Below are 72,089 nucleotides of genomic sequence, written 5' to 3'. Positions count from 1 at the left end.
GTCCAACAAAAGCTATGACAAACTTAGTATATTAAAAAACAGAGACACTGCTTTGCCCAACAAAGGTCTGAATCGTCAAGGTTATGGTTTTTCCAACTGTCGTGTACCGATGTAAGAGTTGGTCTATAAAGAAGGCTGAGTGCTGAAGAACTGATGCTTTTGAATTGTGGTGCTGGAGACTCTTGAGAGTCCCTTGGATAACAGAGATCAAACCAGTCAATCCTAAAGGAAATCAACCCTAAATATTCATTGGAAGGACTGATTTTGAATCTGAAGGTCCAACAATTTGGCCACCTGATGCGAAGAGCCATTGGAAAAGACCCTGATACTGGGAAAGATTGAGGGCAAAATAAGAAGAAGGAGGCAGAGGATGAGACTGTTAGATAGCATCAATGTCTCAATGGACATGAATTTGAGCAAACTCAGGTAAAGAGTGAAGGACATGGCAGGCTGGTGTCCTGCAGTTCATGGCGTCGCAAAAAGTTGGACACAGCTAAGCAACTGAACAACAAGAACACGTGTCCAACAAAGGGGCAACAAGGGAACTGACCTAGTGAGTCTGGAGGGAAATGTGTTGGAAAGGAGGGTTTGGAAGCAAGGTGTGGTCAGTAGGACCAATCAAAGCCACACACATTAGGGGAGGGGAGGGGGTGAAGAGAGCACACTCTTAGGTCAGGGCTGCACCTGGCAGTCCCACAGGAGGGCTGCCTGGTGGAGGAAAGTTCCCAATGAGGGGAAGCAGCATCACTGGCCTCGCTGCTTGCTGCTGCAGCCGTGTGACCAGCAGCCCTGAAAGAGTACCTGGTGCCGCTCTTCCTGGCTGATGCGGATTTGGGGAAATGTCTTTTTGTCACTTCCTCCCTCAATTCCTGCTGCAGGAAACCTTGTCCTCCTGCGTGAGTGAGTTCAAAGATGGGAAAAAAGAGTTTTCCCATATGTTTGGCAAGGAAGGGACACCATAGTGAGGGGAGAGCCCTGGGCAGGAGGAAGATGGGTGGGCCTCGTATCTGGTTCTCAGAGCCCTGAGAAGCAGTTATAAAACTCAGGTGTCTTAATATCAATGTCATCTTTTGAAGACTCAGAAACAACTGAGGAGCCCAGACGGTTCTTCCCTCACTTGTGGGTGAAGGAATGAGGTCAGAGGAGAGCTGAATGCCGGGCCTGCTCCCCTTCCTGCTCTGGGTCTTTCGCTGGTGGTGTTGTGGGGTGGGAACAAGGGGCTTCCTGAGAGGTGCTGCCTTTCCCCGAGGATGTATGGAGCTGGGGTTTTGTGTGCACACATGCTTGTGCTCTGACACACAATCCCTGGCACAGGGTTGCCATGGTGTCCTGTGAACCAGTGGGATGGCCTGCATGCGTGGTTTGCTGGTTAGCTCCAGGCTGTGTCTTGTTTTGTTCAAGGTGCCTCGATGTGCAGGGAGGCCAGGCTTCTGTCTCAGGTGCCACTCTGAGCCTGGATGCTTGGACCTAAGGACAGAAGTTCTGGGGATGAGGGGAGACTAAGGGTAGAGAACTGGGGAGTGTTTTTTTCCTTTATGCCTCAGGAAACCATTCCTTGTCAAATTCAGAGTGAAAACTGTAGGTGATGTAAGTACATAGCTTATTTGTGCGCTACTGTGTTTATTTATTATGATTAAAATTTAATTTTTACCTTTAGGACTTCACACGTTTAGGGCAATTCTAGGATCACAGAAAAACTGAGTAGAAGGTACAGAGATTTCCCATACACCCCAGGGTCCATGCGGAGCTTTCCTCACTCTCAACATCCACCAGAGTGGACATTTGTTAATAATCCATGAACCTACACTGACACATCATAATCACCCAAAGCTCATAGTTTCCATTAGGGCTCATTCTTGGCATTGTTCATTCTACTGGTTTGGACAAATGTATAACGACATTGTATCTATCACCATTTTTGTTGTTCAGTCGCTAATTCCTGTCCGACTCTTTGTGAACCCGTGGCCTGCAGCACACCCGGCTTCCCTATTCCTCCCTGTCTCCTGGAGTTTGCTCAAACTCATTTTCATTGAGTTGGTGATGCCATCCAACCATTTCATCCTCTGTTGCCCGCTTCTACTTCTGTCCTCAATCTTTTCCAGCATCAGGGTCTTTTCAAATGAGTTGGCTCTTCGGATCAGGTGGCCAAAGTATTGGAGCTTCAGCTTCAACATCAGTTCTTCCAATGAATATTCAGAATTGATTTCCTTTAGGATTGACTGGTTTGATCTCCTTGCTGTCCAAGGGACTCTCAAGAGACTTCTCTAGCAGCACAGTCTGAAAGCATCAATTCTTTGGCACTCAGCCTTCTTGATGGTTCAACTCTCACATCTGTACATGACTACTGGAAAAACCAATGCTTTGACTATACGGACCTTTGTCAGCAAAGTGATGTCTCTGTTTTTTAATACACTGTCTAGGTTTGTCATGGCTTTTCTTTCAAGGACCAAGCATCTTTTAATTTTGTGGTTGCAATCACCATCTGCAGTGATTTAGAGCCCAAGAAAACAAAATCTGCCACTCTTTCCACTTTTCCCCCTTCTATTTGTCATGAAGTGATGGGACTAGATGCCATGATCTTAGTTTTTTGAATGTTGAGTTTCATGCCAGCTGTTTCACTATCTTCTTTCACCTTCATCAAGAGGCTTGTTAGTTCCTCTTCACTTTCATTAGCTCCATCAAAACTCCTAGTATCATATAGAATAATTTTGCTGCCCTCAAATCGTCTGTGTTCTGCCTATTCACCCCACTCTTCTATCCCTAGCAATCTCTGAGCTTTCTACTGTCTCCACAGTTTTGCTTTTTTTCTGCAATGCCAAATGGTTGGAATTATAAAGTATATAGCCTTTTCAGATTGGCTTCTTTTACTTAGTAATATGTATTTAAGCTCCATGTCTTTCCATGGATTGATAGCTCATTTCTTTTTAATACTAAGTAATATTCCATTTCCTGGATGTACCACAGTTTACATATTCACAGCACTTTGTGCTTTCAGTTTTGCCAATTATAAGTAAAGCTGCTCTAAGCATCTATGTGCTGGAGAGGGCAATGGCACCCCACTCCAGTGTTCTTGCCTGGAAAATCCCATGGACAGAGGAGCCTGGTGGGCTGCCGTCTATGGGGTCGCACAGAGTCAGACACAACTGAAGCAACTTAGCAGCAGCAGCAAGCATCTATGTGCAGGTTTTTGTGTGGACACAGACTTTTCACTTCCTTGGGTAAATATCAAGGAGTATGATTGATGGGTTGTTGTTACTTTATTAAAAAATGGATGTATAGCATAATTAGCAAATGCAAACTATATATTTACAACACAAATAGTGGATACTTTAGATCATTCTAAATTAGCACAGACAGTTGAGCTAGAAATGCCCTTCTTTTTCCTTTATGATTTCACTGTTTTTCAAGATATTGTTCATTTTCCCTTTTCAGACAAAAGGCCAACCTGAGGATGAACTCGGCGCAGGTCTTCATCCCATTTTATGAATGAAGAAACTGAGGCTCAGTGCAGGTAACCCCACCTGAAGGCCCCGGCGTCTCCAGTTCCTGTGGGTGTTGGCCCTGACATCCTGCACTCGCAAAGGTGGGTGGGGGGATGGGAAGGAGAGTATTCAGATAAATGCCCTGCATTGTCCTTCCTAAGGATGCCTGCAAGAACTTCCTGCCATTTGGTGGATGATGCCCACAGAATATTCTGTGGAGGAACATGTTCTAGCTTGAAAGGGTCTCCTGGTTACCATCATGTGCAGCCTTGCTGGAAGCCAGGAGGGCAGAGCTGAGATCACAGCCAAGCCACTCAGTTGCTCTTTTTGAGGGAAGCTTCTGGGTGGCCCTCAACTTGAATTGTATGTTTAGCTCTTTATCTTGTTTGTGATCTTGTTTCACAGCTGTGTTCACTTCCTTTTCATTTGAGTTCTTAGCTCCAGGATGGTAACTTGAAACTCAAAACTCCTAGAGAAGAGTTTGGGCCTCTGACTACACTGTCTGGGTTTATTCTTAAGTAAGTGCTGACTGGAATTTATAGTCTAGGTTGCATTGCTGGTTTCTGGATAAAAAAGTATTTTGTTTGGCCCAAGAATGGGTGCTATGTGACTTTCAGGAAAGCATGTGACATTTCAGGAGAATGGAGAATAAATTTCCTTAGGTAGGAATTTATAAGATTTCAAAGTGAAATCTAAAAATGGAGATTTTAATATTGAAATAACATGATTTCCAGACATAAGTTTGCCTCAGATTTGGAGGCAAGCAAGGAGTTAAGATTTTTATTTGTGTACTTTGGGACAGTGGGTCAGTTATCAATTAATAGGTAATAAGCAACTCCAGAGTTTTAGTGGCTTAAAACATCAGCACCGCTCTGTTGGGCAGGTCAGGAATGTGGGCTGTGCTCAGCCCTGTGTTTATTTGCTCGTCTTGCCTGGGGTCACTTGACAGCTACAGTCATCAGGTACAGGGGCCACTGGCCACATGTGGCTCTTAAAATTTAAATTTGAATTAGTTTAAAAAAGAAAATATCAGATCCTCAGCCAAACTAGCTACACAAGGCCATGGCAAAGGAGCCCAATAACAGAACATTTCCACCAGTGCAAAAAGTTCTCTTGGACAGACTGACCTAGAGTTTTGACCCAGGCTGCCTAGATTAAGATGACCTCTGTCCTGGATCTGGTGGTTGGTTCTGGCTACCTGCTGGGCTAGGGATGTCTAAGGCTGGTCTGGGCTTCTTATGGAGGCTGACTCCAAAAACCAGCAAGAGAGGAGGTGATCCCCGAAGTCCAACATCCTCCAAGCCTCTGCTGGGTTGGTGTGTGTCCATAACCCATTAGCCAATGCAGTGTGCAGACCAAACCTGGAGTCAGCATGAGGGAAGCCAAGCAAGGGCACACATTCTCAAGGGCATGTGGGAAAGGAGCCTCTCAATCTACGAAAGACTAAGACTTGGATGCATTTGGAATTCTCAGTAAGAACTTTGGTTTGTAGACCTGGACAGTTTTCAAAGTTGCATTAAGCTCCGATCTTCACTCCGAGCTCACATTAGCCAGTTTTGCAAAGTTGTCACATCTCTGTTGAATGTACCTTCTGCCCTCCAGGAGCCATGCCAAAGGGCACCCCTACATGGGACACATTTTCCACCTGTGGGAGGACAGAGTGGTTAAAGCATGCATGTGTGCTAAGTGGCTTCAGTTGTGTCTGACTCTTTGTGACCCCATGGACTGTAGCCCACCAGGTTCCTCTGTTCATGAGATTCTCCAGACAAGAATACTAGAGTGGGTTGCCATGCCCTCCTCCAGGGGATCTTCCCAACCCAGGGATCAAACCTGTGTCTCTTACATCTCTTGCATTGGCAGGCGAGTTCTTTAGCATCAGGGCCACCTAGGAAGCCTGGTTAAAGCATGCAGTGGCTCTGTACTTTTCTGCTTGCGTGCAGATGGTGCTTTCACTGACTGTTCCAGGGAGAAAGCCATCACCCACCACCCATGGGGCACGGAAGTCTCATCTCACCAGGGCCGGCAAACAACACACCAATGTGTAATGTGATAATGTGATTTATAATAGGAAATATCCATTTGGTCTTCATCTCGGTTTCTGGCACAGAGTCCTAAAACCTTTGGAATTTCCCAAGTGCTAAAAAGATCTAGATGTCCTTTGTTATGTTAAATGACATAGCTTTTGGAAAGCCTCTAGGTAACTAAGGATGGAGGCTGGTTGCCTGTGAGAACCAAACATAGGATTAGAAGATTGGAGCTTTCAGTCCCGCTCTCAGCCTTCAGGGAGGCGACGGGGGCTGGAGATTGAGTTCAATTGCCAGTGATTCGGTCAATCATGTCTGTGTAATGAAGCCTGTGTAAAAACTCGAAAGGGACAGGTTTGGAGGACTTCTGAGTTGGTGAACATGTGGAGATTTGGGGAGAGTGGGATGCCTAGAGAGGGAATGGAAGCTCTGCCCCCTTTCCCATACCTTGTCCTGTGCATCTCTTCCATTTGGCTATTCTCGAATTATTTCCTTTTGTCATAAACTGATGATCTATGAGTAAAATTTTTCACTAAATTCTGTAAGCTGCTCTACAAATTAATCAGACACAGAAAGGGGATCATGGGAATCTGGATCTATAATTAATTACTCAGAGGCACTTTGATTTATAATTTGCTTCCAAAAGGGGTGGGCAGTCTTGCAGGACTGAACTTTTAAACTTTGGAATCTAGAGCTATCTTTAGGCAAACAGCGTCAGAATTGAGTTAATTGTAGGACACCAGCTGGTGCTGGAGCATTGCTTGGGAGTGTAGGAAAAATCTTCCCACATTGAAACTGGATACAGAACTGTCGGATGGGGGTGGGCATATTTCCTGTAGGAAGAGGAAAATCCACTCAGAACAATGAGTCAGTGAAATCCCCGTCACAACAGCCTTCCTTTCGGTTCTTTTGTCATCCTTGTTACTTACTCTGCTTGGGACACGATTCCTTTCAGGTCTTAGTGTGCAACTTCCTCTTCCTCTACCTAACCCTTCTCTGAAGTTGTTTCAACATGACTACATCCCAAGATTCAAAGGATATGCACTTACTTATCACTATCTAAAAACTGTGTATCTTAAACATGTCATCTGCACTTATTATCATTAGGAAAAATGATATCATTTCATCACTCTTCATATCTTGAAAGCAGAATGAGTATTCAAAAATATTTGTTTAATAAAGTAAAGCATTGGAAAGGTAAGAAGACAATTATCACATTTTTTTAAATGAGCAAATGGAAGTTGTATATGATATATACCTTGGAAATAGAGCCAAGTGGTGTATAAAGTAGAGAAGTCAGTGGTCAACCCAACAGCCTGGTAAAAACCACTTCCGTGCAGCATTTCACTTCTCAGGTGCATTTTCATTAGTTTATTATTGCCATCGGGTGCATATTCACGTGTATTACTGCCATCAGGCTTTGCTCTAGGTGATCAGACACAACCAGTGAGCAAGATGGGCAGAGATTGCTACCTTCTGGCACTTAGATCTTTGGGGAGAGAAAGGCAATAGTATAAAGTGCAGCTAAATGATGCGGTAGGTTGGAGGGGGCTGGGCAGAGCAGAGCTGGCATAGAATCTGGGATCTGGGGCTGGATGGGTTGTAGTTTCCTACTGTGTTCAGATGGGCCTCACCTGGTAGGTGAGGGAAAGTCCAGTAGGCATCCTGGGGGAACGGCACCAGGGAGGGGAGTAGCGCAGGACAGTGGAGGGAGCTGATGGGGGAGCAAAGAGGTCAGGGGTCAAGGGCTTAGATACTATCTTACAGAGATACTGTTCTGTCATTGAGCTCATTTCAATGGGAAAAGGGATAGGAGCTTCCTTACAATTTACAAGTTTCAGTCTGGATTAGGGACAGCATTTGTACATAGGTGGCTCAGGGGTAAAGAATCTGCCTGCTAATGCAGGAGACTCAGGACACGCAAATTCGATCCCTGGGTCAGGAGTATCCCCTGGAGGTGAAAATGGCAACCCACTTCAGTATTCTTGCTTGGAGAATCCCATGGACAGAGGATCCTGATGGGTTACAGTCCATAGGGTCACAAAGGGTAGGACATGACTGACCAGTTGAGCATGTAAGCACTGTAACTACAACAGTATCTCTATGTCATCTAATTTTTTCCCTGTCTTCACCTTTTAACATCACACCAAAAGCATTTCCCCATGTCATTTAAAAACTTTGAATATTTAACATAATGGCCATAGAAAGCACTCAACAGTTTGGACCTTGGGCAGTACATAGCTTTATTCATGGAATCATCTGTCTAGGGCCATGGAACCAAGAGGGCTGATATTTTGACCATCAGTCAAGGGAGACCCAGTCTTTGGGCTGGAAAAGGTATCACTGAGACACTGCTGCTGCTGCTGCTGCAAAGTCGCTTCAGTCATGTCTGACTCTCTTTTGATATCTGTCTATCTATATCGGTCTATCTACTATCTGTCTATTCATTTGCCCTTCCTAAGGTCCCATCTGTTAGACAAACATAGCTTGGTAGGTGGAGAAGAGTCAGTTTTGAATGGAGTACTGCCTAACTCTGAAAGGTAAAGGAGACACTTTCAAGAGAACAGCGCCGACGGAGGGGAAAGCGCAATGCAGGATGGAATCTGTGTTGACAAAGGCACTGAGTGCAAAAGAAATGGAAGTAAAAATTCACCCTAACTGCAGACACAGTGGGAGCTCAGCGGGAGGTTGATTTTGAATGGCAAACGTTCCATACCACCTTATTTTAGTTCAGGATCTTTTCCCTATAGTGCGAAGTTACATGTGTGAAAACGTGTTTCCTTACCTCCAGAATAATGGACACGTGTAAATTCTCATGGATACTCAATGGCGAAAAGCTTTGCCAAAAGATAGCAATCTGTTTTAAATTTTAAAATTAGTTTACTGAATCTGCAAGAAAATGTGGACTTTTTTTTGGATAACTTTTTTTCTCCTAATGCTTTCCTTGGCCTTTCAGTAGGAATTATGTTTGTGCTTCATTGCTTTTTAATGGAAAATTTACTAAGGAAATTGAAAATCAGATGTAAGTTTGTGAAATTTGGTAATTCAAATGCCTCATTTGATGAAATTAGACAATGCTAAAATTCAGTTGCAAGAGTTTGCAATTTCAAAAACTTAGAACAAATAATGCATTTTTATTGTTTCAAGATGAAAACCAAACTGTTGGTTGCCTTGTTTTTGCTCTGGGTGGAGAATACAGATGTTCCATGTGGCTGGTCAATTTCATAGCTCCTTCTTACCCCCATGCCTCCAAAATGCAGCCTAGTGTGGCTTGTTGTACCAGCCTCAGTTCAGTTCAGTTCTTTCAGTCGCTCAGTCGTGTCCGACTCTTTGTGACCCCATGGACTGCAGCATGCCAGGCTTCCCTGTCCATCACCAACACCCGAAGTTTGCTTAAATTCATGTCCATCGAGTCAGTGATCCCATTCAACCGTCTCATCCTCTGTTGTCCCCTTCTCCTCCTGTCTTCAATCTTTCCCAGCATCAGGGCCTTTTCCAATGAGTCAGTTCTTCGCATCAGGTGGCCAAAGTATTGGAGTTGCAGCTTCAGCATCAGTCCTTCCAATGAATATTCAGGACTGATCTCCTTTAGGATGAATTGGTTTGATCTTCTTGCAGTCCAAGGGACTCTCAAGAGTCTTTTCCAACACCACAGTTCAAAAGCATCAATTCTTTGGCCCTCAGCTTTCTTTATAGTCCAACTCTCACATCCATACATGACCACTGGAAAAACCATAGCTTTAACTAGATGGACCTTTGTTGGCAAAGTAATGTCTATGCTTTTTAATATGCTGTCTAGGTTGGTCATAACTTTTCTTCCAAGGAGCAAGTGTCTTTTAATTTCATGCTGCAGTCACCATCTGCAGTGATTTTAGAGCCCCCCAAAATAAAGTCTCTCACTGTTTCCCTTGTTTTCCCATCTATTTGCCCTGAAGTGATGGGACAGGATGCCGTGATCTTAGTTTTGTGAGTGTTGAGTTTTAGGCCAACTCTTCACTGTCCTCTTTCACTTTCATCAAGAGGCTTTTTAGTTCCTCTTCACTTTCTGCCATAAGTGTGGTGTCATCTGTGTATCTGAGATTATTGATATTTCTCCCAGCAATCTTGATTCCAGCTTGTGCTTCATCCAGCCCAGTGTTTCATATGATGTACTCTGCAGATAAGTTAAATAAGCAGAGTATAAGTAAGAGTATAAGAATATAAGTATAAATAAGCAGAGTATAAGTTAAATATACAGTCTTGACATATTCCTTTCCCGATTTGGAACCAGTCTATTGTTCCATACCCAATTCTAACTTGCTTCTTGACCTGCATACAGATTTCCCAGGAGGCAGATCAGGTTGTCTGGTATTCCCATCTCTTTCAGAATTTTCCACAGTTTGTTGTGATCTACAGTCAAAGGCTTTGATGTAGTTAATAAAACAGAAGTAGATGTTTTTCTGGAACTCTCTTGCATTCCCGATGATCCAATGGATGTTGGCAATTTGACCTCTGGCTCCTCTACCTTTTCTAAAACCAGCTTGGACATCTGGAAGTTCACGGTTCACATACTCTTGAAGCCTGGCTTGGAGAATTTTGAGCATTACTTTACTAGCGTGTGAGATGAGTGCAATTGTGCAGTAGTTTGAGCATTCTTTGGCATTGCCTTTCTTTGGGATTGGAATGAAAACTGACCTTTTCCAGTCCTGTGGCCACTGCTGAGTGTTTCACATTTGCTGGCATATTGAGTGCAACACTTTTATAGCATCATATTTTAGGATTTGAAATAGCCCAACTGGAATTCCATCACCTCCTCTAGCTTTGTTTGTAGTGATGCTTCCTGAGGCCCACTTGACTTCACATTCCAGGATGTTTGGCTCTAGGTGAGTGGTCACACCATCATGGTTATCTGGGTCATGATGATCTTTTTTGTATAGTTCTTTTGTATATTGTTGCCACCTCTTCTTAATATCTTAAGATATTAATATACCAGCCTCAGTACATCTTAACTGACTTCATCAGCAGTGCCTAGTTTACAGTCCCAGCTCAATAAGTGATTGTAAACAAGTAAGTGGATTAACAAAATGATGCTGGCTGTTGACGTCAGGAGAAGAAGGAGTCAGTGGTTGAATAGACTTTTTCTTCTGGTTTCAGATGTAGAAGTGCCCTGAGATCCCAGATGGGAAGATAACTAAGCCTGGATTGCTTTTGGACTTGGAGACAAGACAATAGCTTCCTGTGGTTTCAGTAAAAACCAGTGCTATTTGGGAATAAGTTCCCTTTGAAATTAGGCTGTCTTCAAAATCCAGTGGTGGTTAATATTTTCAGCTTACTAATGTTCATGGATGTACACTTAAAATTTGGGTACCCATCTTTGCAGCATCATGCAGAAATGGAATTTCCACTTGTAATATTTTTGGGGGCTCTCCTTAGGAGCTTGGGAGGATATGGGCTTAGCTCAGGTAGACACACCACCCCTCAAGACTCATGTCATATTTCATGGCTGATCAGTTCTTAGTGGGCTTCTGTCTCCCCCAACCTAGTTCCAGAAGCACAGAACAGATCCCTGGATCAGGCAGGGTTCTGATGACAAAGATCAGAGGACCACTGGCATTCCCTTGGCCCCTTTCTTTCACCACGAGTGAGTCTGACAGCTTCATAAGGCTGTAGCTGGCTTTGAAAATGGAGGAAGAGGACACAAGCCAAAGAATGAAAGTACAAACAACTCTCAGCTGACAGGCAGCAAGGAAATGGGACCTCGGTTCCATAACATCCAAAGAACTGAATTTTGCTGAAAATCCAAATAAGCGAGGAAATACCTTCTGGAGCCTCTGGAAAGGACCACAGCCCTGCTGACACCTTGATTTTAGACTGTACCAGACTTCTGATGTATAGAACTATAAAATCATGTATCTGTGTTGTTTGAAGCTGCTGTGTTTGTGGTAATTTGTTTCTGCAGCAGGCAGCAGCATAGAAAATGAATACAGTGATTGTATATTTCCCGTTCCATGAGGAGGACATCCTGGCTCAGGAACATGCTCAACACTGTGCAGGTATTGATGGGGAAACCAGGATGTCCCACCCCAAACCCATAGCTCATCCCTCACCACCTTTCCACACGCTGTGGATCAAGTGAGTGTCTGAGGTGCGTGGAGAGGAGGAAAATAGGCTGTTCTCTGTGCAGATACTCTGCATTTAGCTCAGGCACATGGGAAGGAAAAGGTGGGCTATTTGTTGATTTTCTGCATGGCCAAGCCAAAGACATGGGTTTCCTGATTTGGGGTCTTCCTTAGGAACTATCCCCACTTTTGAGAAGTGATTCAATAAGAAATTTAAGGACTATCATGTGCTCTGTTGTCAGTATCAAGTTTGGATTTTTAGGCTCAGTTTTAGTAAATCCATTAAAAAAATATTAGAGAAATACCCTCCTTCCATCAACTAAATCAGGCCCTGTTTTGTGGCCATTTCTCCAGGAACAGCTCTGTTAGTGATCTGTTAGGTGGACATACATGGGGGACCATGTTGAACCACCCTCTGTGGATTCTCTCTGTGTTCCTCTGGGCAGGTTTTCTGTGCTTGGTTCTCAGGAATGTGGCTCAGCTGGCCTAGCTCTGACAATTCATTCCATTAAAACATAGGTGCCTTCTTAAACACTCATCCCAAGAGCTCTGCTACAGCAAGGATCTGCTGAAAACGCATGTCCTGGAGAGCTCTAATTTCTATTAAGACAGACAGTCGCCAGCACCCCACTATCTCTCAGGGACTTGGAAAACTGTTTAGGGGATGCATTTGGTCAATGATGTGGAGTCGTCATCTTTTACTCATGTGTCTCCAATGTAACCACACTGTTAGGTTAAAATGTGAAACTGAGTTAAATTTCTCTTATGGACTCATTCACTGCTACGAGAAATGTAAACGCACTTGAACAGAAAACCTGGGAGTTAGCTCACAAGTAGGAGATGCTTCTCAGTTCTGATAGAACCCCCCTAGTGGCCCACTGCACATATCTGTTGTTCTCTTCTGTAACCAAGGGGCTAGCATAGTCAGTCCTTCTCCCGGTGAGTGCAGAGTACAAGAGGGAACAAGCAATTTACAAGGCTCTACTCACGTCATATCTGCTAGTATCTCTTTGACCAAGAGTGTAGTCACATGACTGAGCCTGGATTTGGGAAGTTATAGGGACCCAGATTTGGAAAACTTGCATCTTTACATGGCAGAGAGCATGGTTAGAATTTGCGCAGGAGATTTGGGACCATTAATGCAATCCTTTGGCCACCTGATGTGAAGAGTCAACTCATTAGAAAAGACCTTGATGCCAGGAAAGATTGAAGGCGGGAGGAGAAGGGTATGCCAGAGGATGAAATGGTTGGAAACCATCACTGACTCAAAGGACATGAGTTTGAGCAAGGTCTGGGAGATGGTGAAGGACAGGGAAGCCTGGCATGCTGCAGTCCTTGGGGTCACAAAGAGTTGGACATGACTGAGTAACTGAATAGCAACATCAATACAACCTACCATATCTAATAATAATTTTTATCTGTTGTATATTTTTCATTTTTGTGTATATAGTTTATAAGTGACATTTGATTTTATTGTTGCCTCAATATAAAATAACTTTTAATGGGAGAATAGAGCACATTTCCATGTTGTTATAAGTGACTGCTGTATTATTACTGTTCAATCTTTGCCTTCTTTCTCCATGACCACCTGTGTTTGCTTATTTGTGGAATATGTCTCTTCTCATATTTCTCTAATATTCTGGACATTATTCTTTTCAACTTTAATACTGAACACAATTTCCCTCTAATGCCCAGTGTTAATAATCATTCAGTTTATATTAAATTTCTCCATCTGACCAATATATAAAATAAATAGGTTAACAAGCTATTTTTTTTCTTAATTTCCCCCAATAATGATTTCCATTATAGTTCTTCATACAGTTTGTTCTATTGCTGCTGCTAAGTCACTTCAGTCGTGTCTGACTCTGTGCGACCCCATACATGGCAGCCCATCAGGCTCCCCTGTCCCTGGGATTCTCCAGGCAAGAACATTGGAGTGGGTTGCCATTTCCTTCTCTGAGTTTGTTCTACTAGGGTCAGCTTTAAGTATTATCTTGTCTTTTTTAACATTATCTAATTTCTCTTATAAGAACTATTTTGCTCCTTACATTACAATTTCAACCAAAATTTATGGCAAATATTGATACTAGAACTGACTGGCCCTTTGTGACCCCATAGACTGGGGCATGCCATCTTCTTCTGTTCATGAACTTCTCCAGGAAAGAATACCACAAAACCAATACAATATTGTAAAGTAATTAACCTCCAATTAAAATAAATAAATTTACATTAAAAAAGAGAAAAATATCTTGATTGAATAAAATTGAAATGTTGCAACCAGCCACCAAAAAAAAGAAAAACAGAATACTGGAGTGGGTTACCATTTCCTTCTCCAGGGCATCTTCCAGACCCAGGGGTAGAACTAGGGTCTTCTGCATTGCAGGCAGATTCTTTACCATTTGGGCAACCAGAGAAACTCACTTTTCACTTTTCTTTCACTGACTTCTCTTATAAGAACTATTTTGTTCCTTACATTATAATTGCAACTAAAATTTATGACAAGTATTGATATTAGAACTAACTGGCTTTGATATTTGCCACAACTAATTTTTTTTTAACATTCACTATCATGAGTTTTGTGCCCTGATTAATCTTTTGCTTGGCTGGTGTTGATTTTCAGGAAACAATTCTCAGGGTGCATATATCTTGATATTCTACACTCTGGGTAAGTCAAAGTGCCACTCTTTTGTCTTTATTCAAAATTGAAAACTTGTCTAGAAAGTAAATTCTAGCGTAAAAATAGTTTCTCTTTAAAGTTATATTAAACTTTTTTTTTATTACAAACGTGTGAAATTGGAAACAAATGCATATTTATTTTGTAGATAGTTTTTCTTCTTCATCTGTATTGTTGTTCAGTCACTAAGTCGTGTCCAGCTCTTTGTGACCCCACGGGTTGTAGCACGCCAGGCTTCCCTGTCCTTCACCATCTCCTGGAGCTTGCTCAAACTCATGTCCATTGAGTCAGGGATGCCATCCAACCATTTCATTCTCTGTTGCTCCTTCTCTTCCTGTCCTTAATCTTTCTCAGCATCAGGGTCTTTCCTTCGTCTGTACACTTTCATTACTTTTAGGAACTGTCAAGTTTGTCTTTTTTCCCCTTAGAATTCTGCCTGTATCTCGTATTTGACTCCTTCTTTGGCTCAGAAATTTTGCTTTCATTTCTCTGATTAAGGACTTGACTCCATTTCTCAGTTCTTTCATGATGGAAGTGTCATTGCTTTCCCAGATCCATTCTCCTTATTCCATGGCTTTACCAAACCATGTTCATATATTCATCCATTTTCCTCCACATTTTGCATGAAATCTTCATGTTAGCATTCTATTCTAATAACTCAATACCTCACATTGTCTACTCAGCTTTGTGTTGTCTCTGTCTTTATTTCTAATTATCATGGCTGTTTTGGTCTACTTCACTATTTGAGCCCTAATTTTAATTTTCTCCTCCTCCTGAAAACTTGTCCTAATTGGGTGAACACAATACATTTCTGTTCCTCTTTGCTGAGAACATAGTTAGGAACTCTCTGCTCTCCTGGGAAAAATGTTTTCATCAGGCAGCGTTTCTTTAGATGCATGAGTATCACTCTTAACAGCAATTTCTTTCTGTCTTTCTTTTCCAGCATTTTGGAGATGAATTTGGTCATGTTTAGCCCTGGGCTATAACCGTAGGAGCTGAGACAGAGCATTTGTCATCTCTGAATTGTGCAGGTCTCCACTCAGGGTCCTGGTGTGCCATTTCCTCTGCTCACTGGGGCTGGGACAATTAGCCAGGATCCTGAAACTGTGCACTGCCTGATGGGGTCCATACTTCTTGATCATAGAGACGAGAAGGCATGTCTAGTGTGCCCCGATGTCCCGCCTCACAGCCCTTTGCAAACACCCACCTTCTCCCCTCCATGCTCATGGATGCCAGAGATCTTCCTTGACAGCCTCCTGGCTTTACATTCACCCTCTTGGAAGTCCTTCGCATTGGGCCTGCAACGTGACTTATCAGGCAGTCATTCTTCACTGTCTCTGGTATGTGAGCAGGTCATTTCCAACATTGTTTTAAGATTTTTCTATGTTGTACATTCTACTGTGCATCTCAGAAGCAATCTCAGAGAATGCTAAGTAGAGTGACACATGTTGCTAGCCCATCTTGCCAAGAATTCTTGACCTTTTTCTTTATTAAGAATCCCATTGGAAAGCTTCTTGGGAAAACATGTGAAGTGGAACAAAGTTAACTGACCCAGAAAGGTGATTAAAAATCCCAGAATTCTGTCAAAGTCTTGGAATCAAGTTCTCCAGTTGTTTACACAAGTCTGTCTGGAGACGCGGAGAGGCCTGTCCCTCTTAGCTCTTTCCCTGTACTCTCACTTAGATGGACAGTTGGAATATCTACATACAGCCTCTCCCTCGCCCCCACCCCTTCCCCACCCCAGCTCTGACTGTAGTGTTTGCTGCCTTCTTTATGTCTGTAACAATTCTACACTTCCTTAAGATTCCACTGTAGTGTGACTTTCTCCATGAAGCTGTCTGCTTCCTCTCCAACAGTCAAAAATAAGGAGGCGGTTGGGGAAAGTCTGAATATATTTAGGTATCATTTATTCTCCTCTTTTGGGAGCAGGTAGTAGATTTTCTTGACTGATTATATAAAAAGCTGTCATTTTTTAAATACAAGATATAAGCGTGAGGTCCTGACTGACCCGTTTACAGCAGTTACACATGTTGCTGCTATGCAAAATTGGACTTCTAACCCAAAGGCATCACAATACTTGGCCTTAGAGTTATAAAAATTGATGTTTCCTGTTTAAGTACAGCTTTCTGTCAACACTTCAAATACTCAAGCGTAATGAAGTGCTTTACTTTGTTCTTCACATGATGGTCAGAAACAACCTTTTTAAAACAAAAATCTATATTTTTTACTATTCATTGCAGCAATAAAACAAAAATCTATATTTTTTACTATTCATTGCAGCAAAATTATCTCTTTCATTCAATCATTATTTTCAGAGTGATTCAGATAATCAGGAAACCTTGCATTTTGAAGCGAAATCTTGATGCATACCACTAGCATAGATGTACCTTTGTAATCTGTCTATGGAACCTGAACAGTCACAAACATACGCCTTCCAGAATCAGAAAAAAATTAAGGCTGGAAGGTACTTTCATACACATCTGATGAAAGAATGGATGTGCCAAGAAGTAAAATACCTTTTTGGGTCACAGAGACATCACAGGAAAGCCAGGCCTCCCGGGGTCTATAGTAAGTCCCCTATGTATGAACAAAATCCATTCTGAGAACACTCTTGTTAAGTCCAGTTTGTTGGTAAGTCCAACAATGTTAGCCTAGGTACCCAACTAACACAATCAGCTACCTAGTACTGTACTGTAATAGGTTTATGGGTTTCCCACGTGGCGCTAGTGGTAAAGAACCCCCCTGCCAGTGCAGGAGACATAAGACTTGTGGGTTCGATCCCTGGGTCAAGAAGATCCTCTGATGGAGGGTATGGAAACCCACTCCAGTATTCTTGCCTAGAGAATCCCATGGACAGAGGAGCCTGGCAGGCCATGGTCTATAGGGTGGCAGAGTCAGACACGACTGAAGCGACTTAGCATGCATGCTTGTAGTAGTTTTATAATACTTGCCACACAAATAATACATAACATGCAAGCAAGTACAAAAATAAAGAAAACAGTTTTAATCTTACAGTGAAAGTGAAGTCACTCAGTCTTGTCCAACTCTTTGCGATCCCACAGACTGTTGCCTACCAGGCTCCTCAGTCCATGGGATTTTCCAGGCAATAGTACTGGAGTGGGTTACCGTTTCCTTCTCCAGGGGATCTTCCCAACCCAGGGCTTGAACCCGGGTCTCCCGCATTGGAGGCAGACTCTTTACCATCTGAGCCACCAGGGAATTCTGAAACAGTACAGTAGTACCATCTATATCACTACTGCTTTTCCGTTTGCTTCTGGACATCCTGGGCTTGAAATAAAGACCCTGTTCTATCGTACTCTGTGCAACACCATACAGCAAAGAATACAAATGCACAGCCACCTGTAGAGGAGGCACACGTGACAAGGTATGCCAGACACGTGAGCTGACTTATGTGACTGCACGTGTGGATGCACGTTTGCGTATTTGAAAGTTCCCAACTTGAAAGTTCACATGTAGGGGACTTAGTGTATTTGGGTCATGAAGTGCAAGACTGCAGGGGGCACGCAGATCGAAGCCACCACTTTGGAAAACTCTTTGTTAATGTCTCCTAAAGATGAACACATGCACATGCTTGGACCCAAGCTGTTGCACTTCAAAAGATACACTCACCAAGCATACATATATCTAATCACCAAAGATATTGCAAGCACTTACACTAGCAGTGTTACACTAACTCCCACCTGGGAAGGACCCAATGTCTGAAAACTGTAATGGGTGTGTATACTTTGCTATAGTCCTACAATAGAATATAATGCAGTTGTAAGTAATAACAAATTACTCCTTCCTGCAACTTGTATGAATAACACAACTGTGATGCTGAGAAAAAGAATCACACTGTATGGTTCCATTTATTTAAAGTTCAAATGATCAGAAATGACCAGTGGTACAAGTGGCCTACAGAGCAGTTGTCCCTGAGGGGCCTGTGGAAGAGGCAGCACAGCTGGCGCCTCTGTGTCGTGATGTGTGGGTGGCAGTGGCTCATTGAGAAGACTTGCACTTTTTTTTGATGTAAATTATACTTTAATATGTTCTGAAACTCCAATACTTTGGCTAACTGATGCGAAGAGCTGACTCATTTGAAAAGACCCTGATGCTGGGAAAGATTGAAGACAGGAGGAGGAGGGGATGACAGAGGATGAGATTGCTGGATGGCATCATGGATTCAATGGACATGAGTTTGAGTAAACTCTGGGAGTTGGTGATGGACAGGGAGGCCTGGCGTGCTGCAGTCCATGGGGTCGCAAAGAGTCGGACATAACTGAGCAACAGAAATGAACAGAACTGAATACTTTAATATACACACATATTTATAAAATATTCACAAGCATAAATGCACATAGTCTATCTATGACTTTTGTCAAGCCCCTTTCTCTCTCAATGCCGCATTGTTCCCATCTGTAAAATGGGACAGATGCGTGAGTTATTTCCAATGGCCTGCCCTGTTCTGACATTGCCTGATTCTCCGTTCACAGTTTCAGACTCTGGGCTGAGTGAGCTCCCAGGGGTCAGGGGCACCTGCGGGGAGGGCTGAGCCTCCTGGAGACCCCTGCACTTTGTTTAGTGCTGGAAACGTTTTCCCAACCAGTGGCTGTTTGACTGCTGTTGGGAATTTCCCTGAAGTGAGTAAGGACCTCTTCATTTTGAGAAGTCTCATCCATTTCGGAACTGCTCTAATGATTGAAAACGCATCACACATTAATGTGAAATATTCCCTGTTGCCACCCACTCTCCAAATGCATTACCAGAGCAAAACAAGACCTGCCCTCTGGGGCCCTCCCAGGGCTGGACATAGGTGACGTCACAGGACTCCCACTTGGTGGGCACCCCCAGGTTGCAACCCACATCCCCATCCTCCACGCAGCACTCCTGAGGTCACCTCATTCTCCTGCGTCTGCCTGCCCCTCACAGCTTCATCAAATCCACACATGGAGTGCCAATGGGGGTGTGATGACAATGACACAAAGCTTGTTATTTGGCACAGTAGATAGTGTTGAAGTGTGTATGTATACATGCATGCAGTGTGTACATGTGTGTTCTCCTGTGTGATGTGTGGGCATTCACACATGTGTGCCCTGTGTACACTGAACTGAGGAGGTACCCCTATCGCATGCCCAGAACAGCTGTCAGTAAAGATTTGTGTGATTGAATTGAGCACTGCATAATGGAACATTTGTGCTGTATTCTCTCCCTATACTTAAACATTTAATTCTTTAATTTTCCTAAGAAAAGCCAATGGGGCAAATAGAGTTGGTGAGTCAGGAGGCCAAGATACATCCTCTCGTGGGCCCATCTCTCTTCTCCCCTCCTCAGGTCCTTCTTTGGCTCACAACACCTTCCAACATCAGCTGTCAGCGTATTCATCTGAATTTACTCTCACGTAGCCTCTGGCATCATGATTCAAACCTTGTCCAGAGGTTGGCTATTGTGCTTGTAGAAAGTGACATCTTAGGGAAGATGGGGTGGGCAGGCAGAATGCTGACTCTTCCTTGTTTGGTCCAAGGATCCAATGTCCTCTGCCCCCTGCAACCTGGTTGCGTGTAGCTGGAAGGGGACGATCACTTGGCTGTTAAACTTCAGCAACAGAGATGCTAGAAGGAGGCACTTTCCTCCCGATACATGATTGGGAAATTGAGGTCACCACCTCCAAGGACACTGAACTTTTTCTGAGGCAGTTTTTCTGTTTACATCTCAGATGGCTTTCCAAGTGGAAAGTTTCTTTCCTTCAAACAACCTTCTTTTAACTACAAAGTGACACTATTAAAATATGAATTATCATCTTTTTTTTTTTTTTTTTTTTTAGTAGCATCCTATGCAGTCACCCTTCTGGGCTGGGGATGCATAGTGACTGCGTTGTGAGGGTTCTATGGGCATCACCCTCCCTCTGCAGGCCAGATCCTGCTCTTCTTCAAAGGCTTGTTTTGGGTACATATGGTGTATTGATAACACAATTTCTTTAGCTTTTTAATTCTAAGAAGGCTTGCAGTGAACCAGATTTTGGAGCTGGGACCCTGATGGTTTAGTTTACTCCGAGGAACACTGAGAAAAATTGTCATATTTCGAGTTGAAGAACCTGTTACCTAAACAAGGTGGTATGATTTTTCCATCTGTGATCAGCGCTGTGCAACGAAGGCTGGATGTTCTTTGAATTCAAATAAAAGAGCTTACAAGAATCACCTGGGAAGGCAGAGCCTGGTAGATGACAACTTTCCTTTGGGCTGTGCCCCTACCCCCACCCCAGCTCTGCTTTCCCAGCCCTTCCCCTGCCAAAGGGGCCATGCCCTTCCTTAGGAGCCTTCTGTGGCCCCCCATTTCTGGTGGGATGAAATCTAAACTGGCTTCTCAGCCCTACTCAGTCTGGTCCCTTTTTCTGTCCGACCTCTCCTCTCGCCACACATCCATCACACATTCTAGATCCAGTCCCAGATTTTCCCGTTGCTTGAGCTAAGCCTTTAGTTTTGCAATTCCAAGGCACTTTTATGTTTATCAGCTCCAGAAAACCCTGGTCACCGCCTTCACCATCCACAGCTACTGTTGTTCCCATCCCACCCTCATAATGCCATCTCTAGACCCTTCCATCCTGTCAGAGCCTTGGTCTCCTTTCATTACAATTATTAATACACACGTCTGTTTTTCCAGGAGCCCGAGTCCCCAGATGCTACTTAAACGTTTTGGCATCCTCTGTATCCCGTAAACGTCAAGGACTTCATGAACCGCCCACATTTCTGTTTCATGTCACGGCTTACAGAACGGCTCTTCACAGTTACTGTGGGAACACTCATTTCATCCCGACTCTGACGTGTGGGGCCGGCGGCTGGCGTGGGGATGTGGTGCTGCCCAGAAGGCAGGGGGTTGCCTGGATGCAGATCAAGACTCTGGACTTTCCCGCACACACAGCTGTTCCATGTCCTTTCGGAACCGGAGGCGGTGCAGAGGATGCTGCTTCTTAGCGCGCAAGTTCTCAGGGGCGTGAAGACCGGTCTTATACGGAAGGAGCTGCTTCTGTCTGCTTCATGGCTTGGCTAATTCCTGGAACCTGCAAGAACTGGCTTGACTACTCAGGAAATCACCGATTAGAGGGGCATCTAGAAATAGCATCTAGAGTGTGCTTTTAACTCTGGACAGAAAGACACCAGAATTTACCCAAATGAGAACACGGTTTTCATCTTGAAATCCTCTAAAAATGTGCTCTGTCCTCTCTTTGGCCAAAGTGGCCTGATTTGTCTTAGTTGTGAGAAAGGTACCAAATTCTACCTTAAATCTTCTTCATATACTTTAATGTACCTTTAACATTTTTATTTGCAGTTTTCTGGCTTCCCTGGTGGCTCAGATGGTAAAGAATATGCTTGTAACACAGGACACTCAGGTTCAGTCCCTGGATCGGAAGGAGCCCCTGGAGAAGGGAATGGCTACCACTTCAGTATTCTTGCCTGGAGAATCCCATGGACAGAGGAGCCTGGCGGGCTATAGTCCATGGGGCCATAGAGTCGGCCATGAGTTAGTGACTAACACGTTCACATTAAAACTAAAATATACCCTCTGTTAAAGATTAAGCCCCTCCCAGAAATCACCTATAATTTCTGCATCTTAAAACAACTCCTATCATTTTTCTCAGATAAGCATGTTTTTTATACAATTGAAAAAAAAAAGGAAATATCAGTTTGTAACCAGTTTTTGCTTAAATAGTAAGAGTACACATTGCTACCTAGTCTTCCTAATTTTCTCTTCTGCCACAGTTGCAGCTCTTTCTTCCCAGCCGAGTACCTCCCCACCCCTCCATCCTCAGGTGTCTCACACAGGCCCTCGGCTGTAGCGAACCTTGCAGTCTGCTGTGTGGATTTATTCAGTCTGCCCTTCTCAGCATCCCCATGCCAGGACCACTTCTCTCAGTTCCTGTGTCCTCTGGGCTGAGAACAGTGGAGTCCAGGTTCCCTCTGTGCTGAAGGCTGGATACCGGGATGAAGGATGCTGTCTGTTATTTAAGAGATGCTCCTAGAGTGGTGTGATGTCTGGTGCTGATTAGCTTCTCATTTAGCTTTTGGGGTACAACTCTATGTAGACATATAGACGTATATCCTTGTAAAGGAAAATAAGATTTATGTGTTTCCTCAAACGAGAGCATTTACTTTTTAGCAAATAAAGGTGCTCCCATTTGGTCAAGGATATGCAATGAGAAAATATACGGAAGAAAAGAGAAAATTGAAAATCGAATCATCATGATGTCTAATCTAGAGGCTGCCACACACTCAGCTATATTCAGATAGATTTTTCAATGTGCCTAATTGTTCTGGCGTGTGGAGCTGGCTGACCCTGGAGAGAGTCCGTGCCTTCACCCTGTTCACCATCTTCATCAGAGAGCTGATAGTTCATGATGACAATGAGTTCATCTCCACAGAGGGCCTGCCTGCCCCTCAGATGATGGCCACACCAGATGGAAGACACTTGCCAAGCCCCACGATAAGTACCTAGTGTTTGGACTGAACTTGCTCCTCCAGAGAGGCAATCTTGTTATTAACTTTGGACTTATCTGTATTCGTTATGAAATTGTTTCACCCCAAATTTCATATAAATTTAGCAACTGATCATTCTCCTAATTTTTTTAATTAACCATGCTATTGAGGTATGGTTGACATACAAAAAGCTGTACATACTTCAGGTACACGATTCAGTGGGTTTTGGAGGTAAGTATACACCCATGAGACCATCATCAGCATTAATGCCATAAACACAACCATCATCTCCAAAAATTTCCTTCTACTATCTTTAGTTGCTATTATTTTCTTTTGTGATGAGAACACTCAATAGAAGACTTACCTTCTTAGCAATTCTTTTGTGTATGATACGATATTGGTAATTATAGACTCTGTGCCATCAATCTCTAGGACTTATGCATGTTGCATATGCTGAACTCTGTCTTAGACTAAGACTTCCCACTTCCCCTCCCCCAGCTCCTGGAGACCACCATTCCACTGTCTGCTTCTCTGATTTTGACTATTTTATATTTCTTATTTTCGTGGTGTCTTGTAGTGTTTGTCATCCTATGTCTTGTTTATTTCTCTTGGGAGAATTCCTTCCAGATTCATCTACATTGTAGCAAATGGCAGACTTTCTTTTTTGAAGCTGAATGATATTCCACTGTCAGTATGTACCATACTTCCCTGATCCAGTCATCTGTCCATGGGCACATAGGTTGCTTCTGTATCTTGGCTCTTGTGAATAATACTGCAGAGAACATGGGAGGCTCTTCATAAATCTTGCTTGGCTGTGATATATAATCTATCCTTTTCTATTAAATGAAGAGAACTTTAATACTTAAGTAGGAATCTTTTTCTTCAAAGTAAGTACAAAAGTACAAACTTGGGCCCTGGAGGAAGGACTGGGTGAGGTCAGGACACGCCTTCCATCTGCAGTTTCTGCTTTTCCCCAGCTCTTCTCTTTTCTAATCTCAGATTCCTGAGCTATAAATGAAGGTGATGCATGTGAAAGCGCAGGGGAGGTTTTCTATGAGTCTTTCCTATGCTCTTCTCTCTGGCTGACATGCTTTGGTCCTTCTGGTCTTCTGGAAGCGTTTCTAAATATTTAGCTTTTTTGAAAACCCACCTTAGATGCCACTTTATCCAGAAAGCCATTCCAGACAGCTTGTTAACAGGGACCTGACCCTTCTCTTTCTCTGCTTTCTTTCTAGAGTTCAAACCTCTATCTTGCTCTGTGTCTTCATAGCACATATTCATGGGCGTGTGGTATATCATTTACTTATTCCTTGCATTTGTTAACCAACATTCCCATTAGAAAGTGAACTCCATGAGGACATAGATTTTCTCTTGTTGATTATTTTTTTCAGTTCAGTTCAGTCGCTCAGTTGTGTCTGACTTTGTGATCCTGTGGACTGCAGCACACCAGGCTTCCCTGTCCATCACCAACTTCCGAATCTTGCTTAAACTCATGTCCATTGAGTCAGTGATGCCATCCAACCATCTCATTCTCTGTCGTCCCCTTCTCCTCCTGCCTTCAGTCTTTCTCAGAATCAGCCTGGGAAGCCTGGCATGCTGCAGTCAATGGGGTCTCAAAGAGTCAGACTTGACCAACTGACTGAACTGAACTGAAACTGATTATTAGTTCACTTAATAATTCCAAGTGTCTAGAAAGTGACTGGCATATTGAAGGCAGTCAGAAAAATCTCTGTTGAGTAAATATTTTCAACTTTATATAGAACAGCACTGTGATTTATGAATTGACATGCTTGTTTTGTGAGTTATAGTGAAAGCTCTATGAGGACAGAGGCTGTTTTCTTGTCCTTGTACATAATGTGTGTGTCCTCGGTGTCTATCTATAACATTCCTAGAAAGGTGAGAACCTGAACAGAAGAACCAGAGGTGCAGCTTGTATCTACCCAGTCAAGACTGCTTTAGTCTCACTACGGGAACTCTCAGAATTTCAGATTCATAGCACAAATTAAAACACTGACTTTTTTAATAGCATGGTAGAAGGGACTAAAGCCATACCTTACGATTAAACAGTAGTAACAAGCCTAATCCCCTCCAGGAAGTGGAGTGTCTCCCAAATCTCTGAACTGCTCACAGGACAGGGGCCTGTCTAGAAAGTCTGTCTGGATACTCAGGGGCTGTAGGAGAGGACACCTTCCTGTGGTATCTGCTCAGCCTGCAGGATTCCCTGGAGGAAATGATGAGCTTCTTCTGATGCTCTGTCATGTCCTTCTTCCCATTTCATCATTTCTGAGCTCCATGTGAAGGCTTAGTCTTCTCACACCAAGACACACAATCCTCTAAGCTCTAAGCTCTCTTTCTTATAGAAAGTTCAATTAGAAATGATAATGTGCTGCTTTGTAACTTAAGATCCACTCCCCTGAAGCTGCTACTGCTTTATGTCAGAGACCCAGCACCCCATCACCTGGAAAGGTAACGTCGTGGTCACTCAGAGACCAAGCATACCTAAGACATCTGGGAATAGAATCTTTGCACCATGTTAGACCTCCTAAACGGAGAAGGCAATGGCACCCCACTCCAGTACTCTTGCCTGGAAAATCCCATGGACGGAGGAGCCTGGTAGGCTGCACTCTATGGAGCTGCTGAGAGTTGGACACGACTCAGTGACTTCACTTTCACTTTTCACTTTCATGCATTGGAGGAGGAAATGGCAGCCCACTCCAGTGTTCTTGACTGGAGAATCCCAGGGACGGTGGAGCCTGGTGGGCTGCCATGTATGGGGTCGCACAGAGTTGGACATGACTGAAGCGACTTAGCAGCAGTAGCAGCAGATCTCCTAAAAAAGCTTCAGCATTTTAATAAGATCCATAGAATTTAAATGCCCACTGAGGTTTTAGAAGCACAGTGGTTCAATGCAAGTCTTATTTTTGAGCTACACTTTTCACTCAAAATAATCTACTTCTAGGGTCATTCTTACCAGCATAAAGATCAATCCCCATGTAGCTCACAGGCATAAACTTGTGACTCCAGCAAGGGTGCTAAAATATGGAGGTGGAGTGAAATGTTGACAATGACAAATAGGCAGCTGTGCAAACATAGAGGAAACTGCTCAAGTGAGATCAGTACCTGGAATCACATTCATTAAATGACAGGGAAGGGGCATTGTTTGTAATAGGGAAGTGACGAGTGAGTCATATGTGTCTAGGATGCCCGACCGGGAAATGGCTTCCTCAGTTCCAGTCAGGAGAAAAGGATGTGGATGTGGATTCTAACCACTATTTGAATAATTTCTTTGAAAGAATGGTGATTATAAACATCCAAACAGACAGGCTTGGGGCGGAAATGTACACCACTTTAGTAGAAAAGTTCCTGGGTCCACTTGCAGACCTACTGAATTAACATCACCATGGGTGGCCTGGGAATGGTCTTTTTAAGGAACAACTTCACAGATGAGCACAGAAGTGCAGATACTGCCTGGCACCCCTCCTATGGGTGAAGCACCACGTGGGCAAGGACTCCCATGTTTGATGTTTGCAGAATGCCCCTGGTGACTGCATGTCTTGTTCCGAAGCTTGTTCATTTAACTTCCTTTAGCCGTGCTTTGAATTTTTATACAGAGTTTAAAATTTCTCACCCTCCTCCAACAACACAAGAGAAGACTCTACACATGGACATCACCAGATAGTTGAAACTGAAATCAGATTGATTATATTCTTTGCAGCCAAAGATGGAGAAGCTCTATACAGTCAGCAAAAACAAGACCGGGAGCTGACTGTGGTTCAGATCATGAACTTCTTATTGCCAAATTCAGACTGAAATTGAAGAAAGTGGAGCAAACCCCTAGACCATTCAGGTATGACCTAAATCAAATCCTTTATGACTATACAGTGGAAGTGAGAAATAAATTTAAGGGACTAGATCTGATAGACAGAGTGCCTGATGAACTATGAATGGAGGTTCGTGACACTGTACAGGAGACAGGGATCAAGACCATCCCCATGGAAAAGAAATGCAAAAAAGCAAAATGGCTGTCTGGGGAGGCCTTACAAATAGCTGTGAAAAGAAGAGAAGTGAAAAGCAAAGGAGAAATGGAAACATATAAGCATCTGAATGCAGAGTTCCAAAGAACAGCAAGGAGAGATAAGAAAGTCTTCCTCAGCAATCAATGCAAAGAAATAGAGGAAAACAACAGAATGGGAAAGACTAGAGATCTCTTCAAGAAAATTAGAGATACCAACAGAATATTTCATGCAAAGATGGGCTCAATGAAGGACAGAAATGTTATGGACCTGACAGAAGCAGAAGAGATTAAGAAGAGGTGGCAAGAATACACAGAAGAACTGTACAAAAAAGATCTTCATGACCCAGATAATCACGGTGGTGTGATCACTATCTAGAGCCAGACATCCTGGAATGTGAAGTCAAGTGGGCCTTAGAAATCATCGCTATGAACAAAGCTAGTGATGATGGAATTCCAGTTGAGCTATTTCAAATCCTGAAAGATGACGCTGTGAAAGTGCTACACTCAATATACCAAGAAATTTGGAAAACTCAGCAGTGGCCACAGAAATGGAAAAGGTCAGTTTTCATTTCAGTCCCAAAGAAAAGCAATGCCAAAGAATGCTCAAACTACCGCACAATTGCACTCATCTCACACGCTAGCAAAGTAATGCTCAAAATTCTCCAAGCCAGGTTTCAGCAATACTTGAACCGTGAACTTCCTGATGTTCAAGCTGGTTTTAGAAAAGGCAGAGGAACCAGAGATCAAATTGCCAACATCTGCTGGATCATGGAAAAAGCAAGAGAATTCCAGAAAAACATCTATTTCTGCTTTATTGACTATGCCAAAGCCTTTGACTGTGTGGATCACAATAAACTGCGGAAAATTCTGAAAGAGATGGGAATACCAGACCACCTGACCTGCCTCTTGAGAAATCTGTATGTAGGTCAGGAAGCAACAGTTAGAACTGGACATGGAACAACAGGATGGTTCCAAAAAGGAAAAGGAGTACGTGAAGGCTGTATATTGTCACCCTGCTTATTTAACTTCTACGCAGACTGCATCATGAGAAATGCTGGGCTGGATGAAGCACAAGCTGGAATCAAGATTGCCCAGAGAAATATCAATAACCTAAGATATGCAGATGACACCATCCTTATGGCAGAAAGTGAAGAGGAACTAAGGAGCCTCTTGATGAAAGTGAAAGAGAAGAGTAAAAAATTTAGCTTAAAACTCAACCTTCAGAAAACTAAGATCATGGCATCTGGTCCCATCACTTCATGGAAAATAGATGGGGAAACATTGGCTGACTTTATTCTTTTTGGCCCCAAATCACTGCACATGGTGATTGCAGCCATGAAATTAAACGACACTTACTCCTTGGAAGGAGAGTCATGGCCAACCTAGACAGCATATTCAAAAGCAAAGACATTACTTTGCCAACAGAGGTCCATCTAGTTAATGCTATGGTTTTTTAGTGGTCATGTATGGATGTGAGAGTTGGACTATAAAGAAAGCTGAGAGCTGAAGAATTGATGCTTTTGAACTGTGGTGTTGGAGAAGACTCTTGAGAGTCCCTTGGACTGCAAGGGGATCCAACCAGTCCATCCTAAAGGAGATCACTCCTGGGGCTTCATTGGAAGGACTGATGTTGAAGTTGAAACTCCCAATACTTTGGCCACCTGATGTGAAGAACTGACTCATTGGAAAAGACCCTGATGCTGGGAAAGATTGAAGACAGGAGGAGAAGGGGACGACAGAAGATCAGATGGTTGGATGGCATCACTGACTCGATGGACATGGGTTTGGGTGGACTCTGGGAGTTGGTGATACACAGGGAGGCCTGGCTTGCTGCAGTTTATGGAGTTGCACAGTGTTGGACATGACTGAGTGACTGAACTGAAATGCACTGAAAATTTCTCAACTTTGTTTTCCCAAGCTGATTTGAATTCCACCACTGAAGGCCAACAGAACAATTCCTATTCTATGTTCTGCCTTGCTTTAAAATTAACTCTGATAATACTTCTCTTCTCTACTAAAGAAGGGACCATATCACCTTCTTTCAAAAAAAACAACTTATTTTTTAGTATAATTTTGTATTACAGAAAAAATGCAAAGTGAGTAGAGAGTTCTCATCTACTGATAGCCTTTTCTTCTGTTAGTAACATCTAACATGCCCATGGTGCATTGGTTACTATTAATGGGCCTGTAAGATGTTGGTTGCAAGTGTTTATAAATGTTTTATGTCAGGTAGAAGCAATTCCCCTTTATTGTTAGTTTTTAAGAATATTTATCACATATGGTGTTGCATGTTTCAACATGCTTTTTCTGCAGCAATTGTTATGATAATATAATAATTTTCTTCTTTAACTTGTTGATATGGTAGGTTATACACTAGTTGATTATGGACATTAATTAATGGTTACAAACATGAATCAATTTTTGAATGTAGAACAAGTCTTGCATACTTGAAATAGATTGCCAACACCACTGTATTTCCCCATGTTCTAAGTGATTAACAAATTCTTTCAGTTCAGTTCAGTTGCTTAGTCATGTCCAACTCTTTGTGACCCCATGAATAGCAGCATGCCAGGCCTCCCTGTCCATCACCAACTCCCGGAGTTCACTCAAACTCACGTCCATCGAGTCGGTGATGCCATCTAGCCATCTCATCCTCTGTCGTCCCCTTCTCCTCCTGCCCCTAATCCCTCCCAGCATCAGAGTCTTTTCCAATGAGTCAACTCTTCCCATGAGGTGGCCAAAGTAATGGAGTTTCAGCTTTAGTATCAGTCCTTCCAATGAACACCCAGGACTGATCTCCTTTGGGATGGACTGGTTGGATCTCCTTGCAGTCCAAGGGACTCTCAAGAGTCTTCTCCAACACCACAGTTCAAAAGCATCAGTTCTTTGGTGCTCAACTTTCTTCACAGTCCAGCTCTCACGTCCACACATGACCACTGGAAAAAAAAACATAGCCTTGACTAGACGGACCTTTGTTGGCAAAGTAATGTCTTTGCTTTTGAATATGCTGTCTAGGTTGGTCATAACTTTCCTTCCAAGGAGTAAGCGTCTTTTAATTTCATGGCTGCAATCACCATGTGCAGTGACTTTGGAGCCCCCCAAAATAAAGTCTGACACTGTTTCCACTGTTTCCCCGTCTATTTCTCATGACGTGATGGGACTGGATGCCATGATCTTCGTTTTCTGAATGTTGAGCTTTAAGCCAATTTTTTCACTCTCCTCTTTCACTTTCATCAAGAGGGTTTTTAGTTCCTCTTCGCTTTCTGCCATAAGGGTGGTGTCATCTGCATATCTGAGGTTATTGATATTTCTCTGGGCAATCTTGATTCCAGCTTGTGCTTCATCCAGCCCAGCATTTCTCATGATGTACTCTGCATATAAATGAAATAAACAGGGTGACAATACACAGCCTTCACGTACTCCTTTCCCTTTTTGGAACCAGTCTGTTGTTCCATGTCCAGTTCTAACTGTTGCTTCCTGACCTACATACAGGTTTCTCAAGAGGCAGGTCAGGTGGTCTGGTATTCCCATCTCTTTCAGAATTTTCCGCAGTTTATTGTGATCCACACAGTCAAAGGCTTTGGCATAGTCAATAAAGCAGAAATAGATGTTTTTCTGGAATTCTCTTGCTTTTTCCATGATCCAGCAGATGTTGGCAATTTGATCTCTGGTTCCTCTGCCTTTTCTAAAACCAGCTTGAACATCAGGAAGTTCACGGTTCAAGTATTGCTGAAACCTGGCTTGGAGAATTTTGAGCATTACTAGCGTGTGAGATGAGTGCAATTTTGTGGTAGTTTGAGCATTCTTTGGCATTGCCTTTCTTTGGGATTGGAATGAAAACTGACCTTTTCCATTCCTGTGGCCACTGCTGAGTTTTCCAAACTTGCTGGCATATTGAGTGCAGTACTTTCACAGCATCATCTTTCAGGATTTGAAACAGCTCAACTGGAATTCCATCACCTCCACTAGCTTTGTTCGTAGTGATGCTTTCTAAGGCCCACTTGACTTCATATTCCAGGATGTCTGGCTCTAGGTGAGTGATCACACCATCATGATTTTCTGGGTCATGAAGGTCCTTTTTGTACAGTTCTTCTGTGTATTCTTGCCACCTCTTCTTAATATCTTCTTTTTCTCGTAGGTCCATACCATTTCTGTCCTTTATCAAGCCCATCTTTGCATGAAATGTTCCCTTGATATCTCTAATTTTCTTGAAGAGATCTCTAGTCTTTCCCATTCTGTTGTTTTCCTCTATTTCCTTGCACTGATCACTGAGGAAGTCTTTCTTATCTCTCCTTGCTATTCTTTGGAACTCTGCATTCAAATGGGCATATCTTTCCTTTTCTCCTTTGTTTTTTGCCTCTCTTCTTTTCACAGCTATTTGTAAGGCCTCCCAAGACAGCAATTTTGCCTTTTTGCATTTCTTTTTCTTGGGGATGGTCTTGATCCCTTCTCCTGTACAATGTCACGAACCTCTGTCCATAGGTCATCGGGCACTCTATCTAACAGATCTAGTCCCTTAAATCTATTTCTCACTTCCACTGTATAATCATAAGGGATTTGATTTAGGTCATACCTGAATGGTCTAGCGATTTTTTCCCTACTTTCTTCAATTTAAGTCTGAATTTGGCAATAAGGAGTTCATGGTCTGAGCCACAGTCAGCTCCTGGTCTTGTTTTTGCTGACTGTATAGAGCTTCTCCATCTTTGGCTGCAAAGAATATAATCAATCTGATTTTGGTGTTGACCATCTGATGATGTCCATATGTTGAGTTTTCTCTTGTGTTGTTGGAAGAGAGTATTTGCTCTGACCAGTGTGTTCTCTTGGCAAAACTCTTAGCCTTTGCCCTGTTTCATTTCGCATTCCAAGGCCAAAGTTGCCTGTTATTCCAGGTGTTTCTTGACTTCCTATTTTTGCATTGCAGTCCCCTATAATGAGAAGGACATCTTTTGGTGGTGTTAGTTCTAAAAGGTCTTGTAGGTCTTCATAGAACCATTCAACTTCAGCTTCTTCCGCATTACTGGGTTCAGCACAGGAGGGCCAAGAGGAGCTACTCAACAGTCAAGGTCAGGAGGGGTGGCCATGAGGAGATACCCCTCATTCAAGGTAAGAGAAACCCAAGTAAGATGGTAGGTGTTGCAAGAGGGCATCAGAGGGCAGACACAATGAAACCATAATCACAGAAAACTAGTCAATCTAATCACATGGATCACAGCCTTGTCTAACTGAATGAAACTAAGCCATGCCATGTGGGGCCACCCAGGATGGGGAGTCATGGTGGAAATGTCTGACAGAATGTGGTCCACTGGAGAAGGGAATGGCAAATCACTTCAATATTCTTGCCTTGAGAAGCCCATGAACAGTATGAAAAGGCAAAATGATAGGATACTGAAAGAGGAACTCCCCAGGTCGGTAGGTGCCCAATATGCTACTGGAGATCAGTGGAGAAATAACTCCAGAAAGAATGAAGGGATGGAGCCAAAGCAAAAACAATACCCAGCTGTGGATGTGACTGGTGATAGAAGCAAGGTCTGATGCTGTAAAAAGCAATATTGCATAGGAACCTGGAATGTTAAGTCCATGAGTCAAGGCAAATTGGAAGTGGTCAGACAGGAGATGGCAAGAGTGAACGTCAACACTCTAGGAATCAGCGAACTAAAATGGACTGGAATGGGTGAATTTAACTCAGATGACCATTATATCTACTACTGTGGGCAGGAATCCCTTAGAAGAAATGGAGTAGCCATTATGGTGAACAAAAGAGTCTGAAATGCAGTACTTGGATGCAATCTCAAAAACAAGAGAATGATCTCTGTTCATTTCCAAGCCAAACCATTCAATATCACAATAATCCAAGTCTACGCCCCAACCAGTAATGAGAGAAGAGTCTAGAGGTGGCATTTTGGGTCTCACAAGATGGGATCCCTCCTAGGGAAATCCTGGAATACTGAAGCTAATGGGATTTGCTGGGGAAGCAAAACAAGTGATTTATTTGTATCCAAATGCTGTCAGCTCGTGTAGCAGTGGGAAACTGACCAACTGGTATCTGAGTTTTTTGGTAGTCTTTTAGCATATCTGATTCCCTTCTTAGACTTAACAGACTAACTCGAAATTAAGAGATATTTGGTTTTTTATTGCTCTTTTCCTAGCCTCTGGCAGACTCCAAAGAGTCTGGAGTAGAGAGCAGCTCATTTAACATTTGTTAAATTGAGAGAACATTCAACGCCTTGTTCACACCTTTCTTGGAGCTCATCATTCATGATGCTGAGAAGGCTGGACTATATTCTCCAGGGAGCCATTTTATGTTTTTAAGTAATTATATGCCAAGGTCAAGAATGACTGTTGAAGGCATTTGCTGTGCTTTTGGTAGTACTTGGCACTTAATACTTCTATTTTTTTTTCCTTTTTCTCAGATCAAATTCACTGCCTAACCAAGTATAATTTTAACTGTTTGCTTTAAAGAGATAGCCATACAATACTGCTTTCAGTAATCCCAATAATATGATAAGTCAATTGTCAGATTTTACACTTACCAAAGGGATAAATATGAGCAAAATCCAATTAAAAATCCCTGTCCTTGTGAAATATGGGCATTTGGTTCTGTTCATAAAATTTTCTTTCCTAGGATAATGTTACAGCCTAAAGAAGAAAAATTGTGTGTTAATTTCCTATTGCTCTGTTAATATCACAAAATTCATGGCTTAAAAGAACACAAATTTATTTTCTTCCAATTCTACAAGTCAGAAGTCCAGTATGGTTTCACTAGCCTAAAACCACAGTGTCAAAAATAAAGAAAAAAAGTCACAGTATCAGCAGGCTGAATCATTTCGGAGCCCCCAGGGGAGAATCTGTTTCTGACTCGCCCAGTTTGCAGAGCCTGCGGTTGTGCCTGGGCTAGTGCTGCACCTGACCGTCCCCACGCTGCCTCCTCTTTCCGCTGGTTTTATGTCTCTCCCTTATAAAGATACCTGTGACTATTCTGGGCCCACTCAGATAACCCAGGATAATCTCTCAAGTCCCTTCACTTGATCATACTGGAAAGTCCCTTTTTCCTGCTACATTCACATGTTCTGAGGAACAGTGGATTGACCACTTTGGGGACCATTATCCAGCTTACCATGATTTAAAATCATTATGGTAGAAGAAATTGAATATGGAGATGACAAGACTCCACTCAGATCACAAAACCAAGAAAAGACCTTGTTCCCTTGGTCTAAGTTCTGGTTCTTTCCAGAGCACCACTGTGACCTCACCCTAAATGTAACTAACATTCATCTGTGGATGAGAACCTTTCATAAGCACATTCATAGTCCACCAAGGAAATGTGACTTTTAAAAGAGAGTGAGCAATATTTTAAAGCCTGTTTTTCTAGCATGTTATATAATATTACACTTTAGTAAAATATCAGAATGCTCCCATAAATTAAAAAGAAAAAGCTTTTAAAAACTCAACAAACAAGCATGCAAACATCTTATAATGACTAATAATGCAGCTCTAATGGTTCCAATTTTGGAATAAGGAGGAAGGCAAATATGTGCTTGAAACAGAATCGCATGTGAATTAAGATAATGTTTGGCAAGGCTGAGATGTAAACTCAGGTCATTCTAGATCATTTTCAGTGTCCTTGTGGCCTATGAAACAGAGGCGGGACCTGCAGTCATTTCCCAATGACCTCTCTTTCTGTAGATCCCCATCCCTTCATCCTTGAGAAACACAGGCTCAAGGACTCAAGGCTCAAATGGACTCAGAGGTCCAACTCCTCTCCTCAGATGGGATCACTCCAGACAGTCCAGGAACCAAGGTGGAAGGAGTTTACTTCATACTGGAGTGTATTCTCTCTTCTCTCCTCCAATCATGAAATTTGCTAGCCGTTGGGTCCTGCTCCACCCCCATTGGCTCCAAATGCTCTTGGGTCTCATCAAAAGTAATGGCAGGGCTGCAGTAGAGACAACTTATCCTATATCAGGAATCTTCCTACATTGTGTTCTCTTAAGTTGATTCCAAGTTCATAAACTAGAAGCTGAGACCTAGAAAGACTAAGCCACCCTACCCTGCTCCCTGCAGGGGATGCAGCTAGTAATAAGCAGATTAACCTCTTCCACTTCTGGTTACAGTCAGTGTAAGTTTCCTTATATCCCAAGACTAAGGAGTGCCCTTCAGTTTTTCAAAGCCAACACTATAGAAGTGGTTTGGCTTGGAGCTGCCTACTCATGCTCTCATGTCCCAACTCTTCGAAACTGGACCTGGATTTTAACCATGTCCTTAGTCTTTCTGATGCTGGTTCACTACCATGACTGCTCCAAACCTCAGTGAGTTTGCTTCTCACTGTGTCCTGAGCTCTTCCAGCTTTCCTTTCTGTGTGTATTTAGATTTGCATTACTTTCTTCTTTTATTTTATTTAGCTTCTAGTCTATGCCGGCCCTTATGCTAGAGCTACAAAAATGCATATACTATAGCACTAGAACTCAGAGTCCTGGGTTAAAGTCCGGGTGGTAAGAGTTCTCCAAGGGGTAGGTATTTTTTTTTTTTTTTCAGTTTTATTGAGAAATAATTAATATACATCACTGTGTAAGTTTAAGATGTGCAGCATGGTGGTTCGATTTACTTATATCATGATGTGATTACCACAATAGATTTAGTTAAGAGCCATCATCTCATAGAGATAAAATGAAAAGAAAAATACTCTTGGTGATGAGAACTCTTAGGAGTTTTTAAAAACAAATATCCTATATGTCATGCAGCAGTGTTAAGTTTGGTCATCACGTTTATGTTATATTCCTAGTGCTTATTTATCTTGTGACTATAAGGTTATACCTTTCTCCAATTCCCTTTTCCCCCTTCACACTCATACTCCATCTCTGGTTTCCACAAAGCTGATCTCTTGTTCTATGTGTTTGTGGTTTTCTTTCTTTTTAGAGTCAACATATAGGTGAAATTATACAGTATTTGTCTTTCTCTGACTTTCACTTAGCATAATGTCTTCAGGCTCCAACTGTGTTATTGCAAATGGTAAGATTTCCACATTTTTATGGCTGAATATTCCATTTTACGTCTACACCACAACTTTATCCATTCATCCACTGATGGACACGCATATTTATTATGGAATATTATTAATTTCCATGTTTTGGCTATTGCAAATGATGCTGCCATGAACATGGGGGTACGCTTGTATTTCCAAGTTCAGTTCAGTACAGTTCAGTTCAGTTGCTCAGTCGTGTCCGACTCTTTGTGACCCCATGAATCGCAGCGCGCCAGGCCTCCCTGTCCATCACCAACTCCTGGAGTTCACTCAGACTCGTGTCCATCGAGTCAGTGATGCTATCCAGCCATCTCATCCTTTGTCGACCCCTTCTCCTCCTGCCCCCGATCCCTTCCAGTGTCAGAGTCTTTTCCAATGAGTCAACTCTTCACATGAGGTGGCCAAAGTACTGGAGTTTCAGCTTTAGCATCATTCCTTCCAAAGAAACCCCAGGGCTGATCTCCTTCAGAATGGACTGGTTGGATCTCCTTGCAGTCCAAGGGACTCTCAAGAGTCTTCTCCAACACCACAGTTCAAAAGCATCAGTTCTTCGGTGCTCAGCCTTCTTCACAGTCCAACTCTCACATCCATGCATGACTACTGGAAAAACCATAGCCTTGACTAGACGGACCAAGTTAGTGTTTACATTTTTTTGATACATGCCCCAAAGCAGAACTGCTGGATCATACAGTCATTCTGTTTTTAAATTTTGAGGATTCTCCACATTATTTTCCACAGCAGCTGAACTACTTTGCAGTCCCACCAACAGGGCACATGGGTCTCCTTTTCTCCAACAACCCCTGCCTCCACAGACCCAGCTGAGCACCTGGCCTTTCTGAATTTGTCCATCATGGATTGCAATGAGGTATGGGGGTTTCCTGGTGGTGGTTTTCACCTGTTATTGAGCAAAATCAGTGCAACATTGCAGACTGCATCATCTTTCAGGGAGTTCCAGTACAAACAACGTGTTAAAATTGCACATACCTGCTTAAGTTTGCTTTAGTGTTTCTTTTAACAAATGCTTACTGATCCCACAAACATGCTTGGAATCAGCCTATGGAAAGGTAAGCAGAGTACACTTCTCACCTGTAGCTGCACCTGAGTGTGCCTGGGAAAGACTTGGATGAGCAGACTCCTCAAAGGCCTGAGTATAGGATATGGTTGGGAAGAATGACTCAATCAGTGAGAAATAGTGTCTACATACCTTGGATTATTTAACAGATACACACATGGTGCTCACTGTGTACCAGGAACTGTTTGGACACATCAACCCCTGCAAGAAGGTATTTTGTTACTATTACTATTCTTATTTATATCCCCATTTTCCAGATGAGAAAATGGAGGCATAATGTCAGCTCTATTCCCCAGGCCTTACATTAGCACAGGTGTCAGTCTGCACTTATCTTGCTCTGAGCCCCAGCTGTTGGTGAGGTTCTGTTGCCCCTGTGCCTTTCTGAAATGAAACATGAGGCTTCCAGCACATTCTGGGTCTTACAGGGCTGTGTTGGCTGGTTGCGTGCGAGGCTGCCTAAACCCTTCTCAGTCTTTTGGTCCATTTAGGTGCTCAGGTCAGAGAAGAGCTGACCCAGAACACCTCTCTTTGCATCTCTCTACCCATCTGTCTCTCTTTAGGGTTAATTCTGCCCATCTGACTCCCCCCTTCCAAAGATTGAGCTTCCTAGGTGGCATAGTGGTAAAGAATCTGCCTGCTAATGCAGGAGACACAACAGACTCAGATTTGATACTTGGGTCAGGAAGATCCCTTAGAGTAGGAGATGTCAATCCACTCCAGTATTCTTGTCTGGAAAATCCCATGGACAGAGGAGCCTGGTGGGCTAGAGTCCATGGGGTCGCAAAGAGTTGGACATCACAGAGCACGCATGGATGCGCTGCAAAGATTGTGCAAATCCTGAGTGCAGGAACTGCATTGTGACTTTGTGAGTTTTTTCCTTTCCCCATCAGCTCACAGGACACCAGTGCACTCATCTGCTTGCTCCCCTGGCCTGAGGGAATCCCACAGCCATCAGACAAGGCGCTTCCAAGCTATGGATGATGGTGGGCCCTTCCTGTGGTTGTCAGACTTGTGGGTTTTGTGAGTTGAAGTGTTAGGTTACCCCAGTTGGCAGGGCTGAAATATTACTGACACACAGCCATTGGTCACCTTTCTTTTTAAGGATCCATGATCACTTTGAGTACATGGGACAAGATAAGACCACACAGGGTCCATGACAGTCCTGGGTCTGCGTCAGATGAATCAGAGGGAGGGCATCAGGAGTTGCTCTGCTCAAGTTTGGCTGAGAGAGAAGGACTTTCATGAAGATTCTTCAGGCTGAGTTCATATATCATGACAGTCTTACACCCCAACTCCCACCTCTGTCTCAGCGGGTATTTCTGGTCTCTCCTCTCACCTGGTGTTCTCTGACTTTCTTCAAAGTCAGGTCAGCATGAGACAGGGGTGTGCCACATCACGCCATATAGTGTATCCCTGGCTGCATCAGGGAAATTACGGTGATGTGGGCACTTTAGTGCGAAAGCACCTATTGGCAAGAGGAAGCCATTCTGCAAATCTGTGGCTGTTTACAATGATTTTGTTCTGAACACCTGGGCAGGGTAGGAACCAGTAGAAAATTCTAGACTGTCCCTCTTTCTGAAAGGTGTCAGCCCCTCATGGTTGATTCCAGGCTAATGTGAAGGACCCTTGTAAGGCTCATCCCAGGAGTGGATATCACTGTGAGCAGTTGCACTCAGGACAAGATGAAGGGGCAACTTCACGTTCATTTTGGGGGAGAAGGTGCGGGGCTTGGGAGTGGGGAGAGGGCCGGGGGCTGAAGGAACTTGGCTGCCTCCTCCCTCCCACCCCTCCCAGTGGTGGGCATCCTTCTCTTGCCCATGTGTCCTGTCCGCTCACTCCACTTGGGTCCTGGGGTGCCTTTGCCAAGGCTGGAAGGTCACAGGAAGGGCACACTTTTTCTGTCAGGACTCTCCTTAATGCAAGACATAAAAGCACTGCCTATCACCTCTCCTGTAACTCTGTCTGATTTAGAAGCTCTAGGTGGCTCCTCCATACCTGCTCCCCTCCTCTCGTCTCCTCGCCTGCCTCCCTCTCCCTGGAAACCTTCTCCATCCTTCTATTTTCCTTTCTTGTTTTTCCTCTATCCTGCCTCCCTCTCCCCGTCCCACCCCTCCTGTCCCCCTTATCCTCCCTCTTCCTACATTTTGCTCTAAGAGCTTCACACTAACAAACTGAGCTTATCTGAAGATTTAGCCTTGGATTCTTTTCTGTGTTGTGCAATAGTAATTACGCAGAGATAACAATATGGTTTGTGAATATGCCTGGATTGCTTCTTCCACCCAATGTGCTGCCCTCCTTTTAGAATGACTTTTACTTTGCTGGTTTATGATCTTGAATAATGTTTTTAGAAAGGCTTTGTGTTTGGTAAGTTTCTTGAGACTCTGTATGTATGTCTTCCCTCCTCCCCCTCCCCCCTTCCCCTCCTCCTCACTCCACCCTCCTTCTTCGCCTCACCACAGATGAGCTCCAGTGAGGCTGTGTCAGGAGTATTAAGTTTGCAAACATTTTCCTCCAGAACACTCTGTGGCTGATGGCTGAGCCCACTTTATTCTCATCGTTCTGCAGATAATGAATTTTCCTGCCTGCTCTCAGAGGCTTTTAGAAGTCTCCCTTTATCCTTGACATGAGGAAATATCCCTGCATCTGGCTGGATCCCCTAGAAGCAGAGGCTGATGGAGGGTGGGGTGTCAGGTGCTTCCCTGAACTCAGCACTTGTGGGAAGAGGGGAGAAAGAGGATGGATCCCGACATCACCTGGGGCAGCCTGGGTAGCATCTATCAAGTCAGTGGGTTGGGAAAAGCAGCAGAAGCGTGCATCATTCCACACGTTCCATCTGTTCTTGACTCTCCTGGACGTGCCTATATTCTGCTGCCCTTTATCCATAACAGAAAAGCAGGCTTTAGCTTCAGCTCCTGAAACCTAAACACACACACACACACACACACACACTCACACTCACACACACACTCAGCCAGCCCCTAGGCCCCTTCACAGGGCTCTCTGTTCCCTCACAGCCCAGCTTTATGGACAGGAATCTGACTTCCTTTCTGCTTCCCATGCTGCCCTCCACAAGGTCCCTGTGGAGCTGGTGGGCTGGCCTGTGGGGGACAACATGGCCAGGACCCAGGGTGCCCACTGTGGCTGCTCTGACTTGCTTTGTCCTTGACTCTGCACTTGCAGCCACATTTTTTTATTTGGGAAAAAAATTCATAAATCAGAGAAGTATCTTCTGAACTTTAAAATCAGAAATGCTACATTTCTATCTTCCATTTATTTAAGTGTGCTGGGGACCATAGGGTTTACATCTCCTGCACTGACCCCGGGTGCACTGAGGCAAGTCCTGACAGCGCCTCCCATTCAAGTACCTCTCCGTGGAGTGGCCCATTCCACCCCACCCTGGAGTCCTCAGAGTCTTAACCACTTCTCTAGAAGATGCCAAATAAAATTGCTAGTTACTAAATACAGCCCAGGGCATGAGGTATTTTAGACGCCTTAGCGAGTGGAATCAGTGTTTGCAGGCTCCCTTTGAAAAGAGTCAAGATAACGTCTTTACTTATCTCCAGGAATTTGCACAGCATGAAACTGCCTGGAGAGATGTCTTCCAACCTAAATTATTTCTGATTAAGTGTTCAGAAGAAAAAAAGAGCTAATGAGAGGATGATTCAGGACAGTGTTTGTACTTTTTTCTCTTGATAGAAACCTTTCTTTTTTGAATTGTTTTAGTTTAGTGTTTTTTTCCTTGAAGTATGGTTGATTTACAATGTTATGTTAATTACTGCTGTATAGCAAAGTGATTCAGTTTTATACACACACACGGTTTTTTAAAAATAGTATTTTCCATAGAAATCTTGCATAAGCTACTACTACTCTGCAAGGCAGAGTGTAGGATATTCAGAATTTGTTTTTGGCCCTTCCAGGAACTCATGGTCAAGAGGGATGTGGGGCGTGTCTACGAGCTATGAAAATGGAATGCAAGGATGACATGAAGGCGTAAGAAGTTAGAGAAGGACAGATGGGGGTATGAGACCTGGGTCAGATCAATCCTGCCTCTCCATCTCTTTCAGTGGTCCCCCAGGCCCTCGGTTTAACCCACCCCTCCCCTGCCTCTTCTCCCTCCCTCTCTCCACCCCTGCCCATGGGCCTGACACCCGCAGTTACCTTGATCAGCCACAGTCTGGGCTCCCCATCTGCTCTGCCCTCTGCCCAGGCTCCTCCCCCGGGCTGATGCCCCCCTGCACAGGTGTCCCCGAATTTGAGACCCCCACTCCTTTCCCTTCTCAGCAGGATTCCCTGAATGTCTGTGTTTGCTGTCTGCTCCCCTGAAATGCAGGTGCCCCGGGATGGGACTTCCTACCTCCTGCTCCCCCAGATGGTTATCTGAAAGCAAATGGAACTCTAGATTGTTACCCTTTCTGGGGTCCTAGCCCTAATTTTGATTTCGCCATTTGTGTCTGTTTCCTAAGGTCAGCCCCAAACCCCCAATTTATGTCATGTATCCCACAGAAGCCATATTTGTGTCCCTGTATTCCCAACTCCAGAAACAGTGCTGGTGCTCCCAGGCTGCTTGCTAAATCCTACCCTTCTCCCCACCTTCCAGACCCAGTGCTTCCTCTGTTTCTCTCCTCCACCAGCTCCTTGGAAATGTGCAGGGGTCAGAGTACATGGAGCCTCCTCCTGGGGCACGCAGCCAGCAAGACTGTCACGGTTTATATGGGCCCCAAGGAGCCTTAGGAGCAGCAAACACAGGGTACAGCCCTTGCCCGCATGGCTCGGGGACAAGGCTGAGCCTTGCTCTTGGCAGAGCTCCAAGGACTGATGTGAGGCATCAAGCAGAGCTGACTCTAGTCTGCAGAACCCCAGGTGGTTCCCTAAAAGTCTCTGGGCCTCACCGTTTCAGCCGAGCAGGGGCTGTGGGGGAGGAGTAGACAGTGCTGGGAAGGGATGTGTGGTGTGCAGAGGAAGCCACACTTGTGAAAAAGGCACAGATTACACTGGAAAATGGTCTTCTCAACCCCTCCCAGTGGATGGAAATTGTGAACAGCACAGGGAGGCCAGTGCTTATGTGATGTCAGGACAAAGTTGGGGGAATATGAGCCAGAAGGAAAGCCTGGGGATGCCCTTTTCCCACCAGCTCGTAGGACAGTTGAGGAAACTGAGTCTTGTTGCAGCCAAAGTTTGAGGAGGGCTGTCTGTCCTTACTCTCCAGGGCTCAGCCCCCTGCACACCCACCCTGGGAGTAGGAGGGGAACTGTGGCCGTCGATGGCGTCCATTAACTTTATGGAATGCTGAAAGTGAGAATACCGACTGGGTGGGAACACGTGACTGGAATGTAACGTGTGCCTCCAGGAAGCCAGACTCTTCCTAGAACACGTGAGACAGAGCTAGAGGTGGAGCTGGCTCTGCCCTCCACGCAAAGCACACTGACCTTACCCTCCTGGCTCCTCTCTTCCAGCCTTGAGATGTGGCCATGGTTCCCAAAACCCAAGTTGTACCCAAAGACAGAGGGCAATGAGTTCAGATGGAAGACGCTGCTCTTGTTCAAGGGAGCCAGGGTCATATCTCAGACAGGCTCTGATTAATTGCTGTGGAGGAGAGAGGTGGCCTGGGGCTTGGGGCCAGGCAGGGGGTGGGCCAGGTGAGATGGCCAGGCCAGCATTACAGGCCTGCTCTGTGCTCCCTACACCCCCAGGCCTCACCTTGCCCCAGGTGGAGAAGCCACCACCAGGTAGGGTGGTGACAGAAATCTGTATTCGGGAACACATGCCTCCCCACATAGCCGTGACGTGGAACCAGCCAGAAGTCGACCATTTCAGGGTTTCCCATTGCAAGCCCTGCTGGTGTCACTCCCTTTGTCACCAGCCAAGACTCTCAGGAGACAAACAACAGAGGAGCCAGACAGCCACAGGAGAGAAGCTGGTGGCAGGGGCCCAGGGGCAGGACTGAGGATGTTGGGAGTGGGAAACTGGGGAGGTGGGGAAGGCCATGAGGGGTCTGCCTCAAGGGAAGAGAAGTGAAGGCAGGAAATGGGCAGAGGCCTTGGGGACACCCGGGCCTCCCCAGGCTGTCTGCACCCATCAACACCAGCAACAAAAGTCAGTGCTAGTCCAGAGACAGTGGGGTGGGGCTGGGGCTGAAGGGCTTTCTGCAGTCTTGACTATAGTTACTAATGGCTCAGCAGTTAAAAGAATCCACCGGCAAAGCGGGAGACACATCAGATGCAGGTCTGAATCCTGGGTCGGGAAGATCCCCTGGAGGAGGGCATGGCGACCCACTCCAGTATTCTCGCACAGAGGAGCCTGGAGGGCTACAGTCCAAAAGGTCACAAAGAGTCGAACATGACTGAACGACTAACACACACATACACACCATTGATTTTCTTCAGGTATGGTGAGGATGACAGATCAAGAGATAAGTGCCACAGAAAACAGAGACTCAAAGACTCACAGACCCCAAGATAAAGGGACAGGCCACAGCAGTAAGGGTCACCCAGGGAAGCGTCGAGGGCCAGTTGCAGGGGGAATGGAGGGAAGAGGGAATAGGCAGCTGCCTTTACTATGGCTTCAGCTGGAAGGGGCGGGCAATGTGGACCAGCAGGCTCAGGACTGGCTGGTGCGAATAATTTTCATGGGCTCTGGGGGCATCAGGATGTCCCGAATTGTCTGGCCCTGCAGTTTTAGGGCAGAGGGCAGTGGACCAGAGTATGAGAATCTGATAGAAAAGGTGGCTGGGGGTGGGTTGTAGGCTCTGCATTAGTTGGTTTGCAAATATAAAAGACACAATTGCTGGAGAGTTGTTCACTCTCTCTAGGAACTGGTTAAACCTCAGAGGGGTATCCCTCCAGGGTCAACAAAGCCCCAAGATGTCAAAAGGGCTCAGAACACAGAGAATAAAAGTCATTGTTAATGCATTTTCAGGCCTCAGTAACCTCTGGTGATGCAGCTTCCAAGTCCAGGCAACGGGGGTGAAGATCCTCTTTGCTTCAGGAAAACTAAGCAAACAAAAGCACAAATCAGCCCAAAGAAAGCTGGGCAGCAATTGGGACGATGTCTACCCTGGTGAATGGGGTCACAAGAGCACACAGATGGCTGTCAATCAGGGCTGAGCAGACACTTGGATCCAGCATGGTCATGAAGGGGCAGGTTTGAGATGTGGCTGCGCTGCTTAGATCAGCACTGACACCGGAAGCAACCAAATGATGGGCTAGCTACTCTTAGGAACCAAATTCCACTGATTTTTTCTCCCAGTGGTTATCTGGCTACTGATAAACATCCAGGACAGGAAAGTAAACTAGGACAAGGTGACAGTGATCAGGATTGTTTCTTCCCATCTGCTCCATCAGCACCAGGCAGCTCTCAACACCCTGGTGGAAGAAGAACTGCACCCAAATGCATGGGGCCCAGAGCAGCAGGACGGCTGGGTGGACCTCCTACAGCACATGCTCCAGAGGACAGCGCTGTGACCCTGAGGATGGAGCCCCTCCTCCTCCCAGTCCTGGGAGGTTGCCTGGCCCTGTGCCCCTGCCCCATGCTGCTTCTCTTCTATTGTGCTTGCTAGAACATCTTCTACTCTGGGGTACAACTCTGCCTTCTGTGCAGACCCCATCTCATCCTCCTTTTAGCTCCTTGAGCTCCCATCCTGGGACCCCAGCACCAGACGCCTCATGCCCTCAGCATCCCTCACTCCTGGCATGCAATCTCCTTCCCTGAGCCTGAGGGGGCTCCTCCTTTCATGCTGAGCTCCTCAGCAGGTTAGTTTGGTTTGGGGGTTCTGCCAATACTGCAGAGACTCTACTCCATTTAGAAACTCGCAGAGGTGTTCACAACTCTCCCTTTTCGTTATTTGATGATCATAAGTGTCCTGTGAACCACTGGCACACCCATTACATGAATGAGGAAACTGAAGCTCAAAGATTAGGGATTTGCTGAGTTTCTTGATGGCAAGAAACTGGTGGCTTCACTAGTGGCTCAGACAGTAAAGGATCTGCCTATAATATAGGAGATCTGGGTTCGATCTCTGGGTTGGGAAGGTCCTCTGGAGAAGGGAATGGCCACCTATTCCAGTATTCTTGCTTGAAGAATCCCATGGACAGAGGAGCTGGCAGGCTACAGTTCATGGGGTCGCAAAAGAGTTGGACACGACTGAGTGACTAGCACACTTTTGATGCTAGTGTTGTGAAGATTGACATCTGCATTTTCCATCAAGCACTTTCTCCTTGGTCTGCATGGTCCACGGCTAACCCTTCCCAACACACCCCCAATTCAGGACACCCCAGAGCTGTGATGACCATGCAGTTGCTTCCGGAGGCTGGAACAGAGATTCTTAGCCTTTGCTTGAGAAGAGATTCTAATGAATCTGCTAGAGAATCTTCTCCTGGGAGGAGAAACGGAGACAGTGACAAAGACAGAGATCAAGACAGAGAGACAGGTTGAGACAGAGACCCTCTGAGATATGATCTTGGCCCCTCAAGGTGGAGGAGTCCAGCACCCAGGCTGGAGTGGTGAGCATGACCCCCAGGGGCTCACTAAGGAGCAGAGGGTCTCCTATGAACAAGGGCCTGCTGGGCCTCAGGCAGAGCAAGGCTTTCTCAGCAAGGAGGATGTCGGAGCAGAACAATGGATTCTAGTGACCCTGAAATGTCTTCTTTGACAACTAAAGTTCTGGCGGGCCTGCCCTCTCTCATCGGAGGTCCTCTGCTGAGCGCCCTTGTTATCTGATCCTCCTGTGAAAGTCTGGGGGCCCCTGAGCCAGTGCGGAGGCTTACGTAATTGGGTTTTAGAAAGGAAAGCTTTGTGCTGGGAGGTAATGAGGACTTACCCACAAGGAGGCAGGCCATCCCTCCTTTCCTTGTGGCTGAGGGATGAATGGGCCAGGGGACTGTGGGACAAAGGCCCATTCATAGCACAGTCTCCACCGTGCTTCTTGGATAACCAGGACACTGACCTCAGAGTTCTAGCACCATCGTCCTACCCTTGCTTCAAGACCCTGGGCCCAGCACCCACTGCCCTTCTGAGTTTAGGCTTCAGTGTGATGCTGCAGCTGGAGGCCAAGACTACTTTTCTCTGGTGGAAACATTTGTGTGGGTGTGTGGCTGCTCCTTTATTCAGAAATGATCCTACAGATAGGTCCTCAGTCATTGAATGACTGGCTTTGTCACTTAGCCCAGCAGCAGCCTGTGGGGCTCTGGAACTTTCTACATCATCATCAGGTATACATTCTGCAGCAGGGCCAGGGCAGGACCAACAGTGTTCGGTTTTAACCTCTCACCCCTGAGCCTTTTCATCCCCACCATGTTTCCTGGCCTTTCTCGCTCTGTTTTCATGAGAAACCCCATTTGCCGTAGGCCCTCTGTGCCAACAGCAATCACTGCCCACGTCCTTCCAAATCAACCTGACTCTAGGTTCTTGTATTTGGCGCAATGTTCCTGGTGAGTGAGAGTCTGTAACCCTCCAGGATGGCTGCGGTCTTGCCTTCAGTTGTTGGATCACGACTATAATATAGCAGCCTTGTGTGATGTTTATAATAAGTATCTGGAGAAGTTAAGGGAGAATCTAGCCCACCTGCCCTGCCCACCTGGGACTCCCGAGGCTCACATTTATCCTCCTGCTTTCTCTTGGGACATCCTTTCTCTGGAGTACCCATCCCCGTCCTCACGTGCAAGCTTGGATCCTTGGAGACAGCGAGAAGAGCTCACTGTCTCCTTCTCACCCAGTGACCACGATCATTTCCATCCTCATAGCAAATGCTCGCACTCTTTCCTTCTGTGCGTGTGTGAAGTTACTCAGCCCTCATAGCAGCCCACACAGGGGAGGGTTGACACCATCCTACATGCTTTCCTTGGTGTGAGAACCCAGGAAGCAGCAGTTCACCAACCTTCGGGGCCGCCACATGCAGCGGGTGGAAGGCTGCCCTCCCCAGATGCATCCTTAGTCCCACGCCCCTTCCCCATGCAGAGGTGTTGCTAGTCACCTCAGAGACAAGAGTAAAGTAGAAAAAGAGTTCTTAAACACTTTGAGAAAAGAAAACTTTGGAAATAAAGTAGCGGGAAATTAAAGGAAATCTCAGAAGGTAAGGAAAGGTGTCACATTGCTCCATCTAAGGGGTGAGCACATGTTATGAAGCTTCAGGTCTGAGAAATTGACTTCATTCTTTTTTTTCCCTTTTTTGTATTAACTACTTTTATTTATTTATTGGAATATAATTGCTTTACTTTGTTGTGTTAATTTCTGCTATATGACAAACTGAATCAGTTGTATGCATACACATATCCCCTCCTTCTTAAGCTTCCCTGCCATCCGACCTCCATCCCATCCATGTAGGTCATCACAGGGCACCGAGCTGAGCTTCCTATGCTTTATAGCAGCCTTCGTTCTGATTGAGAGAAAGAGTCAAGACTTAGGCTTAGGGTGGAAAAAGCCTGCTGCTCCCCAGAAAGATAGCACTGAATTGATCTGCCACCAGAGAAGGCTGTCATATCCGAGGCAGTCTGGCCCCACCTGACATCTTGGTTTTTTGTTATTGTTATTTTATTTTTATTGACTCATAGTTGACTTACAATGTTTTGGTCATTACTGCTCTACAGAAAAGTGATTCAGTTATAATATATATACATTTTTTTTAATGTTCTTCTCCATTATGGTTTATCATGCATGCCTTGCTAAGTCAGTTTAGTCGTGTCCAACTCTTTGTGACCCCATGGACTGTAGCCCGCCAGGTTCCTCTGTCCATGGGATTCTCCAGGCAAGAATACTGGTGTGGGTTGCCATGCCCTTCTCCAGGGGGGTCTTCCTGACCCCAGGGATCGAACCTGTGTCTCTTACTTCTTCTGCATTGGCAAGTGGGTTCTTCACCACTAGAGCCACCATGGAATATGGTTCTCAGTAGGATTTTTTTGGTTACTTAATCCTGCATGAGGGATAATCTGGTATCTGTTTTTTTGGATCCAATTGAAAAGGCTCTTCAGCTGCTCCATCAATGGGTTCCATGACATGTGGAACCCACTGACTTGTGCTGAGTTCACGATTATCATAGTCCAGCATCTTTGAATCATCCTATCTTCCTATTGTTCTCTCTCATTAGTATCGCCTGTGTATTTCACAAGAAAATGAATATTGTTCATTATACATCTTTGCTAAAAATTGCATGTTTTTGCCTCTAAAGTTATGTATCCTTTTTTAATATTTTCCATTATGATTTTTTATCTGACTTTAACATCCCAAGATTTCCATCTCTGTGGAAAACAATGGCTTTTCTGTCCTTAAATCCAGAGTTTTTCACTGTTCTCTGAGGAAGCTGCTCTTCTGTAATGACTGTGTCAACTTTTCCATTGCCTAATATTTAATGAACATGTTTCATTCATCTGTTGCAATTACAGGCTTTTCTTTCCCTAAAAAACAACAGCTAGGTTTTAATATAGAACAGTTATCCCACGATTATTAGAACTGTGTAGCACACTATTCTTGGAATATCCTTTCACAATTTTAGTGTCATATAGATTATATGGGTCTCCAGAAATGAATTTTGTTGTTACTACTGAATTAGTTGAAGCACAGCTCTTAGAAAATACCTGATGTGCCCCTTCCCTGAATCCCTGCCCCACAGGTATTTCTTCATCCTCCAAGGTCAGTTGCTCCGCCAGAGGGATATGATGGGAGAAGGAGGGTGTGGTTCCCTCAGCCTTTCTGAAATGTCTCTTCCCAGTGCTGTTTGATCTCTTCCTCTCATTCTATACAGCTGAACAGTGATCCACTTCTTTTTTTCTGTCATTCAAAAACAGTGATCCACTTCTTTTTTTCTGATGTTATGGGGGCCCTCTGAACAACAGGCAGTCCCCCAAGAGTACCAGGATATAAGCTGTGAGTCCCACCCATTAACTGGATGGATGTAGAGGTGGATGTTGGTGTGTTTATGAATAAGATCTCCCCCTCCTCCATGCTGGAAATGCTGGGAGAAGATGGGGAATCTCAGAGCAAGTGTTAAAAAAGGACTTGCCTCTTCTGCAAACTGCTGCTGCTGCTAAGTCGCTTCAGTCGTGTCTGACTCTGTGTGACACCATATATGGCAGCCCACCAGGCTCCCCCGGCCCTGGGATTCTCCAGGCAAGAACACTGGAGTGGGTTGCCATTTCCTTCTCCAATGCATGAAAGTGAAAAGTGAAAGTGAAATCGCTCACTTTCGTGTCTGACTGTTAGCGACCCCATGGACTGTGCCCCATCAGGCTCCTCCATCGATGAGATTTTCCAGGCAAGAGCGCTGGAGCGGGGTGCCATTGCCTTCTCTGTCTGCAAACTGAGAGGGGGACTAATGGGCCTCTAGGTTTGTGGAAGTCTCCCTAGAAGAGGTGAGATTTCTTTGAATAGATATTTGCATGGCAGGGGTCTTGGAGGTGGGTACCTATCATCTAATGAAGATCATGGCATCTGGTCCCATCACTTCATGGGAAATAGATGGGGAAACAGTGGAAACAGTGTCAGACTTTATTTTTTTGGGCTCCAAAATCACTGCAGATGGTGACTGCAGCCATAACATTAAAAGACGCTTACTCCTTGGAAGAAAGTTATGACCAACCTAGATAGCATATTGAAAAGCAGAGACATTACTTTGCCAACAAAGGTCCATCTAGTCAAGGCTATGGTTTTTCCAGTAGTCATGTATGGATGTGAGAGTTGGACTGTGAAGAAAGCTGAGCGCCAAAGAATTGATGCTTTTGAACTGTGGTGTTGGAGAAGGCTCTTAAGAGTCCCTTGGACTGCAAGGAGATCCAACCAGTCCATTCTGAAGGAGATCAACCCTGGGATTTCTTTGGAAGGAATGATGCTAAGGCTGAAACTCCAATACTTTGGCCACCTCATGCGAAGAGTTGACTCATTGGAAAAGACTCTGATGCTGGGAGGGATCGGGGGCAGGAGCAGAAGGGGACGACTGAGGATGAGATGGCTGGATGCGATCACCGACTTGATGAACGTGAGTCTGCGTGAACTCCGGGAGATGGGGATGGACAGGGAGGCCTGGCGTGCTGCAATTCATGGGGTCGCAAAGAGTCGGACATGACTGAGCGACTGAACTGAATAGTTTGCCAGGAACAGAGTTATAATTTCCCAGGTCACCATGCTTCTTGGCTTCATTTAAATGAGCTGAAAGCTTTCTGTTCATGTGCATCACTGATCATGTGACAAAGTGACTCTGACCAGGTCACTCCTGGGCTAGGAAATGAGAATTGTTCTCAAAGTAGGAAGTAGAGCCAGGAGGACCTGTGGTCTCTGCAGCCTCTGGTTCCCCCGCTCCCAGGTCATGTCCTTCATCTTTTGTGGTGGTCCCCTCGGTCCTCTCGGGCTCTGCCTAGTCCCCGCCCAGTCCCCTCTGCCCAAAGCCTCCTGCTAACACGTGCCTGCCACCTCCATATTTCAGAAGGCTCTGTTCAGAGATGCCTTGTCCATCCACCCTTCTATCACTAATCCTCAGCCCTGCCAGGTGCTCACTCCCTTCCTAAATCTCCCTTCCTTCATGGGTTTCTTCCTTGAATTTACCTGGTCTCCTGTCCTCTATATATTTCAGATATTAACCTCATTTACTGTCTGTCTCACCTACTAGAATGTGAGCTTTAGGAGGGTGGGGATTGTAGTCTCTTGCTTTCTGAAGTGTCCTCAGCACCAATGACCTTGCCTGGCACGTAGAAGGTGAAAACAGGTGTTCCCTGTAGCATCTGTGTGATGCCTCTGTCCCTCAGACATATCTGTGACCCTGGAGTGCACCCTGACCCACTGTCCCACATGTCCAACTCCTGTCCTTGTTGGCCACAGGTGAAAGTGAACCAAAGTGTCATAGTCTGGCTCCTCCCCTTCCAACCAGGAGTAGCTGACTGTAAGCACAATGGCAGAAGGACCTCCATGACCTATTAGGTCAATTATGAGGCTGCCTGGACTTTACCTTAATCAAAAGTGTCTTGTTCTTCACCAGGAGCCACACAGATCCCAGTGGGTGTGCACTGACTGACCCTAGTAATTGGACAGGGCCGCTGATGTCTGAGCTGGCCAGTAGCCCTGAGGGCACTGCCCATGTACAGATGGCAGAAAGCAAGCCCATTGGCCTTCCCTCCCTCTTTCCCTTACCATTTCTTTAGTATCTGAGCTGCAAAGTCAGGAAAATCAGTAGGGTTTCTGTAGGAATCAAGCGAGCAAGAAGTGCCAAGGAAGAAACTGTGTCACTACTCATGATAATTTTCATGAAATTAGTTACTAAAGGGGCAAATGAGAACCTGGAGCCTGCTCAGTCTGAAAGGTCCAGCCCCTTCTTACTAGCTCTCCAGGCCTGGCTCCTGCCTGCCAGGTTCCCATGAGGTTGCTGTTAACCTTAGAGCAGGGGTACTCTTACCAGCACTTCTAACCCCCAATCTGTGAGGTTGCCTGGCTGCAGAAGATGAAGGAGCCATCCATGAAGTCAGAGGGATGGAGAGAAGGGCACAGGGTGGGTGGAGGCAGAGCCATGGACATGGGCCTTGCAGGGAGATGAGGGGAGGGTGACAGTGGAAACTGCAGAGAAGCCATCATCTTCTTAATTTTCCTTAAAAATACTGTTTCAGAATAAGGTGCACCAGTTGTGGTGCAAGCCTAGGACTCCAACCCCAGGGCCTAAAAGGAATAGAGGGGATGGGTGGAAGGACAGCCACAGCCAGGGAGACCGATATGCCTGCCAATTGGGTACACATGACCATTTCACAGATGAGGAAGCTGAGGCACAAAGAGGATGACTGCTCAGGGTCACAGAGATCCCAAGCGACTCCACAGGTGCAGAGCCCATTAGTCTGACAGCACTGATATTTCTCTTCTTTCTTTGTTCTTTCATGCAGCTCTGCAGAGCTGTGCACAGAGCAAATTAATCAACACCTGTGCAAATGACTGAGCCCAGTGGGACATGAGTGACAAAAGCGCTGTCCTGAGACACATAATTGGGAGTTGAACCCATTCCAAGAAGCAAAGACCTCCTCTGATGCCTTGAATCTGGGAAGATCATGTGGATGAGTTGACAATGAATATGAGCCTTGAGGGTGCACTGCGAATGGATGAAAAAAGAAATGTCCAGTTCCAGAAGCCCCATTATCCTTGATATTGTCAACTAAAACAAATGCACAACTTAAAAGTTGAGAATTATATTTTATTCAGCAAACAAAACTAAGGAATTAAGCCCAGGATACAGCCTTTCAGATAGCTTTGAAGGACTGCTCCACAGAAATAAGGTAGGAGTCAGGATATATAGAAAGTTTTGCAAACAACAACAACAAAAAAGGTTGTCAGAACATCAAATGATTCCTACTAAGTAATAAAACCAGACATCTCAAGTTAATGAATGTAGCATTCTTCTATGTAGGGGAAAATCAAGTGTCTGGGCTCATAGAACTCATTCTTTTGATATGCACATCAGCTATCTGGAGCCAGTATCCTGTTTTCCCATCCTGAGTCTCCTCAGGGTGCACCACTGGGGGTGCCTGCAGCAGCTGAGAGCTTGATGGTTGGCATCCTATTTCCATTCTGAGTTCCCTCAGGGCACACCCTCCAGGCAGGCTATAATGTGATGGCTTGACATCTGTAACAAGATATGGCAGGGGACATTTTTTCTTTCGTTGACAATATTTAGTAGCATTTTATTGACTGCAAGATTTCTCATATTTATTTTGTTCTCATTCCTCTACATAGTGATATTCATGGAGTGACACAGGCATGCGGACAGAACTGGGAATATGTATGATGGGCAAGGAGGACAGCAAGACGTCTGGAGAGAGGATAGAGCAGAGGATCTGCAAGTGCCTGGGGCTGGGCTGGCCTTGGAGCACGGAGGAGAGGAGACGCCATAGCCTGTCACCTGCAGTGAGCGCCCTCTAAGCCAGTGCGCTGAAAAGATGAATGTAAGTGAGAAATCTCTAGCTGGGAGGGAAGGAGAGATAGAGAGAAGAGAAACAGCAAGAGAAATGAAAAAGGGGCACCACTAGCGACCCAACAGACAGTAAAAATGATATTCAGGGAATATCAGGAATAACTTACATCAGTAAATTTGACATGCAGTTGTCAAATGGAAGCATTCTTCAAATATCACAAGATCCAAACTGGATTTTATTCTACTAAAGGATGAGGAGTCATTGAAAGGTGTTATTTTGAGGCATGTTTATGTGCAGTCATCCAGGGAGCACAGAAAGAGGTTTTTACCAGGGAGCCTGGTGACCCAGAAGGTTCATTGTGGGAGGGGTTAAAGGTGGGAGGTCTGGAGGGAGAGAGGAGACCCTGAGAACACATCAGCTGGAGAGTGGTTTTACTGCTGCAGGGGACCCAGGGGCAGGAGCCTATGTGAGACATTTGGAAAAACAACAGTTTAATGTTGGAGACAGGAAGGCTGACAGCTACTATCCAAATATGGAGAAATCAATAAGTCGTCTCCTTAACACAGAAGAAATGTTGGCAGGGATGCGTCAGTGCAGATGTTGTCAGCTCATCGGGCTGATGTTAGAGGAGTGAGTGTCCTTGGAGAATGAAAGGAGATTTGGGGAGACAGGTGCATGAGACACAAGAAAGCCAGGAGCCTATGGGGTCAGGACAGTCAGGCAGAGGAAGTGTTTCCTTAAAAAGCGCTGCATCTACTGTGTCAATGCTGTTGAAAGGCCTGGTATCCTAAAGATGAAAAATATCCCATTAGTTTAATAAAGTTGAATTTATTAGTGATCCTGATGAGTACACTTCCACTGGAAGAAAGAGAATCTAGCCTAATGGGATAATGAAAGGACAGAACTCTAAGACAGAGAATATAAAAAATTTCTCTTATGGATTTTCAATGTAAAGGAGAAAACAGTGGTGCAAAGGAAGAGAATATTTAGATCATGGTACTACCCTGATGAGAGAGAAGAATTGTTTCAAAAGTGAGGGAGAATGTAGATCTTATGATGCTGTTTGCAACTGCTTATTAAATATTGATGGGATTGAATTGGAAATTTTTTACAGAAATCAAATATGCAGAAATGAAGTGTTTTTTTTTGTTTGTTTTTGTGTTTTAGATCCTGGGGTGCCCTACTTAATCACAATATGGGGTGAATTCTGCAGAGTGAAATATCTCTTATGGAAAGACTAAGCCCTGTGTTGGCTTTCTCTTGGAGCCCACCTGTTCTCTACCTGATAGAGCGTGGCCCGCTGTGATGCTACCCAGGTTGGCCCCTCTGGTTGGTAGCCAGGTTGGCTTGCGGATGCTTCAATACATTCTCTCTATAGGAAACTTGAAACAAAAGGTCAGACAGGAACCTGAAGTTGTTCTTAGCATCAAGGAATGTCTGGATGAACACAGGCATTTTCCAAAAGCTCATTTTACAGTGATTAAGACATTTCTTGAGAGAAGGTCTAGAATTTAGAAATCTTTTGGCATTTCTGGCATAACGGAGCTTTTTCCATCCAGAAGTTCTTCCACTGCCTCATTATTTTTAAAATAAATGTTTATGGAAAGACATTGTTAAAGAAAACCAGAGCTTAGCAATTATTTCTATCCTGATTCTTTCCCCTTAATTCCTTAAGATTTTAGGTTGGACCTACTCACATATTTTCAATATTGATCAGCATCGCTTGTCAATGATTCTCCTTTCCACTTGAAATCAATTTTAATCTGTATCAAGCATTTGAGGGACTTTGGTTAACAGTGCTGGGAAAAGAACATAACTTACTCCTTACTCTCCTTCCATCTTCCTTTGTTAAATATTTACAGAAAGCAACAGTGTAGGGAGAACTGTGCCACTTGATGGAGATTCAGAGATGACTCCAGTACAGGTGCTGCCCTTTAGGATTTCACAGCCCAAGTCAGGGACAGTCACAGAAAGAAATAATGATCACTACTAAGAACACTAGGAGTAATAATGGGCGCCTTCTATTCAGTGAGTGCCAGGCTATCTGCAAGCACTGTACGTGGATTATTTCTTCACCACCATAAGCGCTTATTGTGATTACCCTGATATATCTCAGATGAGGAAACTGGAGCTAAGAGAAGTGACACTTCCAGGCTCTCACAGGGCTGATGATTGACAGACGTGTGGGCCACGCTGTGCAGAATGACTCAGAGCTGAGCAGAGGGGAGAGCCGGGTTGAGGTGACACCAGTCCTTCAGAGGCAATAAGGAATAAGCCCAGAAAACAGGGGCTCAGCCAGGTATTCCAGCTAGCAGGAAACAAGTGATGGAAGGCCTGGCGGGGGGAGCATGGGTGAGGAGGGGACATCATGTGAGTTACTGCTGCAGTCGGGAAGCCAGAGAGGAATGGGGGTGACTGAGGAGAATGGAGAGGTGTCCAGGGCATAGAGGTTTGTCAGGAAGATGGGATGTAATCTCGTGGGCATTGGAGGATACCTGGGTGGGGGAGGGCATGCTGGTCAGATATTCCTTTACACAGAGCATTATGGATGCTCCACAGAGCTCAGCCCCTAGGACAGGAAGGCAGGCTAGTCTCTGTGGGCTGACCAGTCTTGGGCTGATATACTAGGCTGGAAAGGGCAACAAGCAAACACTTGGAAATGAACAATGACGCAGCTTGGGGAAAGCTTGCTTCTGGAAGGTGAGGTGGAAATGAACCAGGAGTGCCTCTCAAATTTCCTGTTTGGGTTCTTGCTCTTTCCTTTTTTCTATTTTATTTAATTTTCATGATAACTCCCTTTTACATGTGGAGGTCTAGTCAAAGGAAGTTTCTGCTCACAGAAAGAGGGGTCCTCTCTGAGCACACTCCAGCTTCAGTGTGACCCCGTGGCAGTATGAGAGGGTGGGGACCCCTGCCCAGGATGCCACATTGGGGATCCAGGTGACAGGTGTCACAGGTAGAGCCTTTTACAAGGTCTTTGGAGGCTGGAATCTATAATTTTTTTATTTCATGGTGCACATGTTGCCCGAGAGCTTGCTCTCCTCTCTTTTGATCTTCTTTTTATGATACAAACCTAATTCTGTTTACGCACAAGGACTCTTCTACACTTGGAAACAGTGATTTGGGTCTGTGCCTCTCTGCCGTGAACGTTCTCATCTTCACTGCTACTCTCTTCCACTTGTGATTTCACTGGAAACCCACCTCCTTCACCCAGAGCCCATGCTTCCCCTGCTACTGACAGGGACACAAAGGTATCATTTTTTCTTCTTTGTTTCTTTGATATTGGTTAGTACGTATATATGGAATCTAGAAATATAGTTTTGATGAACCTATGTGCAAGGCTGCAAAAGAGACTTAGACATGAAGAACAGACTTTTGGACATAGCCGCAGAAGAATAGGGTAGCATTGAAACATATACATTACTATATGTAAAATAGTCAATTTATGATGCAGGGAACCCAAAGCCAGTGCTCTGTGACAACCTAGAGGGATAGGGTGGGAAGGAGGTGGAAGAGGAGATCCAGAGGGAAGGGACACATGTATACCTATGGCTGATTCCTGTTGATATATGCAAAAACCATCACATATTGTAATTGCCTTTCAATTAAAAAAATAAAAAAATATTAAAAAAAATGCTTCTTTCTACCCTTAAAATATACTAACAATTTACCAACTTCCAAATCCAGCACACAGTGTTGATTTCAGTTGGTACTGATTGCAATGGCAGAAGGGACCTTGTGGGGATCTTTAATGGCCATCACATTTGGGAGAAATCTGCTGGTAGGTTTTCCCTTATGTAATCAGAATTCTAGTGTAAACACAGGCCTGGGAGAATTCCATCCCCAGGGGACTGTATGAGCTATAGAAGGAAATGAACAGGTTTCATTCAAATCTGAATCCTCGGAGCCCATGTGGTACCCGGAGAAAAACTGGAATTCAACAGAAACATGCCTAATAAAAGGAAACAACAGTAGCTTTACAGTGGGAATATCTGCAGACTCACCTTTAATCAGATAATTGAGTTTACATCATAGTGACAACTTGTGTTGACATTACAGACCCCAATATGCTCTGATGGGAGGGGCATTGCCACCGTCATTATCTCAGTCTAACTATGAGAAAACACCAGACAGACCCAAACTGGGGGCATTCTACCACATGCCTGACTGGTACTCTTCAAGAGTGCTGGATCAGAATAAATGAGGAAAGGCAGAGGGCTGACCACAGATGAGGGACAATGATGAGCTTCCCCTGAACCCCTGTTCTCAGAAACCTACTTGCCCACCCATGTATTCTGAGATAAGGCTCGCCTCCACCCTTCTGTGATGATTATGATTCTCTGTCCACCTGCCTCTAGGAGACCCCTGATTCCATTCTCTTTTTAGACAGACCTCCCTAATGCATGTTCTCTCATTGCCATTGCCAGGATAAAATCATGTTAATTATCTGGTGCATTTTTTTGTCTTTCAAAAGACTGAGGAGCCATGAGAATTCCCTGCTGTCCAGTGGTTAGGACTCCTTGCTTCCAATGAAGAGGGCAAGGGTTCAATCCCTGGTTAGGGAACTAAGATCCTGCAAGCTCTGTGTGGCTGAAAAAAGAAAACGACCATGGGGTCATAACTACATATAATGGGATGGGATATCCTAAACAGATGATGGGTTTCACAGGGTGACTGAGGAAATCTGAATAAAGTCTGTAGTTCAGTTAATTTTGTTTTACCACTGCTTATGTTTTAGCATTTAGTGATGCTTTATTGTGATTATGTAAGATGTTGACAATAGGGAAAGCTGGGTGAAAGTAAACAAAACTCTCCTTAGTATCTTTATAGTATTTGGCATGCCCAAAATTATTTAGAAAAGCATTTTTAGAGTTCTTATTAATGGCTAAATAAATGTCTATTAGTATTTCTGTCTTAGCTGTAGCCTGCATGAATGCTTGGTTGCTTCAGTTGTGTCTGACTCTTTTATGTACATATATATATATATTCACACATACATCCTGTATATGAAAAAAAGAGAGAGAAAGAGATAGAGACAGAGATAAAGAGAGAAAAATGGGGGGGGCAGGGAATGAAATGAAGAGATACATATTTTAATGAATTAGCTCACATGATTGAGGGGATAGCAAATCTGAATTCTGTGAAGCAGGCTGGGAGGCTAGAAATTCAGGGAAAAGTTATTGTTTGAGTCTGAAATCCACCAGGCTGGAAACTCAGAGAGGGTTTCTATGTTGTCGTCTTAACATAGAGTTTCTTCTTTGGGAAACAGTCTTTGCTCTTAATGTCTTCAACTGATCGGATGAGGCCCACTGACTTATCTAAGCTATTCAAACTCTATTGAATTTAAATGCTAATTATTTCTGAAAAATACCTTCACAGCAACATCTAGACAGGTGTTTGAACAAATGACTGGACACTAGCCTGGTAAAATTGACACATACGTTTACCATTACAGTCCACCTCACACTGAAAGCAATACCCTTGCCCATGACATGGGCTGTGCTGTGCTTGCTTAGTCGCTCAGTCATGTCCAACTCTTTGTGACCCCATGGACAATGGCCTACCAGACTGCTCTGTCCAGGGGGATTCTCCAGGCTAGAATACTGGAGTGGGTTGACAAGGCCGTCTCTAGGGGATCTTCCCAACCCAGATATCAAACCCAGGTCTCCCACACTGCAGGCAGGTTCTTTACCATCTGAGCCACCAGGAAAGCCCAAGAGAACTAGAATAGGTAGCCTGTCCCTTTTCTGGGAGATCTTCCCAAGCCAGGAATTGAACCAGGGTCTCCTGCTTTGATGCCAGATTCTTTACCAGCTGAGCTACCAGGGAAGCCCATGACACAAGATAGGAAGGGCCAGGCTGTCCAGAGGAGTCTCATTCTCTGCTATGGAGACTAAAGGTGTTGTCTTTGAGGTCAGGACTGAATTAGAAGGAGGGATGTGGCTTAAGGCTCCGTTCTTATTTGACATCACTGGGCTGTATTAAATGCATGATTTTCTGAGTCCATACTTATTTAATTGGAAGGGTATGAAAGGGGTTATGAATAATAAGCTGGATAACATGACTTATGGAATGTCATCAAACCTCAATCTTACTTTTATCTATTACTGTCAGTTAGAAGTATTCAGTATGAGAAATTTTCCCCAAGCTGCTATATAAAAACTGAAGCCAGATCTAATCATTTTTTCCTGACTCCTTGAAAGTAGAGAATTTTATGTTAATTTTGGAGAAGGAAATGGCAATCCACTCCAGTACTATTGCTTGGAAAATCCCATGGATGGCGTAGCCTGGTAGGCTACAGTCCATGGGGTCGCAAAGCGTCAGACATGACTGAGCGACTTCACTTTAATTTTCAAAAGAGATTCTCAAGTCAGAAATTATTCCCCAAGTCAAAAATAATTATTAATACTTTGATTTTTAACCAAAGTTAAGATTTTTCTCCCCCACAAAGCATCCTCGGCCAGTTAGTGAGTCATCACTAGCAAGTCTATAGGTTGATAGCAGTAAATACGTTTATGTTCTAAAACTATCATTTAAAATATTTAATATAGAGCTGTGCACAAAACAGGCATTTATTTTCTGTAAGATTAGCATCGTCTCCTAGAAGCCAAACAAGAAAGTATTCTCATGAGGAGGGAATGACTGTGTGTCAAACGTGGCCCATGAAATGAAAGCTAGATTGGATTTAGCAATGTAACATCATTCGTGGCCTATGTAAGAGTAATTTTGGTGGCCTGTTGAGAATAACTGGACTGTAATAAAAAGTGAGAGGAGAGGCAATGCATTTGGTGGAAGAGAAGGCCTGGGGTGTCCTCTTAAAGGAAAAGCAGAGAAATAGGGAGACAGCCATCACAGAAAGTTGAATCGTGTGTTGCCTGTGGGTGTGCACGTTTATATGGTTTTAAAGATGTGAACCCTATAACTCAGCTGGTAAAGAATCCGCCTGCAATGCAGGAGACCCCAGTTTGATTCCTGAGCCGGGAAGATCCGCTGGAGAAGGGAAAGTCTACCCATTCCAGTACTCTGGCCTGGAGAATTCCATGGACTATACAGTCCATGGGGTTGCAAGGGTCGGACATGACTGAGTGAGCTTCACTTTCAAAGACGTGAAAGATACTATGGTTTTATACTGATGATAATTACATAGAAGAGAGTGTGTGTAAAACAACTGGTCTTATAGAAGAGAGGAGAGAATTGCTGGTAGGTGTCTAAGTGGAAGGAGGATGGGATGTGGTGCTGGTTGGAAGACAGAGCAAGGATCTGTGGCCACAGGAAGGGGGCAGAGCATGTGGGTTCAAATGTGGTGCAGGAGACTGTGGATGTCCCCTTGTGAGTTCTCCTCTGATTGTTTAATTTATCAAATGATAGCCCCAGGTATTTGGAGAATTAATTAAGTGGGAAATCTTATGATGACGGGAGAGCAATAATTCATGGATCAACCCCCATCTCTATCTGAAGCAATAATTCATGTATCTGGTACAGCAGGCCCCTCCTCAACCCCAGGGTCGAATTAAGAGGACAGATCAACTTCCCTGCTTTTGTCTGGAACTTGGTCCCATGTATCAGGAGACTCCTCAGCTCTGGCAAAATGGGATGACTGGTCACCATATCAGAGTTCTGCTCATCATCACCATTGAGACTGTCCTCTCCCTTGGTGGGGAGAGGGTGAACTGCTTCCAAAGCAATCCTCTGCATAAAGTTCTCCCCACCTGCACTCTCATTTATAGCATCAATATAAATTTCAAAAATTGAAAGTGTTAGTTGCTCACGTGTCTAGCTCTTTGTGACACCATGAACTGTAGCTTGCCAGGCTCCTCTGTCCATGGAATTCTCCAGGCAAGAATACTGGAGTGGGTAGTCATTCCCTTCTCCAACGTATCTTCCTGTCCCAGGGATGGAACTCGGATCTCCTGCATTGCAGGCAGATTTTTTACCACTTGAGCCACCAGGCAAAAGTACATTTCCAAAAATGCATTGTTTAAAATTAAAAATATATATGATATGAGTATTTTAAAATATATTATTTTAAAAATATTTAATAATTTTAAAGGACATTTAATATTATTTTAAAAATATTTTTTAAACATTTTCTTTAACATATACTGAAAGTATTGCCTTGGTTGGACCTTCAGTTTCTTATCCTGTTACACTGGCTAAAGGTAAATAAATAAACACCACCATATTTATTGCTTCTTCTGCTTGTTATAGATTATACTGCTGGCTTTGAAGCATTTCACCTCATTTGCTTGCCTCTAAATTATATTTGTATTTAATGCAATTCCCAAAGTAAATTATATCATTATTCAGACTCATCAAGAATGGAGACTATTGCTCTAATAATTAAACCAAACCCTCAGCAATGATTTAATGAGATGGTCTCTTTAATCCCCTCAGCCCCTCATCTCTATTTGAAGTTTTATGAAAGGCTAAAGGTGGTGTTGGAGAAGACTCTTGAGAGTCCCTTGGACTGCAAGGAGATCCAACCAGTCCATTCTGAAGGAGATCAGTCCTGGGTGTTCACTGGAAGGACTGATGGTAAAGCTGAAACTCCAATATTTTGGCCACCTCATGTGAAGGGTTGACTCATTGGAAAAGACTCTGATGCTGGGAGGGATTGTGGGCAGGAGGAGAAGGGGACAACAGAGGATGAGATGGCTGGATGCCATCACTGACTCGATGGACATGAGTTTGGGTGGACTCTGGGAGATGGGGATGGACAGGGAGGCCTGGCGTGCTGCAATTTATGGTGTTGCAAAGAGTTGGACACAACTGAGTGACTGAACTGAACTGAACTGAACTGAAAGGTTAAGAAAGGCTTTGATGCCTATGAGCCAGATGAAAATGTTCTATTGGATGACTTGAAAAACAATAAATATTCAAGGACACTGTTTATGTAAAATTGTATACACTGCAATTTAGAACAAGATCCTTTGACATCCATTTAAGTTCACAATCAACAAGATAATTTTGATTTTTTTTCGTTTGCAAAGCTCCTATTTTTGTTCTAAATTTTTTTTCAAGAAGGGTGGAGAACACGTATTATACATTACTCAGGGCCAAGCAAATTAGTGTTACATAATCTCAGCTTATCAGTTCAATTATCTTGTATCAAGGAGGGTGTGTTCAGTTATTCAAATCATTATGAAAGTTATTTTTCAAGCTGTTGCCAAACCACTGTTCAAGGAAAACACCTTTTCTTCATTTAACCTAGCCTTCATTTTCCTTTATGAGGAACTGAAATCATGTATACTGACTGCTGTTTTTTTTTCCAGCTGAATTATTATTTCCTTTGAAAGGAGTGTCAATGAACTGGCAGTCCAGGGTGGTTAATAAAAGAGTAACAACAGTGGGGATTGTGACGGCACCTGCCTCCCAGGAGGATCGCATCATCCAGTCTAGACCAAGTCATTGTCATCCAAAAGCAAGGGAGAGAAATTCCAGCTTCTTCCACTGGCTGTCTTCTTAGGATCTGATACTCCACTGTGTGGTTACTATCCTGAAAGTGGATAGGATGGCCTGGGAGCAGAATGGAGGGTTAGCCTAGTCCAGTAGGAAAACCACGGGCTTTTCTAGGAGTTCATTGGGCTTGATTCCATCACTTACTCAGTATATAAAATTGGTCTAATTCTCAGTGTCCAAATCTAAGAACTAGGAATAATAATTCCCTCATAAAATTGTGGTGGAAGGCTGTCTGCTCCATGAGGTCACTCACTGAAGGATAGCTGAACTTTGAAAGCTTAAGTACAACTCCTACATATTCCCTTAAATTATCACCAGAATACAGCCCACTCACACCTTCTGCTCTGTAAAATGGAAAAGTGTTCCCATAATAAATTCCCCTATGTGATGGATAGCAGCCATCCTGCTCATTTCATTGGAAATAGTGTTCCTTTTCAAAATGATTTTACTTTACAGACATCAGTTATGCTTTCAAACAAGATTTAATAATGATTTTATCTGGTGCATTTCTTTTGTTTTCATCATGCCCTGCATTAACTGTTTATGGTTGCCTTGTCTGAACATGGACATAGCAGGACTTAGTCTGGGCCTCTACTGCTGCACAATGTTAATTCAATCCCCACACTCACAGCCATAATCTGAATGATTAATAATTTCCCTCTTTACATTCCCAATTATGGTCTATATATTTAATAATTTCCCTCTTTACATTCCCAATTATGGTCTATATATTGCTGCCTGAACCTGTATTGTCAGAGCAGACTGCCTTTTGAGCTCCCAGTGTATCCCTCAGTTCAGTTCAGTTGCTCAGTTGTGTCTGACTTTGCGACCCCATCGACTGCAGAAAGCCAGGCTTCCCTGTCCATCACCAACTCCCGGAGCTTACTCAAACTCATATCCATTGAGTCAGGGATGCCATCCAACCATCTCATACTCTGTCGTCCCTTTCTCCTCCCACCTTCAATCTTTCCCAGCCTCAGGGTCTTTTCAAATGAGTCAGTTCTTTGTACAGGTGGTCCAAGTATTGGAGTTTCAGCTTCAACATCAGTCCTTCCAATGAATATTCAGGACTTCCTTTAAGATGGACTAGCTTTAACTAGATGGATTTTATTGGCAAAGTAATATCTCTGCTTTTTAATATGTTGTCTATGTTGGTCATAGCTTTTCTTTGAAGGAGCAACATCTTTTAATTTCATGGCTGCAGTCACTATCTGCAGTGTTTTTGGAGCCCAAGAAAGTAAGTCTCTCACTGTTTCCATTGTTTCTCCATCTATTTCCCATGAAGTGATGGGACCAGATGCCATGACCTTAGTTTTCTGAATGTTGAGCTTTAAGTCAACTTTTTCACTCTCCTCTTTCACTTTCATCAAGAGGCTCTTTAGTTCTTCTTCACTTTCTGCCATAAGGTTGGTGTCATCTGCATATCTGAGGTTATTGATATTTCTCCCAGCAGTCTTGATTCCAGCTTGTGTTTCATCCAGCCAGGCATTTCACATGATGTGCTCTGCATATAAGTTAAATAAGCAGGGTGACAATATACAGCCTTTAAGTACTCCTTACCTGATTTGGAACCAGTCTGTTGTTCTACGTCCAGTTCTAACTGTTGTTTCCTGACCTGCTTACAGATTTCTCAGGAGGCAGGTCAGGTGGTCTGGTATTCCCATCTCTTTCAGAATTTTCCACAGTTTGCTGTGGTCCACACAGTCAAAGGCTTTGGTGTAGTCAATAAAGCAGAAATAGATGTTTTTCTGGAACTCTCTTGCTTTTTGATGATCCAACAGATGTTGTCAATTGTTCTCTGGTTCCTTTGCCTTTTCTATTTCCAGCTTAAACATCTGGAAGTTCATAGTTCACATACTGTTGAAGCCTGGATTGGAAAATTTTGAGCATTACTTTGCTAGCAGTGTGTGAGATGAGTGTAGTTGTGTGGTAGTGTGAACATGCTTTAGCATCGCGTTTCTTTAGGATTGTAATAAAAACTGACCTTTTCCAGTCCTGTGGCCACTGCTGAGCTTTCCAAATTTGCTGGCATATTGAGTACAGCACTTTCAAAGCATCATCTTTTAGGATTTGAAATAGCTCAATTGGAATTCCATCACCTCCACTAGCTTTGTTTGTAGTGATGCTTCCTAAGGCCCACTTGACTTTGCATTCCAGGATGTCTGCCTCTACGTGAGTGATCACACTATCATGGTATTCCTACAGCCTCATATTTGGCCTCTCCTCCTAATGTCTTGGTCTCCCTTGTAGCTCAGCTGGTAAAGAATCCTTCTGAAATGCAGAATACTCTGGTTTGATTCCTGGGTCAGGAAGATCCTCTGGAGGAGGCCATGGCAACCCACTTCAATATTCTTGCCTGGAGAATCCCCCTGGACAGAGGAGCCAGTGGCTTATAGCCCATGCAATCGCAAAGAGTTGGACATGACTGAGTGACTAAGCACAGCACCAGATGTCTTATGGACAAAGCACAGCACCAGATGTTTTGTGGACATCACAGATCAACAAAGTTGTCCTTGTTGGTTGCCCTCCAACCTGTTTCTTCTAGCACAGTCAGATGGTTTCCCCCTTTAGGGAATAAAACCTAGCTTATTAAGGGTAGAAATCTTCTTAGATTCTGTTTTATTCTTGTTGTCCCATCTGAGTTCTCTCTGTTATGCCTGTGTTATTATATATATATATATATATAATTTTCCTTTTCAAAATTTATACTGAAGCATATCCAAATAGGAAACGGAGTATGTCAAGGCTGTATATTGTCACCCTGCTTATTTAACTTATATGCAGAGTACATCATGAGAAATGCTGGGTTGGAAGAAGCACAAGCTGGAATCAAGATTGCCGGGAGAAATATCAATAATCTCAGATATGCAGATGACACCACCCTTATGGCAGAAAGTGAAGAGGAACTAAAATCCCTCTTGATGAAAGTGACAGAGGGGAGTGAAAAAGTTGACTTAAAGCTCAACATTCAGAAAACGAAGATCATGGCATCTGGTCCCATTACTTCATGGGAAATAGCGAAACAGTGGAAACAGTGTCAGACTTTATTTTTGGGGGCTCCAAAATCAATGCAGATGGTGACTGCAGCTGTGACATTAAAAGACGCTTACTCCTTGGAAGAAAAGTTATGACCAACCTAGATAGCATATTCAAAAGTGGAGACATTACTTTGCCAACAAAGGCCCATTTAGTCAAGGCTATGGTTTTTCCAGTGGTCATGTATGGATGCGAGAGTTGGACTGTGAAGAAAGCTGAGCACCAAAGAATTGATGCTTTTGAACTGTGGTGTTGGAGAAGACTCTTGAGAGTCCCTTGGACTGCAAGGAGATCCAACCAGTCCATTCTAGAGGAGATCAGCCCTGGGTATTCTTTGGAAGGACTGATGCTAAAGCTGAAACTCCAGTACTTTGGCCACCTCATGCGAAGAGTTGACTCATTGGAAAAGACTCTGATGCTGGGAGGGATTGGGGGCAGGAGAAGGGGACGACAGAGGATGAGATGGCTGAATGGCATCACTGACTCGATGGACGTGAGTCTGAGTGAACTCCGGGAGATGGTGATGGACAGGGAGGCCTGGCGTTGTGTGATTCACGGGGTCACAAAGAGTCAGACATGACTGAGAGACTGAACTGAACTGATATTTAATTTACAGTGTTGTTTAGTTTCACATGTACAGCAAAATGATTCATATATATATATATAATTTTTTTTCAGATTCTATTCCCATATAGGTTATTAGAGAATATTGAATGATATTGCCTGTTCTATATAATAGGTCTTTGTTGATTATCTATTTTATATATTGTAATATGCACACATTAATCCCACACTCTTAATTTATCTCTCTTCCCCAGCCTTTCCCCTTTGGTAACCCTAAGTTTGCATTTCTTTTCCATGGGGATGGTCTTGATCCCTGTCTCCTGTACAATGTCAAGAACCTCATTCCATAGTTCATCGGGCACTCTATCTATCAGATCTAGACCCTTAAATCTAATTCTCACTTCCTCTGTATAATCATAAGGGATTTGATTTAGGTCATACCTGAATGGTCTAGTGGTTTTCCCTACTTTATTCAATTTAGGTCTGAATTTGGCAATAAGGAGCTCATGATCTGAGCCACAGTCAGCTCCTGGTCTTGTTTTTGTTGACTGTATAGAGCTTCTCCATCTTTGGCTGCAAAGGATATAATCAATCTGATTTCGGTATTAACCATCTGGTGATGTCCATGTGTAGAGTGTTCTCTTGTGTTGTTGGAAGAGGGTGTTTGCTATGACCAGTGCATTTTCTTGGCAAAACTCTATTAGTCGTTGCCCTGCTTCATTCCGTATTCCAAGGCCAAATTTGCCTGTTACTCCAGGTGTTTCTTGACTTCCTACTTTTGCATTCCAGTCCCCTAGAATAAAAAGGAGAAATGCTGGACTGGAAGAAACACAAGCTGGAATCAAGATTGCCGGGAGAAATATCAATAACCTCAGATATGCAGATGATACCACCCTTATGGCAGAAAGTGAAGAGGAGCTAGAAAGCCTCTTGATGAAAGTGAAAGAGGAGAGTGAAAAAATTGGCTTAAAGCTCAACATTCAGAAAACGAAGATCATGGCGTCTGGTCCCATCACTTCATGGGAAATAGTTGGGGAAACAGTAGAAACAGTGTCAGGCTTTATTTTTTTGGGCTCCAAAATCACTGCAGATGGTGACTGCAGCCATGAAATTGAAAGACGTTTACTCATTGGAAGGAAAGTTATGACCAACCTAGACAGTATATTCAAAAGCAGAGACATTACTTTGCCAACTAAGGTCCGTCTAGTCAAGGCTATGGTTTTTCCTGTGGTCATGTATGGATGTGAGAGTTGGACTGTGAAGAAGGCTGAGCACCGAAGAATTGATGCATTTGGACTGCAGTGTTGGAGAAGACTCTGAGAGTCCCTTGGACTGCAAGGAGATCCAACCAGTCCATTCTGAAGGAGATCAACCCTGGGATTTCTTTGGAAGGAATGATGCTAAAGCTGAAGCTCCAGTACTTTGGACACCTCATGCGAAGGGTTGACTCATTGGAAAAGACTCTGATGCTGGGAGAGATTGGAGGCAGGAGGAGAAGGGGACAATCGAAGATGAGATGGCTGGATGGCATCACGTACTCGATGGATGTGAGTCTGAGTGAACTCCGGGAGATGGTGATGGACAGGGAGGCCTGGCGTGCTGCGATTCATGGGGTCGCAAAGAGTTGGACACGACTGAGTGACTGAACTGAACTGAACTGAACCCTAAGTTTGTTTTCTATGTCTTTGAGTCTGTTTCTGTTGTGAATAAGCTCATTTGTATCATTTTTTTAAGGTTCCATATATAAATGCTATCATATGGTATTTGTCTTTTTCTGACTTCCTTTCCTTACTGTGATGATTTCTAGACCATCCCTGTTGTTGCAAATGGCATGATTTCATTTATTATGGCTGAGTAATAAAGATAAAGATGTTGATAGCTTATGGTGAACATGTCAGATTCATGATCTCCAAAGAAGATTTAGCTTTGGGACCAGAGACCAGGCTTGACCACTCGAGGCTCTTGTGTGGCAGTTTTATTACAGTGAAGAGGGGCAGAGAAAGCTTCTGACACAGATATCAGAAGGAAGCAGAGAGTTCCCTACTCACTAGTCTTTAGTAAGGGACCTATGTACTTTTTAAATTAGTTATTACAATAAACCAAAAGAATGTCTCAAGGTTGTAAAAATTGTATCAGCCTCACTCCCACAACTTACATTTTAAAATAAAAGGATTAGAATTTAACAATAGAAAGATTTTACCAGACCCACTCCCATAATATACATTCTAATATATCAGGATTAATCAGAATGTTTACAGGAAGAAGAAACCGTCCTCAAGAAGGATACATTGTTGTTATACAATCCTTAGTACAGAGTTTAAATTGAGTTGTTTGTTGTGTAATCATCAGCTCCAGGCTTAAAGAAAAAAATGTTTAATGTGATTTAAGACTAAGGAATGGGTAAATTTAACTCAGATGATTATTATATCTACTATGGGCAAAAATCCCTTAGAAGAAATGGAATAGCCATTATAGTCAACAAAAGAGTCCGAAATGCAGTACTTGGATGCAGTCTTAAAAATGACAGAATGATTTCTGTTTGTTTCCAAGGCAAACCATTCAATATCACAGTAATCCAAATCTATGCCCTGACCAGTAATGCGGAAGAAGCTGAAGTTGAAGGGTGCTATGAAGACCTACAAGACCTAGAATTAACACCAAAAAAAGATGTCCTTTTCATTGAAGGGGACTGCAATGCAAAAGTAGGAAATCAAGAAACACTTGGAGTAACAGGCAAGTTTGGCATCACTATGAACAAAGCTAGTGGAGGTGATGGAATTCCAGTTGAGCTATTTCAAATCCTGAAAGATGATGCTGTGAAAGTGCTGCACTCAATATGCCAGCAAATTTGGAAAACTCAGCAGTGGCCACAGGACTGGAAAAGTCAGTTTCATTCCAATCCCTAAGAAACACAATGCCAAAGAATGCTCAAACTACTGCACAATTGCACTCATCTCACACGCTAGTAAAGTAATGCTCAAAATTCTACAAGCCAGACTTCAGCAATACGTGAACTGGGAACTTCCAGATATTCAAGCTGGTTTTAGAAAAGGCAGAGAAACCAGAGATCAAATTGCCAGCATCCGCTGGATCATGGAAAAAGCAAGAGAGTTCCAGAAAAACATCTATTTCTGCTTTATTGAATATGCCAAAGCCTTTGACTGTGTGGGTCACAATAAACTGGAAAATTCTAAAGGAGATGGGAATACCAGACCACCTGACCTGCCTCTTGAGAAATCTGTATGCAGGTCAGGGAGCAACAGTTAGAACTGGACATGGAGCAACAGACTGGTTCTAAATAGGAAAAGGAGTACGTGAAGGCTGTATCATTGTCACCCTGCTTATTTAACTTATATGCAGAGTACATCATGAAAAACGCTGGGCTGGATGAATTATAAGCTGGAATCAAGATTGCCAGAAGAAATATCAATAACCTCAGATATGCAGATGACAGCACCCTTATGGCAGAAAGTGAAGAGGAACTAAGGAGCCTCTTGATGAAAGTGAAAGAGGAGAGTGAAAAAGTTGGCTTAAAGCTCAACATCAGATAGTGACTGCAGCCATGAAATAAAAAGAGATTTGCTCCTTGGGAGGAAAGTTATGACCAACCTAGACAGCATTTTAAAAAGCAGAGACATTACTTTGTCAACAAAGTTCCACCTAGTCAAAGCTATGGTTTTTCCAGTGTTCATGTATGGATGTAAGAGATGGACTATAAAGAAAGCTGAGTGCCGACAAATGGATGCTTTTGAACTGTGGTGTTGGAGAAGAATCTTGAGGGCCCCTTGGACTGCAAGGAGATCCATTCAGTTCATTCTGAAGGAAATCAGTTCCTAATGTTCACTGGAAGGACTGATGTTGAAGCTGAAGCTCCAATACTTTGACCACCTGATGCGAAGAGCTGACTCATTTGAAAAGACCCTGATGCTGGGAAAAGACAGGAGGAGAAGAGAATGACAGAGGATGAGATGGTTGGATGGCATCACCGACTCAATGGACATGAGTTTAAGTAAACCCTTGTGAGTTGGTGATGGACAGGGAGGCCTGGCCTGCTGCAGTCCATAGGGTCGCAAAGAGTTGGACACGACTGAGCAACTGATATGAACTGAACTGAAAACTAAAGAATGTAGAGAAAAAAAGGCATTTGTCTTTTCCTCCTACTTGAGAACCCCAGACCCCTCTCTCCTCTTTGGGAACCCCACACTTTTTGTCAACCTGCCTAGAAATTGACTCTCTCAATATCGAGGAATGCTGGCAACACCAGAAGCTGGAAGATGCAAGACAAAACATCCCCTGGAACCTGCAGAAGGGCCCGGATATGTTGACATCTTGACTTCTAGCTTTTGGCCTCTAGAAATGAGAAACAGCACCTTTCTGTTCTTCTAAGCCACCTGTCTTGTGGTACTTTGTTACAACAATGTGAGAAACTAACAGAAAATTATTTAAAATTAAAGGATAGAGAAAAATACTGAGAAAAATTACATGAACAGAGTGTCTGTGAACTGCGAGACAGCTTTGTGCAGCCAAATATACAGATGACTGAAATATCCAGACTAAGGGTCTGGAAAGAAAACATTTGAGAAAATTAAGACCACAATTTCCCCAAACCTATAAATCCCACAGATCCTGGAGATGCAAAGCTATCAAGCACAAGAAAAATGCACGAGGCACAATTATCAAATTGCTAAGAATAGGTGATAAAGAGAACATGTTAATAGTAGACAGGAAAAAGAGGTAATTTAGATACAGAAGAACAAAGCTAAAGTTGACTCTTCTTTAGCTGTGTTGGGAATGGAGCTCCTAAGAATGATTTCTCATCAAAAACCATGCATGTTAGAAGTCTGTGAGAAATTATTTTTCAGATATTGAAAGAAAAAAACAAATCCATGAACATAGAATGCTTTAATTTACCCATTGAAAATATCTTTCAGAAACAAAGGAGAAAAAGCTGGGTCTTGATTGGAGCAGAAGCCCACTGCTTGAGCAGACTCACACTGCAAGAAAGAAATGCCTTCCTGCAGATGGAAGCTGGGCCTACAAAATAATAAAATAAGCTGAAAGAGAAGAGACATGAGTGAATGCAAAGATGTTTTCCTTCTTCTTTTATTCCTTTTCAAAGATAAGTGATTGTTTGAGGCACAAGTAGTAAAAACTTACTGTGCTTTATCACAAATGTAGAAATAGAATATATAACAATAGTAGTACCAAGGCTCTAGTGGTCCTCTACATGAAGAGTACTCTACATAATGCAATAGAATACCCCTTTAAATCATGATGAGTTGAAGATGTATAGTATAAACCCTACAGCCATCATAAAAATAGCAAAATAACACAACAGAGCTACTAAGTCCATGAAGATAATGCTAAAATAGAATTATAGAAATGTTGAAAATGTTTTCAATTCCAACACAGAAAAAGTGTGAAAACTGACACACACATATTTAATACACACTCACATGGCTGTACAAACTGAGAAAAAAGATTTTTATTGGGCCCACCAGAGAATTCAGGTTACAGGGTGAAACTTTACCCTGAAACTGGGAAAAATAGTTGAATACAGAGACCCAGAATCAATACTGGCTCATCTGGGGCAGAAGTCACTGGACCATAAACTGGTCATTTAAGAAATTTCTGGAGGTGGACTGCAGATGAGAGTGGGAGTAAGGACTTCTTGGGAGCTTCAGACTTAGGCTTACACTTCCTTGGGTTTTACCTTCAAGAATCCCAGCAAGTTTTCATTACGAAGAGCCAAGGAAACAGGCACCTCCTATTTTTGTCAGGAAGATGGAACAAGTTACCATTCTGAGATTTCCCCAAAGTGTTCTCCATCCAGAGGCATATTTTGCAAGGGAAAGGAATTTATCCCAGCTTTATCAGGCTCAGGGAAAGTACAATGATCTAACTTCAGCCCCCTGTCTAATAAGAGGAAATAAAACTGAAGAAAATTTGTGAAGGTTATTTCCCAGGGGCACAAAAGCTATAAAAGACTGGGATTCATAAGATTATCAAATGCTTCCTCTCTCCCACACCCAATACCACATCCTCAGGGCTCTAATATAATATAATAACAGTGGGTTACCACTGAAAGAGCTGCAAGGCTCAGACCCTATTTAAGAAGCAAATTTAAAGGAGACACTGAAGCAGCAGGAATGACAAAAACAGGGACCCTGGAGAAAATGGATGCTTTGATTCCTGCATGCACAGCAAATATTAAACTCAGCTGGACTCCTAGCCAGAGTAACTGAAATCTCACTCTAGAACTCTATTTGCTTCCATTCTTATTATGGGACATATCATGTCTAGGCTTCAACA

This window comes from Budorcas taxicolor, chromosome 4 (assembly GCF_023091745.1).
Source record: "Budorcas taxicolor isolate Tak-1 chromosome 4, Takin1.1, whole genome shotgun sequence".
Classification (NCBI taxonomy): Eukaryota; Metazoa; Chordata; class Mammalia; order Artiodactyla; family Bovidae; genus Budorcas; species Budorcas taxicolor.
This window is presented reverse-complemented; position numbering follows the sequence as displayed.